This window comes from Vipera berus (genome assembly GCF_964194415.1).
Source record: "Vipera berus genome assembly, chromosome: 1".
NCBI classification, from domain to species: Eukaryota; Metazoa; Chordata; class Lepidosauria; order Squamata; family Viperidae; genus Vipera; species Vipera berus.
The window spans coordinates 28,244,357-28,316,445 of NC_138202.1; the positions used below are offsets into that span (position 1 = coordinate 28,244,357).

At 38.6% G+C, this 72,089-nt stretch overlaps 2 protein-coding genes across 2 annotated transcripts; one reads left to right on the forward strand and one right to left on the reverse strand.

Annotated features, from left to right (window-relative positions):
* Window positions 1-3,184: 3,184 nt before the first annotated feature.
* On the reverse strand, window positions 3,185-41,749 carry LOC308664632 (protein SIX6OS1; the record flags this gene model as incomplete). Its single annotated transcript, XM_081322046.1, has 16 exons — window positions 3,185-3,375; window positions 3,682-3,739; window positions 6,767-6,905; window positions 7,006-7,142; window positions 7,604-7,665; window positions 11,975-12,036; window positions 12,136-12,212; window positions 14,053-14,144; window positions 15,211-15,344; window positions 23,102-23,214; window positions 23,811-23,931; window positions 25,042-25,084; window positions 26,000-26,187; window positions 27,073-27,162; window positions 41,063-41,120; window positions 41,677-41,749. The coding sequence occupies 16 exons, from the start codon at window positions 41,747-41,749 to the stop codon at window positions 3,185-3,187; spliced, it is 1,638 nt and encodes a 545-aa protein (XP_081178172.1).
* Window positions 41,750-43,568: 1,819 nt separating this feature from the next.
* SIX6 (SIX homeobox 6) lies at window positions 43,569-53,447 on the forward strand (the record flags this gene model as incomplete). Its single annotated transcript, XM_081314475.1, has 2 exons — window positions 43,569-44,227; window positions 53,270-53,447. The coding sequence occupies exons 1-2, from the start codon at window positions 43,656-43,658 to the stop codon at window positions 53,445-53,447; spliced, it is 750 nt and encodes a 249-aa protein (XP_081170601.1). The 5' UTR covers window positions 43,569-43,655.
* Between the last annotated feature and the right edge of the window lie 18,642 nt (window positions 53,448-72,089).

Sequence of the window (72,089 nt, forward strand, 5' to 3'; positions counted from 1 at the left end):
TTAGGTCTTATTTTTGGGGAAACATAGTACTAAATGCCTCTGTCTGGCTGATGAGCTTAACTTGGGCTTATCTTTTGCCTGGAGAACCAAAAGAGAGGGCGATATCTCTACCCGCAGCTGCCAGAACTTATCTTTCACTGTATTGATTCAACTACTGCCATTTCCCACTGCTTGGTTGCCCTGTCCTTTATCCACTTAAGAACTGGTTGTAATGTTACTTAACAGCACTGCCCCAAAGCTTAATTAATTAATTGGACTTATATGCTTCTCCAATCATAACTGACTCAGAATAACAAAGTTGGAAGGGACCTTGGAGGTCTTCTAGTCCAACCCACTACTCAGGGAGGAAGCCCTATACCATTTCAGACAAATGGTTGTCCAATCTCTTCCTAAAACTTCTAGTATTGGAGCATTCACAACTTCTGGAGGCAGGTTGTTCCACCGATTAATTGTTCTAACTCTCAGGAAATTTCTCCTTAGTTCTAGGTTGCTTCTCTCTTTGACTAGTTTCCATCCGTTGCTTCTTGTCCTGCTTTCAGGTGCTTTGGAGAATAGCTTGGCTCCCTCTTCTTTGTGGCAGCCCCTGAGATATTGGAACACTGCTATCATGTCACCCCTCATCCTTCTCTTCGTTAAACTAGGCATACCCAATTCCAGCAGCCGTTCCTTATATGTTTTAGCTTCCAGTCCCCTAATCATCTTTGTTGCTGTTCTCTGCACTCTTTTTAAAGTCTCATCTTTTTTTTATATTGTGGCAACCAAAACTGGATGTGGTCTTACCAAAGCATTATAAAGTGGTATTAACACTTCACCTGATCTTGATTCTATAAGGCTTAAAACTTCTTCTTCAGAAATTGAGCACTTTTATAAAGGGCAAAGTATATTTCAGGAAGTAAAAATGATATAAACAATATAAAATTACCTTTCCAAAGGTGAATTGTTGGGAATACTTGAAAAAGAGCATCAACTTTACATTATATCAACAAAGATAAACGGAGTATTATGCCAAAAGCCATTTCCTGGCAAAATGTTAATGTAAGAATACAGAGTGATATGTCTGGAAGCAGAACTGCTCTCTGTAGACAACCTGGGTGTGAGTCAGAGAACATTAGACTGAATGCTATTCACCAGGAACAGAGATTTGATAACATGTGACTTGTGTCAACTCTGGAGATGTCAAGAGATATACCCTAAAAGAAATCAAGATGAAAAAAAAAGTTTCTAAATGAGCCATTCAGCCTTGAAGGCAAGCAGCTGGCAACATCTCAATTTCTGGGGGGGGGAAAGGAAATCCAGGTGTGCCCTTTGAAGTTCCTTCCTTCCTGACTGATATCAAAAGGGAAGAGCATATGAATGTACATCAGCACATAGATGGTCTCTGCAAAATTATAACTATGTCCTCATTTTTCATGAGTTCTAGCTGTTGTTTGCTGATGATCAGTGCAAGTATGTGGATGGGATGAGCTGACAGAATATTGATTTTGTCTCAAAAATAATACCTGTGATGAGTGTGGAGAAACAATTAAACCAACTGCACAGCCAGCTTTTGGATTTCTGTGTGGCATCTGAAGACAAAGAACTGGCTGTAATTTCAAACCACTGTAGCCTCATAGATTTGGTTTATATATACTTAGCTCTGTCACATATTGAATACCGTATCTAGAAATATGACAGTGGAAATCCCTGAGAAAGCTTTTTTCCCTTAGGGATATGAAAAATATTTTGACCTAGAAATGGCCATTTTCCTGTGGCTTGTGACAGGGATTTTTTTTTTCAAACTGGTGGGAGTGAAATGTTGAAAGGAAAGAAGAAATTATAACTACAGGATTAAACAAAGAAGACTGATAGCAGATGCTTAAATACCAAATCTGCCAGACAAGTCTTTTTTTTTAATCTTCACTATGGGGAATATAGAGTTTGCATGGCTGGATGAGTGGGTTACTTGTGTCTTTTGCTATACTTTGCAGACTGGCAATAGAAACAGATTGCTAATGTTGTCGAACTTGTAATCTTGTAAAGATTTCTGTTAGAATTTTGGCTTACTTAGGTTATTAAGATTTGGTTGCAAATGCACTTTGCACACTATTATGTCTAGTTAATGCTTATCTTTCAGCAGCATTTAAAAATCAAAAATTATGGTTTCTAAACCTTTGCTAGCTACCTGATTTTGTAAAGCAAGTGGACTGTCAAAAAAATGGCCCAGGAGATATTTTTTAAGTCAAATCATTAAGAAAACATAATAGGAATCAAAGTATGATTTGTCTCTTTGGTTTGAAATTACAGCCAGTTCTTTGTCTTCAGATGCCTGTGCTCCAAATTGGGAACGCGGACATTAGTTCCTAATCACAATGACACCAAAATCCTCAAATGTCATTATGATATATAAGCACCACTCATTTTCACACCACCCATTTTCACTAGCCTTGTAAAATTACACACCAGTGCATAAGGGGCAAAGTTTGCATTGCAAGATTCCAATACGTATTTTGTGATTTGTTTTGCCTCTCCCTCTAGCACCTTTGATTGGAAGATAAACTAATTAAAAGAGATGCAGTATTAAAGAGATGTGTTGATTTCTTTGTCCCATAATCTGTTGGCTAATTGGATCATATTTTGTTGTCTTGAAAATAGACCAGTTCATAGAAGTGATTTTAATGTCCCTTCTTTCCAGATGTGAAGAAATGTGAAGTTATAATATGGTGATATAAAATTAATTTCAATTTAAATTGTTTTATTCTATAACATTTTCTAAAAATTCATGTTTTAAAATGTTGAAAACAATATTTTGCTTATATGTAAAATATATAACAGTGTAACAATATAATCTTAAATATATCAATAGAACAAAGGGAAACAACTTTGCCATTATTAACTATAAAAACTTCACCAAAACTGCTTTTACATTTCTAGAAACAAACAGTTCATTCTTTTGTCAATATCAGCAAACCTGTTGAAAAGGCTAATGTGCAAATTTAGAAGCTTACCCTGTATGCCCCACAATAAAACACATTACACACTTAAACAAATAGAATAGATGCCTTTAACCTTTTAAAGAAGAGCTATTTATAAACTGAAAAAGAATTGAATGAAAACATGTCAACATGTCTAAAAATATTTATATTCACTTTCTTCCATTATTTTTTCTTGTTTTATGTAGAATATTACAACACAATTAAGGATACATTCAGAAAAGTGAAAATGGCTTTCTGTTTTCTGAGGCAGATTGAAAACCTTTTAGAGTGGATTGCTCAGAAGATCCAAAAGCAAAGGGAAAATTAAAATCTTCTTTCCCATCTTGAAAAACCTGAGCAGAAGGAAGTGTTGGAAATGCAAATGTAAATGAGTCTTCATTATCCATTTTTCCAAAGAAATCTCCTTGAAAAGAATAATATTCTGAATTAACATTTGATACAGTATATATCAATAACATATGAATATTGATTATAAGCCATTGTTAAAATAAAAAACAAAAGATAACACCATTGTTAATCATAATATTGGATTTGAAATTCTCCAGAACATATAAATTGGGAAAATGGCATTAGCTCCTGGATGGAGTTCTTTTTTAAATATTTTTGTTAAAAGAGTAAAGTCATAGTCTGGCTCTCAATATAAATGCCTTTCAGTAATTTATGAATAGACAACAGCTAGTCACAACATATCTCTACTATGAAAACTTACCAATATCTTTGTGTGGAGAAATTGGATTTATATTTCCAGTAGAGCAGCTTTCACCTGACTAAAAGACCATGTGAATTCATTAGAAAATGGCACAGTAGTTATATGTATGGGCAAATAGGATATAAAATGAGATAAGAGCATAGCCAGTGGCACACTCAATAATACCAAGGAAGAACTCATTAGCTTTATTCATGGGGGTGGGTGGGATGTCACAGCATCAATCAGAGAACCTCTGTAACAGGACTTGTTTTTAAATGTGTTTAATACCTCTCTAACAAATTAAAGATGATCAACACAGCTTGTGGAAGCAAATCCATAGTTAATTATGTGGGGTTATTTTTCTGACCTGAATTATTCAGCTTAATTAGTGGTCCCATACTCTTAATTTCTTTCTAAGCATGTCCTATGCACCAGGAATAATTATTTGCATTTCCATCCTATCCTTTGTTTTCTCATAGTTTTCCTAAACGATTGATTGATTGATTATTCTATCAAATTACTATTTACTCTTAGTGACCACATATATAGACTTTCTCCATGACAGGTCATCTTTCAGATCATCCAACAGTGCACTCTGGAGATGGCTATTCAGATGTTTTAAGGATTTCTTGACTTCTTTACCAGGACTCCAGATCACAAAAATGGCATTCAAATACCAGAGCCAGATGGATGCCTTTAAGGGTTCAATATCCCATGCCCTTTGAATTTCTTCATGTAGAAATTGGCTATGCCTAGGCTAAAATGGTTCCCCATGGCAACTCCCACATTTTGCTCATAAAATTCATTGTTCTATTGTATGTAACTGGACATGAAGCAATGATGGAAGAGGTTTGTGGTATCTTCAGGAAATACCCTCTTAATATATAGCAATGTCTTCTTGAATTATGCTGATGAATTCATTAGTTTCATGTGGTCTCCTTGATCTTTGGTGAAGAACGAGACCACATCAAAACCAATCAATCTATTGCCAGAACTGAGTGTACTGAGTTTCTCAACTAAGTGAGTTGAATCTTTGTAACTGCACGTTGAACAGAACACAATAACAGGATATAAATAAAGTCAAATGAAGAACACGAGCATAGCATAAACAGTAATGCTAACATGCATATATAATCTAGTATAAATAGGATAATGTACCATCTGTCTATGGAGATTCTCAGTCATCAAGGTCATAGTTGCCCCAAAGGTGCTTTTTCAAGAGGCAACTGGACTTTCCTGTTTTTCTTTGAAGACATTTCACTTCTCACCAAAGAAGCTTCTTCAGCACTGACTGGATAGTGGGGAATGGAAGTACTTAAATTTCTTGCAGACTGCTGGTCACTTGCATTCTTTCAGAGAGTCGTTTAGACCACTTGGAGATTTATCTGTGTCCTCAAGGTCACCTGAGTGGTGCAAATGGGTGTGGAGCCTTCTTGGAACTGCTGAAAAGACCGTGTTGTAGACTGCAGATAGATGATGTCGTATCCCTCCTTCTATTGAGAGAGGGCTGTTCAATTTGATGGCCTCTTTGACCCCTCTTTCAAACCAGCAATCCTCTCTGTCCAAAATGTGGATTTTGCTAACTTCAAAAGAGTGGCCTTTGTCTTTTAAATGCAGATGGACTGCTGAATCTTGTCCTGATGGGTTTGTTCTCCTATGTTGTGCCATGCATTTATGAAGTGGCTGTTTGGTTTCTCCAATGTATAGATCTGCATATGTCTCATCGCATTGTACTGCATTGTACTGCAACTCTGTGGACAGATACATCAAATTCACACAGGAAGATGTTAAAGAAAATAGTCTAGCCTTCCTGGACTGTGCAATACACATTAAGGAAGATAGAAGCCTTAACATTGGAGTTTACAGAAAACTGCCACACACAGATCAATATTTACATTTTGATTCTCACCCCACTGGAGCACAAAATGGGAGTTATTGGAACCCTACACCACCAAGCTGAAGGCTGGCCCACCAGCAAAGATGGGAAAGAAAAAACCTAAAACACATCAAAGAGGCCCTCAGAATGTGTAGCTATCCCAAAATGGGCCTTCATCAAAGCCCCAAAAAGACCCTGCAGGAGCTCCTCCATAACAGAAAAGAACAATAAATGAAACAATGTTGTCATTCCATAAATTGCAGGAATATTTGAAAAGCTCAGGAGGGTCTTTAGCCAACACAACATACGTGCTCCCTTTAAACCCAAGAATACACTAAGGCAAAAGTTTGTTCACCCCAAGGATAAAACACCCAGACACAAACTAAGGTACAGTAGTATATACAGTACAATGCAGTGAGACATGTGCAGATCTGTACATTGGGGGGAAAAACTACTTCATAAACGCATGGCACAACATAGGAGAACCATCTGCATTTAAAAGATAAAGGCCACTCTTTCGAATACAGCAATGTCCACATTTGGACAGAGAGGACCACTGTTTGAAAGAGGGTCAAAGAGGCCATTATGTGAAAACTGAACAGCCCTTAATAGAGGGGGAGGGATTTGACTTCCTCTATCTCCAATCTACAAGGTGTCCTTTCAGTAGTTCCAAGAAGACTCCACACCCACTTGCACCACTCAGCTGACCTTGAAAACACAGAAAACCCTCCAAGTGTCCTCAACAATTCTCTAAAAGAATGCAAATTATCAGCTATCTGTAAGGGATATAAATCCTTCCATTCTCCACCATCCAGTCAGAGCTGAAGAAGCTTCTTGGATGAGAAGCGAAGAAAAACAAGAAAGGATAATGTACCATCCAGTAAGTAATAATGTACCATCCAGTAAGGAGCATTGTGGAATGGTGACCAGAAATGTGGCAGAAGGGAACTTTAGTGGTAAGACCAAAGTCACATCATGGTCTGTATGCATCAACCAGGTCTTTTGCTCTCTGTTCCTTGGCTTTGGCAACTCTTTATTGGTTTTCTTCCACTTAACTCTAGGTCTTGATCATGATTATTCTTCCCTCTTTTATCCAAGAATAGTCAAGTTAGGATTTCAACCTGAATATTGTCAATTCTAGTCTAAATCTTTAACAAAAACACGAAGCTTCCCTGGTGAATAGGGTAATCAGCCTAAAAATAGCTAAGTACACTAAACATTTATTATTACCTGATCTAATAAGCTCTCCGTTCCAAATGCAGAAAAATCAAAAAAATGAAATGCAGGTGACTGTGTCTTTGAGGTAAATCCAGAAAGAAAAGAAAAAGCAGGTGACTTGGCCAGTAATCCTTCACTTTCTGGTGGAAACCTAGTACAATGAAAGAGAAGAAGTTATAAATATTAAGTGGAACTTAAAAATAATTCTTTAGAAGGATCCTGAAGAAAAGCAGAATTTGAACAATGCTTACAGTTCAAATGGAGTTCTCATCCCACCAGAGTCAGGTGTCTTTGGAAGTATGTTAGGCTCTGGAGTTGCTGCAGTATCTTCATCTCTTGTTGAAGAATAACATCCAGTAGGTTTAGTATAAATTTCTGTCTGCCTATCCTGTTTAAGAAAATGCTGCTATATCATATTTGAGGAAACCATGACTACCACAAATATATTCAGGGCTTTTAAATTTTTTCAACAATCACTTTTGGAGCAATAATACGGAAGTTGTAAGATATAAATTTATTTATTTCATAAATGTACTTATTTAATTTATATGCCACCCATCTCACTACCCAAAACACTATCCAAATTTATAAAACCAATACATAAATGATGGAATAAGAACTGAAGTGTTTCTTCAGAGAGAAATCTACCCACATAGATTTGAAGCTGTTAGTGTTCTGTGCAGGAATGTTATATGAAGAGCATTTTTCTCAACCAACTGCCTTCCAAAAAAGTACAATGTAAGGAATTTAAAGCAGCAAACATCAACTCAAATAACATTAGCATATATCTGGTTTTCAAAATTATTGAAAATCATTTAATAGAACAATATAACAAGATGTTAAACTAACTTGAGATATAACTGCAGAATCCATTGATTTGTTTTCCTTTTCTTTGTAGTCAGCCTTTTTTCCTACCATAGAAAATTATATTTTATAAAAATCAAGATGGTATATAGCATTGGTGATTATACTAGTACATTACTGAGAAATGCATGCTGCTATATTCCCAGTCACATAGCTGTATATCAGCTTTTAGCATCAATGTCAGAAAAATTGTAAAATACAGAGAGCAGAATACCAAACTACAACCCATCATTTGATTTATTTCCCTGAAATTGTGGACCCATGAGAAATTCAACACCTAGAAGGGGTTTCCCAAATAGACAATAAAAAAACAAATTTATGAACTGAGAGGGTGAGAGGCAAAATATTCCAGTGGCCAATTTAAGAACTTGGGGATCTGATGTAGGATATAACAAGGTGAAGAGCCAAGCATTGTAGGATCTGTTGAGAAGGAAAAAAAGAAGACCTCACTTTACCCCAAGAAGTCATTTCTTGCCTCACATACTTAATTCATTTCTTGCCTCACTCCAATATGTGCAGTGCTGCAACTCACCAATGCAATATAATGGTAAAGGTGCTAGACTGGAACCACTGTGATTCAGGCTCATTTTATCATGACATTCAGTGGGTAACTCTGCCAGTGCATATCTCTCAACCCAATCTCTCATGAAGGTTGTTGAGGGGATAAAATGAAGGGAGATCCCTAAGTATGTTACCTAAGTATGTTGTCTAATAGCTAAATGATCTAAATATCTGGCCATAGGCTTAGCCATTCTAGTAAATGCTCATATATAATTTAATTTTATTCATAATTTTACTCATCATTCATATTGTGCATTTTTAAAATAATTCGCTGTTCTGTTTTTATACTTTGAAGCACATTTTATATGGTGTTTTTTAAAATTTTCTACATTAATGCTGTGTTCTGTTACACATATGAAATAAATAAATAAAAAATATGCTACCACGAGCAACCAAAAGTATTATGGGACATAATTCTAGTATAGCAATAGCAATAGGATGCAGGGATTAGGGCTCTGCAAATCCTTTGAACCAGATCTTCCAGAACCGTGGTGGCAAACCTATGGCATACGTGCCACAGGAGGCACGCGGAGGCAGGGACAGGCAGGCGGGGACAGGCAGCTCCCTTCCACCTCTCCATGTGCGCCTGCGTTCTAGCTCTCTTTCTCTCTGCACTGGGAGTCAGGGAGCAGCTGCAAGAGTTCGGCAGATCCAGGCTGCATGGTGGAGGCAGCTGCCAGCGTGAGTCCAGGTATGCCTGCAGAGCGATTTCATGCCCTCCCACTCCCCACGGCCTATCCAGGCGGCAGAGGCCTTTTCCAAGCCTCTGGAGCTTGCATCCATGGCTGTGAGGAGATTTTGCAGCACACCAGCAGCCCGATCTGGGCTCCAGAGGCCTGGAAAAGGCCTATGCCACCCGGATCGGCTGTGGGGGGGGGCACGAAATCACTCTGCAGCCCTAGATACGGGCACTCGGTCTCTAAAAGGTTTGCCCTCACTATTCCAGAACATACAGGCTTTGCATCCAAAGTATGATGAGACAATAGAAGCAGCTTTCACAACAGTTGTGCAAGCTTGGAAAAAGACAAATTGCTTTAACAATAAAAAAGTCATGTATTCCAAAGAACCTATTTCAAAGAATTTGCACAGCCCTAGAATTGGTGCTTGATCAAGCAAGTATAATCCATATTAATGAGATACATCACATCTTACAACAGCACTGAAAAAAGTGACTTATGACTGTTTTTCAAACTGACAACCATTGCAGCATCCCCAGTGTCATGTGATCAAAACTGGCAACTGATTCATATTTATGACAGTTGCAGTGTCCCAGGGTCACATGATCACCTTTTGTGATTTTTTTTGTAATATATTTTATAATAATAATAAGTTGGAAGGGACCTTAGAAGTCATCTAGTCCAACCCCCTGCTCAGGCAGGAAACCCTATACCATTTCAGGCAAATGGCTGTCCAGTCTCTTCTTAAAAACTTCCAGTGTTGGAGCATTCACCGCTTCTGGAGGCAGGTTGTTCCACTGGTTAGTTGTTCTAACTGTCAGGAAGTTTCTCCTTAGTTCTAGGTTGCTTCTCTCCTTGACTAGTTTCCATCCATTGCTTCTTGTCCTGCTTTCAGGTGCTTTGGAGAATAGCCTGACTCCCTCTTCTTTGTGGCAGCCCCTGAGATATTGGAACACTGCTATCATGTCACCCCTCACCCTTCTCTTCGTTAAACTACACATACCCAATTCCAGCAACCGTTCCCTATATGTTTTAGCCTCCAGTCCCCCAATCATCTTTGTTGCTCTTCTCTGTACCCTTTCTAGAGTCTCGACATCTTTTTTACATCGTGGTGACCAAAACTGGATGCAGTATTCCAGGTGTGGCCTTACCAAAGCATTGTAAAGTGGTATTAGTACTTCACTTGATCTTGATTCTATCCCTCTGTTAATGCAGCCTAGCACTGTGTTGGCTTTTTTGGCAGCTGCAGCACACTGCTGGCTCATATTGAAGTGATTGTCTATTAGGACTCCGAGATCCCTCTCACAGTTACTACTATTGAGCAAGGTACCACCTATACTATACCTGTGCATTAATAATAATAATAATAATAATAATAATAATAATAATAATAATAATAATAATAATAATAATAATAATAATAATAATAATAATAATAAAGTTGGAAGGGACCTTGGAGGTCATCTAGTCCAACCCCCTACTATACCTGTGCATTTGATTTTTCCTGCCTAAATGTAGAACCTTACTTTTTTCACCACTGATTTTCATTTTGTTAGATAGCACCCAGTGTTCGAGTCTGTCCAGATCCTCCTGTATTTTAAGCCTATCTTCTGGAGTATTGGCTATTCCTGCCAGCTTGGTGTTGTCTGCAGATTTGATGAGTTCCCCATCTATCCCCTCATCCAAATCGTTAATGAAGATGTTGAAGACCACTGGGCCCAGAACAGAGTCCTGGGGCACCCCACTACACACTTCCTTCCATGTAGATGCAGTTCCATTGAGGACCACAATCGAGTACGGCCTGTCAGCCAGCTACGAATCCATTTGGTGGTGATGCTATCTAACCCACATTTTTCTATCTTATCAAGTAGTAGGTTGTGATCTACTTTATCAAATGCCTTACTGAAGTCCAAGTAAATTATATCTACAGCATTCCTCTGGTCCACTAATTTTGTCACTTGGTCAAAGAATGTAATAAGATTTGTCTGGCATGATCTGTTTTTGACAAACCCATGTTGGCTTTTAGTAATGACTTTGTTTGTATCTAGGTGTTTGCTGATTTGTTGTTTGATTATCTTTTCCAGAATCTTCCCAGGTATTGAGGTCAGGCTGATAGGTCTGTAGTTTCCTGAATCTATTTTTTCCCTTTTTTGAAGATGGGAACTACATCAGCTCTCTTCCAGTCCTCTGGTAGTTCCCCAGTGCTCCAGGATCTTTGAAAAATATAGTTCAGTGGGGCTGAGAGGCTCTTGGGGGTGGGAAGGGAGAGTCACATTGGAGGGGGGACTGGACTAAGGAGGCTTGAAGTTGCTTTGCAAGAACGGGGGCACTCGATTGATTTATGTACTTTTTTCCGGCGTATAAGACGACTGGGCGTATAAGACGACCCCCCAACTTTTGAGATGATTTTCATGGGTTACAAAGTCGTCTTATACGCCAGAAAATACGGTAATTTACAGCAAACTCTAATGATGAAAAATTAGGCTTTTCTTCATAAATAAGACTTTCTCCCTACATACCTGCCCTCCAAAACCACTCATACCTCAAATCAAAATAAAAAAGATCAAAATCAAATGAAATCAAAATGTTTATGCTCATTGACTAGGAGAAAATAATGCAAAAAGATAAACAATTTAAGATACAAAAAAATAGCCAGATTACAATTATTCACACAGAATAATATATTTAATAAGTAAAAAGTGATATACATGATATTAAGACTATAATGTAAAATAGTATATTTCAATATATAAAATATTGAAAATTATTCGATTAAGAGTAATAAAATATAAATTAATGTATTAAATTTTTGTCCTATACCATATTATTTACAACATGGTTTACAATAAAATATAATAAAAACTAAAAGATTAAATACCTGGGGATAAAACAATAATACAATGTATAAATATGATTTTAACTGGTCTACTTAATGAAATATTATTTAGTAATATTTATATAAAATCACTTGTTTCAAATCAGCTATAATGAGTCTCCCAATCTTCCTAAATAATATGGAGAGTAAATTATTTTCATCTTTTCTGATAAAACCTTTTTTTTATCAAAGAGGTAATAGTAAATGGCAATATATATAATACATACTTTAATAAGATTTTACCTTTTGTATTTTCAGTGTTAAAGCACTGTTTAGTAAGTGTGTTCTTCTGATTAGCTAATAATCTGAAACAATTCAGAAAATAATTTATATCAGCAGAATTATTTTCATATATTTTCATAAACTACATATTATTAATGAAGGTAGGATGATTGAAAAATTACCTATTTGATATTTCTTTGGGATTACTTGTTATAGATGAATCTGTTTCTACAATCTTGGTTTCCGAATTATCACATTTCTAAAACAAAAAAAATATGTATTTAAATTAAGAGGAGTATAAAATTCTGATTGAAGACCCATTCATTCTCCTAGAGCAGGGCTTTTCAACCAGTGGTATGTATACCACTAGTGGCAGGTGGTATGCGACCATCCTAGAGAAATGTAGCAGGGGAGGGGAATGAGCTGAAGCGACTCAAGCCTGAGGGAGAGGCAGCTGGAGCTGCAGGACTGTTGGGGCTCGGCAGAAGCCCCAGGAGTGTCGGCAGGGCTCCAGCTGATTGGCGCTTCTGGAAGCAGCACAGAGCTGGAGGTGAACTGAAGAAAAAGGGGGAGAGGAGAGGATATAAAAGGAGGTGGTTTGGGCAGGAAAGGGGGAAAAAAGACAATAGGGAAAGAGAAGGGGATGGAGAAGAAGCTGTGGAAGGAGAGCTCAGCAGGCAGAGAGGAAAAAGACTGGGAAGAAGTAGCAGCTGTTGCTGGAAGACAAGGTCCCCTGGTTCATTTTCTCCAGCCAGGAGAATGCAATCAGTGCTGATGAAGTGAAAAGCCTGGAGACGAGCATGTCAAAAAGGAGGTGGGTTTATTTTGGAAGCCAGTGGGTTCCTGGTCATCTGGCAGCTTGGATGGATTGCCATAAGGATTTTTATACAGTTTTTACAGCGTTTTGTATTTCAGAGGCTCAGTTTGTGTGCTTTGGTTATTGGAATATTTTAGTCTGTTTCACAAAGGCTAGCAATGAGTCCAAAGTGTTGGCTTCCGTAGGTTTAATTCCTTTAAACAAATGTAATTAGTTTTACACCCTTATCTTGAGTCTGTCTATGGCTTTTAGCAAGTTTTCTTTGTAGGTAAACAGGCTTAATTTAAACTTATCGCTTTTCACAATTGCCACATTGCTTAAACTGAGATATGCCTGAGGCAGCTTAAAGAAAAAAACCTGGAGTTTAGTATTTCTTTATTCTGGGAGGCTTTTGTGAGCCTTTCTTGCTTTCCACTTGATTCCTGTGTCTTTAAGGGTACAGGGAAGGGACTGGGGTGGGGGTGGGGGTTGCATTCTTACTACACTATGAAAGTAGAGCTCAGAAGGCAGGGAGGAAGAAGAAGAGAGGGAGAGAGGAAGAAGGGCTGACCAGCTAGTTCAGGGGTCTACAAACTTAGCAACTTTTAAGACCTGTGGACTTCACAACTTCCAGAATTCCTCAACCAGCCATGATGGCTGAGGAATTCTGGGAATTGAAGTCCACTAGTCTTAAAAGTACCAAGTTTGTAGACCCCTCTTAAAATTGCCAACTTTGTAGACCCCTGAGCTAGCTGGTAGTGGTGCATATTAATAAACATGGATAAATTCATCATACATTTGTCAGTGCAAAGGGAAAGTGATTTAGCAAAGGAACAGCCACTGAAGAAACTAAAACCAGTACTTTTTTACTTTTTTCTACAGTTTGTAACATTTTATTAGATTATAGCAGAGGTCTTCAAACTTGTCCCTTTTATGACTTGTGGACTTCAACTTCCAGAATTCCTCAGCCAGCGTGCCTGGGTGAGGAATTCTGGGAGTTGAAGTCCACAAGTCATAAAAAGGACAAGTTTGAAGACCCCTGGATTATAGAATAAAATACAAAAATACAAAAGCAAATAGTAGGATACTGTGGGGAGGAAAGGGGGGGAAGTGAAGGGAAGAAGGGAAAAAGAACAGACTCCCTCTGTTGCAGTAGAAGGAAGCATTAACCCTGAATCTCAACTTTTTACTTTTCCATAATATTATAAACTAGCCATTTCTATAACAACAAATGAATCTAATCAGTAAAACCCCAAATCCCCCCTTTTTTTAGTCATCAGGTTTTGACACATTGTTTGCATACCTGATTGCATACCTGATTTTCATTTTCTGTATGGTTGAAATACATACTAGTCACTTTGGAATGTCCTGCCAGGTCCTCTTTCTTTTCTGTACCTGTATTATATAAGATTATGAACTCTATATTACTCAGCTGATTCTCACATAGGAATAATATAAAACTGACATCAAAAGGGTAATCACATAGTAGTAGTCATCTTATAGTAAAACAAAATTACAATAGTTGAGTAGGGTTTTCACTATTTGCACCCTCCATAACACAAAATTGGCCTGGCAACACCTTTTCTGGTATTATCTCCAGGCTTAATTTTTTTTTTAGCTGAAGCAATGTTAACGCAGTGTTTTCGCCTTATTCCAACATGATTAAAAGATAACCTGTAAACCTGTTAGGAGAGAAATCAGGTGTTTGCAATGACTCAAGGCAGAGCCTGGAGCAGTAGAATATAAATCAGCAATAGGGATTACAAATTTCATCCTGATACAACTTTGTGCTGACCTTCTGCAAACATCCAGCTAGTACAGGCAGTAGAAACAGAGGGCACTAAGAGTAGTTCATTGAGGCTCAGAACAACAGGACAATATGTATATAATCTGCCCAGCATTCTACTAGAATTATTCAGATGAGAGAAATCAGGGCATGAATCAGCAGCTATGCAATCTTAGCCATGAAGAACAGATGGATTCTGTGAATATTCATCAAATAAAAATTACAAATGTTGATGGCTATACTGATAAAAGGTTTTAAGAAAAATTCTGTGTCAAGTTAGATTTCAGAAGTTCAGTAATCTTGTCCATGTTTAGTTTGAGATAGTGATGACATCTAGGTTAAAAAATGGTGCCAGGCTCTTGGAAAGATATGCCCACAAAGGATGTGGCATTTCTTTCTTGTAAGAGGAGAAATGGGGCAAAACAGAGCTCTATGTGCTCAGAGCAGGACAGTGTCTGTCTCCCTTGAAAGGGAAAGATGGCATATCATCATAGAAAACAGAAAATAGTCAGTTTTATTTGATTAACTAGTTCCAGTATGACTGATATAGAAACACCTCTGCATTTCCTGCAACAAAGATATCAAATTATGCAGTGAAGTACCTTAATATATTCTACAATATTCAGATGTATATACTTCAAAATCTCACAGCTAAATCTCTTAATATTTTGTTACCTCTATCTGTGATCTGAAATAGTGGTTTCACAGTTGGCACACTTTGAACTAATTTCTGAAAAATGCTAGGTAGATTAAATGGTTTAAATGTTTGCTCTTTCTCATTCGATAAATGTTGACTCTCTTTGAACAAGCTGAAAGAAAGTTTTAAATCAATGAAAGAAGCATGGAAATACGTGAGACACATATTTTATTTTACTTTGAAATAAAAGATAAGAATATACAAAAATGCATAATCTAATCTAATGTCCTCACTGGATAATGTCTATTGAGCAACTTGCTTAATAGAAATATGAAAAGCATAGGAAAAATACCAAATTGTTACAGAATTATTGACCTACCTATGACTAAAACTGTTAATACAAACTTTTCTTTTGGAAAACAAGTACATTATTGCTACAAATGTTTTTAAACTTTGTAGCATATTATTAGTTTTAATTTAGCACTAATTTGAAAGTCACCTTTGACGGCATACAAGTATGATAAATAAAAATTTTAAGAACTGACATGAAGCTAATCCATAAAAGGCACTACTACATTCAACTAAAATTACACAATATAAATTAAAATAATACTGGAAATTCCATTTATTACACAACTGGTTTTTTTGCAAATAACTTCTTTAAAACTACTAGCAATATATATCATTGTATTGTAACACTTTAAAAATTGATAAAAGTGAAAGGAGAGACAGTCTGGTGTAGTGGTTAAGGCATCAGGCTAGAAACAGAGAATGTGAATTCTAATCCCACCTTAGCCACAAAGCCAGCTGAGTCATTTCTCTCAGTCCTAGGAAAGAGGCAATTGCAAACCACCTCTGAAAAGTTTGCTAAGCAAACTACAGAAACTTTTCCAGTCAGTTTCCAAAAATCAGACACAATTGAATAGAAGAGGAAAAGGTTAAATAGTCCACTGCCATTTGAAAAGAAAGCATACATAGATGGTACTTTCCAAAGACATGTATGAAAGCCATGATTCAGGGGGAAGGCTAGTCAGATGCTAGAGCAAGTGCAGCTATTTTTTAAAAATGTTTCTGGACACCTAGCCTAGAATTTCCTAAATGGATGGATGAGACATTCCTCTCAAGCAGATAGGCTGACCAGAATCAGTTTCTAAATTTGATTCATAAATAAAAGATAAAAAATGTACCCCAACTTTTATTAAAAAGTTTTAACATACAATTTTTCCCTTAAAAAATCCCCCCTCCCCCCCCTTCTCCCTCCCCCCCTTCCTCTCCCCCCTCCCCCCCTCCCCCCCCCCGACTTCCCAGAGCTAAGTACAAGGTATATATAAAAAAAACAATCATAAACAACCATATACTAACAACCATAAACTCTAAAATCTATCACTCTCTAGCTTATATAGGATAAAACAAACCTTAGTAATATTAAATATATATAAATATATATTAAAAAAAAAACCAATATAGAAAAGAAAAAAAAATAAAGAAAGAAGACTTATTCAAATATAAAACTTCTTAACCCTATACTTATTCTGAGTAAACTCAAGCCATTTTCTCCCTTCCATAATATAGCGTTCCTGCGAGTAATCTTTCAAATAGGCCGAAATCTTCACCATTTCAACCAAGTCGGAAACCTTTAAAATCCACTCTTCTATGGTTGGCAGTTCCTCTTTCCAGTACTATCCTATCAAAAGTCTTGCTGCCGTAATTAAATTCAACATCAACTTAGTATATTCCCTCAGATTTTTATCCAAAAAGCCTTAACCTTTTTGCAAGTCTACCATATATGAAAATATGAAAATATATTACGTCTTTATCACCGCACCTCCAACATTTAGGCTAATAATTCAGATACATGCTTAGCTTTTTAAAATCTAAATACCAGGCTTGGACAGGGGCCTCGAGTTAAGACGCGCTAAGAGGCCCCTGATAAGATTCTTAGCCGGTTATTTTAAGAGGTTAGGGAGGGGGAGGAAGGGGAGGGTGGGGAAGGAATCTGTAACCGGCACTCAGTCTGGACCTGTTAGAGGTCCCGACGGGACGGGGTCGGGGGAGGTGGCTGCTGGCGCTGGGAATGTGGGGGTGGGGCATCGAATCCCCACGGCGACAGGGTATGGCAGCAGGTGTTTGCGCGGAGGGCCATATCAACATCTGGGATCGCGCCCCCGCTATCTCCGAGCGGTGGCGCGCTCCGACCCTCCGGTTAGCACCCTCCTACCCGGGGATGAGGGTGATCAGGCCCCTGAGCTCAGGTTGGTCTATTTTAACGCTAGATCCGTAGTTAACAAAGCTCCCCTCATCCGTGATCTGATCGAGGAGGAATGTGCGGATCTAGCGTGCATCACGGAAACTTGGTTGGGTTCGGAGGGAGGGGTGCCTCTCACCGAGTTATGCCCGCCAGGTTTCCGGGTGCTGCACCAGCCACGGGCTCAGGGCAGGGGTGGTGGGGTGGCAGTGGTTATTCGGGAGACTTTGTGTCCCCGGGAGGCCACCATTGTCCAGATGGCCGGGAGTGAATCCCTCCTCTTGAGATGTGGTCCTCGGGTTCAGTTGGGCTTGTTGCTCACATACCTGGCGCCCAGCTGTGTGGCAACAGCCCTGCCTGAGCTGCTCGACACCCTCTCAGGGTTGGCGGTGGAGTTCCCCAGGCTTATAGTCCTGGGTGACTTCAACCTGCCATCACTGGGGGGGTCGTCGGAGTTAGCTCGGGAGTTCATGGCTTCCATGACAGCCATGGGCCTGACCCAGGTTATTGAGGGCCCTACTCACGAGGGGGATCATACTCTCGACCTGGTGTTCCTGTCTGGACAGTGGTTGGATGATCTGGGAGGGGGTTCTCCGTCCATCACCCCTCTGTCATGGTCAGATCATTACCTCCTGAGGCTGGTTTTCCGTCATGCCATCCCCCGCCGCTGGGCGGCGGAACCGACCAGGTGGTTCCGCCCCAGGCGCCTAATGGACCCGGATCGGTTCCAGAGGGCGCTTGGGCCGATACCTATCACCCTTACCCACAGCCCAGTCGATGCTCTGGTGGAGGCCTGGGAAACGGCTGCCACCAGGGCACTCGACTGTGTTGTACCCATGCGACCTCTGACTCGGCGCAGATCCCGTTGGGCTCCATGGTTCTCTGTGGAGCTCCGGGAGATGAAGCGTCGGAGACGAGGTCTAGAGAGCGGTTGGAGATCCAGCCGATCCGAATCCGACCGATTGCAGTTAAGAACCTTCATAAGGTCTTATCTTGCGGCGATAAGGACGGCGAAGTCTAACTACTTTGCCGCCCTTATCGCGTCCGCAGATAATCGCCCGGCCGCCCTGTTTAGGGTGACTCGCTCCCTCCTTAACCAGGAGGTGAGGGAGGATCCCTTGCAGGGACGAGCCGAGGAGTTTAGTCATCATCTGACGGACAAAATCGCTCGGATCCGGACCGGCTTGGACTCTGACTGGGCAGAGTCTGATGTGGAGGAATCAGGCGGTCTTGAGCACGTTATCTGGACTGAGTTCGACCCTGTTTCCCCTGATGATGTGGACAGGATCATGGGGAGACTGAGCTCCACCACCTGTTTGTTGGATCCGTGCCCCTCCTGGCTAGCTTATGCGGCTCGGGAGGGAACACGAGGCTGGTTCCATGCAGTAATAACTGCTTCTTTGAAGGAGGGTGTCTTCCCTGCCGCCTTGAAGGAGGCGGTGGTGAGACCCCTCCTCAAGAAGCCTGCTTTGGACCCGGCTGTTTTAAACAACTATCGTCCAGTCTCCAACCTTCGCTTCCTGGCGAAGGTTGTTGAGAGTGTGGTGGCGCATCAGCTCCCTCTGTTCCTGGAGGAAACTGATTATCTGGACCCGTACCAATCGGGCTTCAGGCCCGGACACAGCACGGAGACGGCATTGGTCGCGCTGGTGAATGATCTCTGGAGGGCTAGGGACAGGGGTTGCTCCTCTGTCCTGGTCCTATTAGATCTCTCAGCGGCTTTCGATACCATCGACCATGGTATCCTGCTGCGGCGTCTCAGGGGGTTGGGAGTGGGAGGCACCGTCCTACGGTGGTTCTCCTCCTACCTCCAGGGCCGCTCGCAGTCGGTGTTGACAGGAGGGCAGAGATCCGCCCCGAGGTCTCTCATTTGTGGAGTCCCTCAGGGGTCGGTTCTCTCGCCCCTCCTGTTCAACATCTACATGAAGCCGCTGGGCGAGATCATTCGTGGTTTTGGGGTGGGGTATCACCAGTACGCTGATGATACCCAACTTTTTCTTTCCACCCCGAACCAACCCAGTGATGCCCTCTCCGTGATGTCCCGGTGCCTGGAGGCGGTTCAGGTCTGGATGGGGAGAAACAGGCTTCGTCTCAATCCCGCCAAGACTGAGTGGCTGTGCATATCGGCGTCTCGGGTTAACCAAGTTATTCCACCTCTAATGATGGGGGGTGAGGTGTTACCCCCCGTTGATAGGGCTCGCAACTTGGGCGTCCTCCTGGATTCACGGCTCAATTTTGAAGATCACATAGGAGCCGTGACCAGGGGGGCTTTTGCACAGGTTCGCCTGGTGCGCCAGTTGCGTCCCTATCTGGACCGAGACGCCCTACGCACAGTCACTCATGCGCTTGTGACCTCCCGTTTGGACTACTGTAACGCTCTCTACATGGGGCTGCCCTTGAAGACCACTCGGAGGCTTCAACTGGTGCAGAATGCGGCCGCGCGAGTTGTAATGGGGGTTTCCCGATACTCCCATGTAACACCTCTACTCCGCGAGCTGCATTGGCTTCCGGTTGCCCTCCGGGTGAAATTCAAGGTGCTGGTTATCACCTATAAAGCCCTACATGGCCTGGGTCCGGGTTATTTGAGGGAACACCTGCTGCCGGCATCAAACGCCCTTCACCCAGTGCGCTCCCACAGGGAGGGTCTGCTCAGGGTTCCGCCGGTGAGAGATTGCCGGCGGGTGACACCCAGGGATAGGGCCTTCTCAGTGGGAGCGCCTGCCCTCTGGAACCAGCTGCCGGTAGAGCTGAGGACTGCTCCCGACCTCCGATCATTCCGCCGGGGCCTGAAGACCTGGCTCTTCGAGCTCTCGGGCCCAGGCTGAGGAGAAAATTTTAACTGGGGTTTTAATGTACAGGGTGAATTTAATGCTTTTTAAATTGGTTTTAACTTTTGTATGTTTTGATTTTTAATTCCCTGTAAACCGCCCTGAGTCCTCAGGGAAAGGGCGGTATACAAATGCAAATATTAAATTAAATTAAATTAAATCTATAAAACATTTTGTAAAAATTCTCTCTTAGATTTCAAACTTATATAAATTTTACATTCCTCATCCAAATCTTTTCCCACCTCCCACTACTTGGCTGTAAGTACGTTGTGAAAGTTCCATAGACTTCTGCTGATCTTGTTCTTTTATCTTTTTTGATCGTTTTAAAGCAGCACGCGTCACCCTCTGTTCTCTGGGATCATCCAAAAGTGTTATAACTTGATCTCCTGCAGCACCATTCTCCTCTATCTGTCCATCTTCAGCCTCTTGATATTCTCCTTCTCCAGATCCCTTTGCAGCTTCCAGAAGTGTTAATGGGGTTGCTTTTAAAACATTATTGTAGAAATCACGCGCTTGCATCACAGTAACCAAACGGTACCTTTTACCTTCATACATCACCATCAACCCAGCTGGAATCTCCCATCTGAACCTTATATCTCGTTGCTTGAGCTCTTGCACCAGAAATGTAAAATCCTTCCGTCTCCTTAAAATCTTTGGAGGAATTTCTTTTTGAACCAGAACTTCTTGATCAGCAATCACGACTTTAGTATCATAGGCAGCTTGTATAACTTCATCTCTAATTTCTCTTTTTGCAAAATAAACCACCACATCTCTAGGCAGCTTTCTCTGTCTAGCAATCCATGAGTTCACACGATACACTTTATCCATACCTCCTTTTATTTCAGATGCTGGCTGATTCAATACCACTTCGAGAGCCTCAGAAACCAGCTGCTTTAAATCTTCCTTAATATTCTCCTTTAAACCTCTGATTCTAATGGCAAACTGCATCTGGAAATATTGAGCAAGACTCAATTCTCTATCCATTTTGTCTCTTAAATCTTCATTCTCCAATACTTTTGCTTCTAATATAGCATTCTTTTGAGTCAAATCTTTGACTTTTTCATCCAAATCTTCCACACATTCAGCCACTTTATACACTGAAGACAAAATGTCTACCTTCATCACGCTGTACTTCTGTTCCATCCTCTCTTCTATTCTCTCCTCCAATTTCTCCAATTTCTCCTCCATCTTTGCAAATTTATCACCCATTGATTGATTAATTGATTCCAAAAGTTTATCCAGAGCATCTCGTAAGTCCTTCGATGTCACTACATCAGGAGGATGTAATGCCTGCAATGATGATTGTTGCACCGGGGAAGTTCCAGCACTCCGAAGAATTTTAGGGGGAGGTTTAGCCGCCATCTTTTACTTTCAATTGTGACGCACTTTCACTTAGAGTTTAAAAAGTCCATCAAGCTCGAGAGTAGAATAAAATAATCCTCTTCACCTTTTCCTCTTGTACCGCTCTGCCTGCTCTTTTTATTCCATAGTCCTTCCTTCAGGCAGGGGTGGTCGCAGACGCCTGGCTCTGCTCCATAAAGTCAGGAGCAGAGGCGCTGGCCAGCTGGGAGCGACCCAGGCTACGGGGGAGTTCGATCCTTCGGCCGCCCAAGCTGCAAGCTCAGGCGGCCCCGGAGAACTCAACCCCTACCTGGGGCCTCACCCCCTCCTCTTCTCCCGAGGAGGGGGCTTCAAATTCGCCCGAACAGCTGATCGGCGCTGTTTCGGGCGAAAATCACTCAGCTGAGCCGCGGGCAGCCTGGGAAGGCTGTCTCCGTCGCCGCGCAGCCACCGGAAGTCAATGTACCCCAACTTTTGTTCTAGCTTCACTTTTTTTTTCTTTGTCTTTTGGTTTTATTCTTGGCTTGTTGTTCTTTTTAGCTTTAATTTGTTTAATTTTAGTCTCAGTATTTTCTTTTCAATGAAAAGGCAAAAAATATACATAAACGTAATGTTTTATAGCTAAATAATATCAGGATGCTATTATTTGAAAGGTTTAGTTTATTTTTAACAGTGTTTCTTCAAGTATTATCTACTTTTTTGCAATACTTTAAAATGGGAACAGAAGAGGGAACATAACAATATAAATTAGAGATACTATATTAAATACTAGTGTGGAGATGTCCTTTGACTATTAGAGCAAACATTATATGGAAAACCATGCTATTTCTTTGAGGGTTCATATGTTGCTTACTTTTTGTTGCTAGAGTGAATTCATGTTGTCTAGAAACTGTATTTGTTCTTTAAGTTGAGGTATTCCTTGTCTAGAGTGGTTATATAATTACTTATATTATATGAGGAGTCAGTCATCATTTGCTCCAAAACTGATTTGATCTAGGAGCCAACAGCAACCTCTTAGAACAGACACACCAGTGATGGGATTCAAATATGTGAACAACCGGTTCTCTGTGTGGATGCCGCTTCCGGAAGTCCATTCTGGTCCTGGGCAACAAAAAATTAGCTACTAGTTCTGCTGAAGTGGTGCCAACCGGCTGAATCCCACCACTGAGTCACACCTTTTCCCAGGATCACATAGCTACCCTTTTATACTTTTTAGGCAATGTAAGATGACTCCATTCCACTCTAAGGTAATCACTGCGAGGGAACTTTCACATTAGGAAACTATAATATAACCCTTTTTGCACTAGTCAACCTATGTGTAAATATTATATTGAAAATCTTTATTTAAACCTGTTAGAACAAAAATATATCTGCAAAATAGTAAGTAAAGCAGATACAATTTGTAATAGTATGAATTTGTAAGGGGGAAAGCTTCTGGACAGTAAAGATTTCAACATTCATTAACCTCTTTATAACTCATATTTTAATGTGATAAATTTGATTTTAAAATGCCACCTTTCATCAAAATCCTTCTTTCTTTCTTGATTTTTTGCTCTTTCCTCTATCACATTAGAATCCTCTTCCATCTGTTCAGTATGCTTTTGATCTTCTGTAACATTGCCTAAATGCTAAAAGATAAAACGCATTTATTTTGTGCAAATGTTTTGTTTATTTTTATCCCATCTTTATTACATTTATAAATAACTCAAGATAGCGAGCATACCTAATCTTCCTTCCTTTCTCAAAAAACCAAAGCAAAAACCTTACCCTGTTAGTTACAGAGCTAATCTGAAGTCACTTATTTTTGTCTAACTTTCCATGCGTACGTGCACAAGCCAAATAGTCTTTGACTTTTCTCCTGGCAGAATGTACTTAACTAGGTGTTAGGCTTCACCTATCCCTATAATATATTTCTTATAAATACATTTCCTTTCTGTTATAGTTATAGTTATTCATTAATCACTGCTTAGATTAAATTCCCACCTTCAGAAATACTTCATACACTCCAATCTCTAATACAGGGATGTCAAACTGCTGGCCCATGGGCCGGTTGCATCATGTGGAGGCCGCACCCACCCCAGCTCCGGCAATGCGAAAAAAGTCACAATACGTCATGACACATCACGTGAGGGGGCGAGTTTGACACCTGTGCTCTAATACATTACTTTTCCACTGTGATCTGATGCAGTGACATGTTCACACAGACTGCAACATAAGCACTTACCTCTTTGAAGTAGTTCATTTTCTTTTCTAGCTCTTTTGCAGTTTTGACAAGTTCAGCTGATTGCTGTTTGAGAACTGCTGCATGAGTAAGAGTTTCCTTTGTGTTCTGCTGCAGAGAAGCACTTTCATATGTTAAGGAATCAATAAAACACACACTTTAACATTCAAATAAAAACCTAAAAAGGAGCCACAATTCTGCTCATAGTTATGTTCATTTTCATTTAAATACCTGAAATCAATGAATTGATTCTCCATAATTTGAATAGTTTTATTCTCCATCCAAATTTACCAGTTTGTGACTAACATCTTGATGAATCATTTGTTAGCCCCCCAAAGTATACAATATAAGACACATTCAAATCTATATTTAAAAATGCTAGCTTGTAACTAACATGAAACACATTGTGTTAATTTCATATAGCATTTTAATTATGTGAAATTGACTTCCAACAATTGGTCCTAGTATTTCAAATTAAATTGAGGATTAGGCTACAGTGCAGTCTAGTGGCCATGGTATAATTTGTATATTAAATGCTCAAACGTTTAGAAAACATTACATAAAACATTTGAAAACATGAAGTTCTGCTAGCTTCTATAAATCTGGGACCAAGTTAGTGATGTTAATTCCATTTCAAATAAAACATGAAATAAAATTGCATTAATGTATTGAATGCATGTACACTGGTATTATACTCTGATAGAATGGTATCCAGGAATAAAACAAATTACTCTGCTCTTGTGTAATCCCTCCTCAAATCTCCAAATTGGTTCATTGGACTGAGGGAGCTACTGAAACAAAACTAGAGAGACATATAGGGGGAGAGATGAAGAATAGTGAGGGCATAAGTCTATTTTTAGACATAGGCTATAAGCTAAATTTGCTTTAAATTCTATCCCCAAATTTTAAGATGCACTATGACGTATAATGGAAGGATAACAATTTACATTTAGTAGTTCTAAAAATAATATATAACTAATTATTATGATAGTCTTTTATTTAACTAAGTAGAATCATTTTAAACCAAATTTAAACTAGTATTTCCTATATCCCTATATGGAGCTTGATTACAATTACGTATCCTGAATGTATGAGCATTGTCCACAATTACTTCTCCTCATTCTAATTTAGTTAGTTTCTTAAATGGCAAAATACATTAATGCTACATGTGCTTTTCAATTGGCATAACAGCTTGCAACTATCATGATAGAATCAATAGGAGTTGAATGGATACATATGTGTTGCCCATGAAGAAAGTGACTGAAAGGGACCAGGTTCTGGAAAAAAGATGGTAATGAATTAATCTCATAACTGTTCTGCTTCTTATTAAACAGAAAAGAAGGAAAACTGTCCAAGTTGTTTATTCTAGTGTTCTAGTAGAAATAGTTATTAATAATAGTAATAGTAGCAATATTAGTTAATACACCCGTTTATGATTTTGCTCACATAGCAGTTTTAGGGAGTGGGTGAGGGTTATTGCTATTGCTATCAGGAACCACAATTCCTTCCTAATGTACTAAAAATCATTTTGAAAGCTACCACCATCAATCTAGTTTCTATGAATTTGTGTCATAGCAACACAATATTCATGATATTCAGGTATACATCTTTTAATCATTGTTGTCCCATCTCTTCTTTTATTAAGATAATCTTTTTTTAGCACATTCAGTATATGAATTTTGCTAATTCCTTCCAATTTTAGTTAAACCTAAATTTTATGTCTCAGAACAATTCTACTTCATGCCAATCCTGTCCAGTTTTCTTCTTTTTTTCTTAGTTTTGGGAGATGTACATAGATACATTTATGCATACTTACAAACCTCATGGTATCTTGGAAAAAATGTAACATTAGAAACCCAAATCAGCAGTTCTAGAAAGTGTTTATGAACTGAATATGTAAAGATTAAGTTTATGAGAATGAAAAAATAATTAATCTATGTATAAAATACAGTATTAATCCAAATAAGTATAGTCTTTAAAAAAAAGCAAACAGACACATTAAGCATAATATGACAGGTTTCAGAATAATGCAATCTTTATCAATAGCTTTTAATTTCAGGGGGAAATGCCATTTCAAATATGCCCATAAGGGAAAATATTCTGAAACAATAATTTAACTTTTATGTTTATTTTAACTCATAGTCTAAGGACTCTGCATAAATGAAATTAAAATTAATTAAAGCATATTTTACTGTGAAGATCTATCAGTTCAGCTTCTTTCTGCTTAAGTAATTTGGAATTTTGTTGAACTTGATCTTGAATTTCTTCATATTCTTTTTTTTCACGATAATATTCTTGGGCAATTGTAGTTTCTAAATATTTTGCTTGGTGCTGCCTGAAAACTTCTTGATATTGATTCATATAATCCTGGTACATTTTTCTTTTAAAACAAGAAAATACAGTCATTTTTCACTGGTGATTAATTGTATTTTCAAAAGATTAGCACATTTTACAATATACACTCTGTTCAACTAAAGTTTTGCAACATTAACACCATATGCTATTATTTAATTAACTGTGAATATTTCTGACAATTTGTATTTATTACTAATACATATTATTACTATTAACCATCTGTGGCATCCTATTTAAATGCCCATGAAAATATACTTTATATTGTTCTCAATTGTACTTTTCACTTCTATTTACTAATGAACAGAACATCAAATTATTCATAATATAACCATCTCTAATCATTTAACAAAATATGATTAGTAAATCACTGGATATAAAATAGATAATTGGACATTGCTCTTCAGCTCTCAGATTCCTAAAAGGCAGATTATGCATCATGAATACAGTCTGCCAAAAGACTGTATTCCTATTGCCAAAAGATGTAAGGCTGTAATTTCAATATTCTTTTTCCATAATGTGGGTTTGTAAATCACCCTTTCCCCTTAAAATAATATTTTATATTATTTCAGAATAATTCTGTCATTGATTGATTTGGTCTTATGTATTCAATCTTTTAACACTGTAGTGTGTGTGTGTGTGTGTGTGTGTGTATATATATACACACACACACACACACACACACACACTACAGTGTTAAAAGATTGAATACATTATATATATATATATATATATATATATATATATATATATATATATATATATATATATATATATATATATATATATATATTAATTTAATAAAAATATATTTGATTTGAAAAACTCTATACTATTCTGGTTAGTAAACATAATACAGATATTTAAGTCATAATATGAAATGTCTTTCAAATGTTCAGATGTCTTTGCATACTTGTCTTTTTCTGTTGCTTCTTGGTAATTCTGAAGTTCTTTCTGTAAATATTCTTCATGTTTTTTCAAAATAACATATGTTGGTTTCCATCTAGATCAGTAAGTTTAAAATAATAATAATTATCTATTTGTTGAGCCAGCATAAGAACTGTCCGAAGTATCAAAGCTATAATATAATTATCTCTGAACTCTTTCCAGTGTCTCAAGATTTTTTTCACAATATAAAAAAGACGTTGAGACAATGGAAAGAGTGCAGAAAAGAGCAACAAGGATGATTAGTAACTGGAGGCTAAGAATGGTTGCAGGAATTGGGTATGTCTAGTCTAGTGAAAAGAAGGACTAAGGAAGACATGATAGCAGTGTTCTAAATTTTTAAGAGGTTGCCACAAAGAAGAGAGGGTCAACCTATTTTCCAAAGCATCAGAAGGCAAGAAAAGGAACAATGGATGGAAATTAATCAAAGAGAGAAGCAAACTAGAACTAAGGAGAAATTTCCTAAAGGTGAGAACAATTAACCAGTGGAATGCCTTGCCTTCAAAAATTGTGGGTGCCCCATCTCTGGATGCTTTTAAGAAGAGACTGGGCAACTACTTGTCTGAAATTATATAGGGTCTCTTGCTCAAACAGTGAGTTGGACTAAATGACCTCTAAGGTCTCTTCCAATTCTGTTATTTGTTCTAGTGCAATGCATTTTTGAATGACAAGTTAAATGTTATCAATTTACTATTTTCCCTTTTTACTTTTAACTGCTTTATCTTGATTATGCCTCCAATATTGCAAACATTCTTCAAAGGAAAATTGTTTCAAACCTTTGATGATTTGAGTTACATTACTCTGCATATTTTCAGCTTTGTACAATTTCGTTTAGATGCAATCTGGAAGCAATTTTAAGGAGTGCAAGCAGATATGACATCATTGCATAAATGTCATGACTGACATATTTGTAACATGTATTGTGACATAATAGCATAATTGCATTATTATGTGATGATGTCATTGATCTCTTGGCATCATTTAGACATCACTGTGTTATTATAGACAATTGTTTTTATTGATTTTCAGTGATTTTCAGAATTTTTCCAGTGAAGAGAAGAATAAAGTAAAAAGAAAACCATAAAAATGGTTTATATAAATAAATATTATATACAATATACTTACATGTTACAGTTCTCTTTATTGGTATTATTTTGTCTGCATAAGCTAAGAATTGCTTCCTCACTTTTATTTATTTCTTCATGTAGGTGGCAGATTTCACTCTTTTCCTTCAAAATGTTTGCAGTATATACTGAAAATAATTTTTTATGTTGGTATATAAAGACTTTAAGATTGAAACAAATACTTTGTGACATAGCATAGACATGAACTTCTGTTCCCAACCACAGTGACACCAAAATGACAAAGCTTATTTTGTGAAATGATAAAGTATCTCTAGCATTTCATATTTGTATTATGATATCACATGCAGATACGTAAGAGAGAAAATTGCAAGGGAGAAAATAACTAAAGTGATAATAGATCTACGATATTGGAAGGCAGAAATAAAGCTGCTATGGGAAAAGTAGTAAGAATATGAAATATTCTATAATATTAAATATTCATGAAATATTAAATATTCAAAATTAAACTCAGTCTGCAAAAGTAAAAATAAATCCATGAATTAAGCCATGGCATGATGTTTTGCTATAATATTACATCCTTTTTATATATTCATAAAATATACTCACGCTGTATCTGTTGTCTTTCATATTCCTTTGAGTAAGATGCTTGTTCAAGCTGAAAAACTGAAGAAGATATATACATGTTTTGTATTGATATAAATAAAATTTAAATGTAAAAAAGAAATATGCATTTTCAGTCATAGTTTGGTCAATTTTTATTGCCATTCTATATGAATTTAAGTAGGTGAATCATAGTATGCAATTTTCCCTATTTATTCTGGCTCTAATTGTGTATCTCCAAATTACTTTTACTATTACAGTTTATAATTATTTTTCTTGCTTACAGCATCCCCTTGTAATATCCATTTTAATAGGCCAGAAGGCAAAATAATAGAAATAGTAGCAGGAAAAAGCAAATTGAAAATGAGAAGTAATAGAAGAGTTCAGGGCTAACAGATCTGATCTGCAAATATCTGAATGATCTTTAGTTGTAATTTCTTAAACCATTGTCTGCATCAAGAAATACTTTGGTGAGACTATAACTAGTGACATTTCTGTGTAATGTTACATCCTCTCATAAAGAGATTATATAAAGGCCATCTGTACAATTAATTCAGATAATTCTAAAATTTTGAATACCTGGGATAAAAAGTTACAAATTTCTTTTAGTAACTATTTTTTAGGATGAAACTTTCCAACCTACCAAGTTGTAGCAGCAGTTTGTCCAGATTGCTTAAGAGAGTGTCGGCCATTTTGCAACCTAAATTTAAAAGCAGAGAATCACTCAAATAATATTTGTTTTATTGTTTGTTGATTTATTCTAATTCTTATATTCAAACTTATTCATTAATAATTGTTATAATCATTATTCCCAATGTAAGCTTTTATGAGGGGGTAATTTACAAATAACAGCAAAGATGCAAAATTTCAAGAAAGGCACTAAAGAGAACACAGAAGTTAGAAATCTGTAGAGATTTGAGATTAGAGATCTGACAGGCAGGCTCCAAACTTTCAAGAGGAAAGTGTTAACAGATTTTTGGGGTACCTAGGATACCCCAACTTTTTGTCAATATATTAAATCAGTTTCTGAAAATTATAGAAGATTTATTATATAAGCAACAGCTATAGGTTTCAGGTGGGAGGTAAGCTGATATGTAGGCACGCTATCAATGTTCTGACTCATGAAAATAGCCATCATATTCTGAGTGAAGCCTTTCCCCACTGTGATATGAATCAAAAGGTAAAATTAATAAATACTTTGTTTCCCCCAAAATAAGATCCAACTGGAAAATAAGCCCTAGCATGATTTTTCAAGACACTTGTAATATAAAATAAAGCCCCCAAAATAAGCCCCAGGATTGTCAACCAGATGGACTCATTTTAGTACCGTATTTCTCTGAAAATAAGACCTTACCAGGAAATAAGCCCTAATGCATCTTTTGGAGCATTACTCAATAGTTGAATTGAATTGTACTAAAGAGATGTGGATCTCATGGCTGATTGTTCAAAATGTTTTGGTCTTCAAATATTTTAACTTCCAAGCATCTTTTCAAAGTGCCTAACTTGAAACAAATTACATGCTTTAGCGTTTTGTACCAAACATGATATTTTTTGTATAGACAAGACTGTGTTCCAATGTCTCTTTCTTCTTTACTGATAGATTGTTATTTGTCTTATTTTTTATACATGAGTTTAAGGTGCTTCCTCATATTTTCCCCTTAACAACATGAGTTGAGATTTGGTCTGTTTGATTTCTCCTCCAACTTTGTTTTCAGTTGTATAAGTATATTAACAGAGAATTCAAAAAGGGAAAACATTTGTACACACCAATCTATACAAACATTATTTGAGGGGAAGATGGTGCTTCCCCCACCCTCTTACTTCAGTTCTAATATCCTACTAACTTCCCTCCCTATAATAAAAAATAAAAAAATATTTATAAGTAAATAATTATTTTTATTTATAAATAAAAATAAATATTCCACCAGAATAAAAAAGCTGGCATGTAAAGCAATTTTGCAGCTTTAAAATAGTTTCATCTATCACACTTCCACAAATGCAAGCTTGTTCAAGTTTCTATTTCCCATTTTCCTCAGCCAGACCCCTCAGCAGCTTTTCTCCAGCCTCTTCCTCTCCCCTTCCTCTCTCCCAACTGTAGCTGGGAAAGCAAATATTTAAGGAATAAGTATTGGAAACACCGAGGGCTGCAATCAGAAAGAAATCCATATATTTTGGGCAGCAGAAGCAAATTTTCCCCCTCACTTTAAAAATGAAGGCTTCTTAGCTTTTAAAGAGTGCAGTCAGGGGTCCTCAGGGTGTAATATAGCAACAGTTCAGTGATTGGCTGCTAGGCCTTTGACTTTGTCCAATAACATTCAGTAACTGCTCTGGCAGGAGAGGAACAGGGAGGAGCCTTTTGAAAAGGAGTTGGATCAGTGGTGGGATTTAGCCAGTTTGCACCAGTTCGGTAGAACTGGTAGCTAATTTTTAGTTGCCCAGACCCAGAATGGACTTCCGGAAGCAGCATCCACACAGAGAACCACTTGTTCACATATTTGAATCCCACCACTGAGTTGGGTTGAAGGCAAGAAAAGATTAGATTAGAGTCCTTATTATTCTCATTTTCTAAAGTTACCAGGTAAATCAAAATAGCAATAGCACTTATATACTGCTCACATAGTGCTCTACATCTCTTTCTGGGCAGTTTACAAATGTCAGCACATTGCCCCCAACAATCTGAGTCCTCATTTTACCAACCTCAGAAGAATGGAAGACTGAATCAACCTTGAGCCAGTCAGGATCGAACTCCTAGCAGTGGGTAAAGTCAGCCTGTAAATACTACAGTCTAACCATTGCATCATCACGGCTCCTAGATTATTAGTTTCTAGATCTGTTTTATTTGATGGTATGTTTCTCAATTCTCTACTGATAGTCTTTGTTTAGCTATCACAATTAGGACCAGCAACTTGATCTTTAAGCAAAACAATTGCTAAGTGAAACCAGATTGTGCTTATGATCTTACTTCGGGTTTCCTTTGCTTTATAAACTAGGGAAGATTGTAAATATGAAGATTGATCATACAGTTATTTATTAATCACTGTTGTAAATATGAACGGTCACTAAATGAGGCAGTTGCTAAATAAGGACTACCTATATCTTATTTGAGTTCTGTCTTATGGATACAAATCCTATGAATAAGGAAGTAATTGGGAATAGTTAATAAACTTCTTTGAGGGTTGTTCAGAACCTTCTTGTATTTCAAGGGAAGAGAAGGAGCCACCTCACAAATACATTTGCAAACAGAACAGTCTATTTTTAAAATTTATTCTTTGTTTTTAAAATAATGACAAAAAGATGCAAAAATATATTTTTAAAAAGTGAAAAAAAGAAAAAGAAAAAAGGTGTAATATATCATCTTAGCTATTAATAGTTACAATTTGATAGTTACTTGATGCAATTATTCAAATACATTTCTAATACATTGATATAACTATAATTTTAACTGTAGTTTATATAAGCGAGTCCCACATTTCATTGCATTTGTCCATACAAAGTCTATGTCCTGGGCAATCTACTCATAGGTGGCAGACAATCAGGTCTTCAATCCATTGGGTCAGTGGTGGGATTCAAATATGTGAACAACAGGTTCTCTGTGTGGATGCCGCTTCCAAAAGTCCATTCTGGGCCTGGGCAACAAAAAAATTAGCTATGGTTCTGCCGAACTGGTGCGAACTGGCTGAATTCCACCACTGCATTGGGTGAAAGAGGCCATACATTTATCTTTCCAATAATGCAATATTAGTCTTTTGGCTATGGTGAGGGCACATAGAATCCATTTACATTATCCGGTTGTCAGATTCCAGGTAGTAAGTATGTAGCTATACTCTGAAAAAAATTGGCTTATGTGATAAATATTTTTTTTAATTCTGAATTACAGGGTCTAGTGTTTGACCCAGACAGGAATAAACCACAGGGAAAAAAGTCTTCCAGAACTTTGAGAGAAAACTACAGTGGTTATCATTCATTTTAATGTATTGTTTTGTCACCTTTAAAGTCTTTTATGGTTCTGAATCTCTAGGGTCGTTATTTCCGAATATCATCTGCATTCCCAATTAGTTTGAGTTGGGTGGTCACACTCCAGTTCCTTCTCTTAGGAACTGCTTTTTGCAGTTATAGACCATTTGCTCTGAACTAGCTTGCCTCAAAAGGGACGTGGTGGCTCAGTGGGTTGGGACGCTGAGCTTGTCGATCAGAAGGTCGGCAGTTTGGCGGGTCAAATCCCGAGTGCTGCGTAACAGAGTGAGCGCCTGTTACTCGTCCCAGCTTCTGCCAACCTAGCAGTTCGAAAGCACGTAAAAATGCAAGTAGAAAATAGGGACCACTACGGTGGGAAGGTAACAGCGTTCCGTGCGCCTTTGGCGTCTAGTCATGCCAACCACATGATCACGGAGACGTCCTTGGACAAACGCTGGCTCTTTGGCTTTGAAACGGAGATGAGCACCAGCCCCTAGAGTTGGAAACGACTAGCATGCATGTGCGGGGGAACCTTTACCTTTACCTTTTTTTTTAGCTTGCCTCAGGACACCATAATGGCTCCTTTCCTCCGGTTTTTAGAAAGTCTGTTGAAATATGGCAGTTTCATTAGGTCCCAGAGGTTGGGATGTTAAAATTGCTCCCTCTGGTGAAGAATGTTTTTTTTTTAATTTTTGATCCTTTGATTATGAAATTCCTGTCTGTTCACTTGCTTCTTTTTCTTTCGCTAAGGAAATAATAATAATAATAATAATAATAATAATAATAATAATAATAATAATAATAATAATAATAATAAGAATAAGAAGAAGAAGAAGAAGAAGAAGAAGAAGAAGAAGAAGAAGAAGTAGTAGTTGGAAGGGACCTTGGAGGTCATCTAGTCCAACCCCCTGCTCAGGCAGGAAACCCTATACCATTTCAGACAAACGGCTGTCCGGTCTCTTCTTAAAAACTTCCAGTGTTGGAGCATTCACAGCTTCTGGTGGCAGGTTGTTCCACTGGTTAATTGTTCTAACTGTCAGGACGTTTCTCCTTAGTTCTAGGTTGCTTCTCTCCTTGACTAGTTTCCATCCGTTGCTTCTTGTCCTGCTTTCAGGTGCTTTGGAGAATAGCTTGGCTCCCTCTTCTTTGTGGCAGCCCCTGAGATATTGGAACACTGCTATCATCTCAACCCTCAGCCTTCTCTTCATTAAACTACATATGTTTTATTATTATTTATATCACTTTGTTCCATTGTTTATATCTGAATTTATGACGTTGAGCAATATCCTTCACTCAGAGTCAGCTTTAGTTGAAACAGCTTAAAAGCTTTTTTAAAATACACTGTATCTTACTAATTTTCTACAAAAGATAAAAAATAAAAAAGAATTTATTAAAAAGGGAAAACATAGGGGAAGGCAAAGTGCAAAAGAATAAAAAAAACTAAACAGAAATAAAGACAGAATAGTTTCCAACTTTCTTCGATAGTTACAAATATAAACAAATTAATATTTAATCTAAAATTTGATAATACTCAAGATTTCTATAATCATAAACAATTCTAATTGTCAAATCCCAAAATTAATATCATTTCTTTTGGTTACTAGCAAAATGTCCACAAGTGTTTTCCACTTAGAAACAAGGTAGCAGCTTAAAAGCCTTGTAAATAAATAAATAAAACAGTACTTGAGACAATGAAAGCACACTGAATTGCCTTGCTTCCCCAACACATTTTCCCTAATTCAGAACTTTCAAAGAAAAGCAATCAAGATACTCCATCTGCTGGAGAACTTGTGCAGCATATTTGCAAGGAAATACATTGGTAGCCAATACACAAGGAGACTCCTTTGTAAATACTATAAACATTGTATTTGTTTCTTTGTTTGTAAAATTTATTGGCCACATATCTTACCACAGGGTAATTCCAGGTGGCCTACAATCTAAAAAAAGTTAAAACTATACAAAAGCTAAAGCACATAAATCACATACTCTGAAGATCCAAATACTTGGCCCAATGAAAATATGGGGAGGGCGGAAGCAGGATGGGGGGGGGGAGGACAAGGATCTGTTTTTAATCTATCAATCACCTCCACCTTGATGCTCCCCTATTGGAGCCCATTCTATTTCTACTGTATTAGTAAAATACAATTAGGTATTTAGGCAGAAGACCAAAACTAAATATTGCAAATACTTTTCAATAGTAATATTAGAAAATTATTTTTTGCCAAACCATTGCATGTGGGAAAGGCAATAGATCCATTACCAAAATGGCCATTTACTGCAGGGTTTTTGGTTAGATGTTTTATTTTATTTTATTATTGTTACATTTTAACACTTTTACTGTAAAGGAAGTGAAAGCTGCTTAGAGTCCTGTTGGATTGGAGCAGCATATAAACCTCAGTAAATAAATATTTTTTTTATAAAGAACCAAATGAAATACAATAGACTGTTTGATTGCTGGACTGAGAAAATGGAAAGCAAATGAAAGATGAGATAGTCAGGGTGACTTTGGAAAGGATTACAAGTGTATTTGGAGTGTACCACAGTGCAATATTCTGTTATGCAGGGCCTATTTGTAATTTTATATAATTGGAATGTAAACCTAACGAAGCCATCTCAATATGTTTTATTGTCTTAAGATAGTGTATCACATAAATGAATGAACCAAATCTGGAAAAGCATGATATTTGTCATATATGAATCCTTCTACTGTTTTGCAGGATTGTTGTTATTGCATTTACAGTTTATTAGTTTTTATAGTGAAAGTTGTACACAATTATAAGACAGCCCAAGTTGTTACATGCTCTTTTATTGGTTCATATTTATTTTGCTATCTCAGGCAATCTCAGATTGCTTATGCAATCACATTAGAACAATTATAGACATTTCAGAAACTACAATCCATACTCAGACCTTGTATATAGAATTAGTTTGCTAATTAATATTATTTCAGTGCATGTCCAAGTAATAAACTATTATTTTCTGAAACTAAGATAGCATTTAGCCTTTAATTGATATTTGATTCATTGGTCTCCTTCTACAATAATATTTTGCTTTTTTAATAGTTATTATTTGATTTATTTTACAGGTGAGTTCATTTATTATTTATGAGAGGATTCTTCTTATTTGGTTTTTTTATTGTTATGTCCCCAGAGCCTTTGTAAATAATCAGCATAAAAATAAAGTTTATGTTAGTGTTTTCTGTTTGCGTGTGTGTATGTGTTGATGTTACCCTGACAATAGCATAGAGTCAAGCAGAATCAGTCAAGCAGAAAGACAGATAATTACCTTCCAAGGTCACATATGAATTACAAATAATATACAGCAAATTAATTGTGGAACTGCCTATGACAATAGCAATGTTGTAAATGTTATTAACAAAGAATATCAACTAACTGGCCAATCATAAATTGCTTTTAATTGCACTGATTAAATGATTATCAAAATATACAACCAATATACAGCCAAATAATAATATATATTCTTATATTTACCATATATACTCACATATAAGCCCATCCATAGATAAACTAAGCCTCCAATTTTTAACCAAGAGACTGCATTACCTGTGGACAAGTCAACTTTCAAAATTTTCATTTTTAAAATTTTTTACAATTGGTCTGTCTGTAGGTAGTGCATGGTTCATCCATGTTTCATGTTATTTTGATTAAAAATTTGATGGTCAGTTTATCTGTGAATGGGCTTATCTAAAGACTTACTTATTCCAGCAGTCCGGCCTGGCCTGATAGCTCTGATAGCTCTAATTGGGGTCCCAGTTTGTTTTGTTCTGATTATTGTTTTCAATACTGTTTCGTTTTGTTGCCTATCTTACTCTGTACACCGCCCCGAGTCCCTCGGGAGAAGGGCGGTTTATAAAAACAAACAAACAAATAAATAAATAAATAAAATATCAGTGCTTAAAGAAAGTACTACAATAATGCATATACTCAAGGATAAGCCAAACCCAGTCCTTTGATGTTTTTCAAGATTATATTTTTTTAAAACAGACCTAGAAAATCTCTTTTGGTTACTGGGAGAGACTGCTAAAAATTGTATCTGTATTTTGGTAGAGTTCAACATCCCAAATAAAGGACAAGGAAAGTTAAATTAATCAAGAACATTTTATGAAATACAAGAAAAATAACAAGTGGTGTTTTATTGAAGCAAAGAAATACCAAGAATATGCTGATTATTAAACCATTGCTTTAATACCATTCTTAAAATCTCAAGAGTGACTTTCCAATTACATAAAACTATCATCTTTGCAGTACTCCAAGCTCAATACACCAAAGCTAAAGCTCTTTACAATATGAAAAAATCCATATTTTAAAAATGTAATTCAACATGACATTGAGATGTTTAATGTCTTTTCAAAATCATATTAACATACAATATATATTGAGACTAAAACCCAAGTATAACAGAACAAAATCAAATGATATAAGTTAAATATTGTTTCCATTGCCAATATAAAAAGTTTAAATATTCTTTGGATCCAAATAATATTGTCTGATGAATTAGTTTTATTAATATTTCATATTTTTAATACCTGGGCCTATTCACCCTCCAAAACTGGATATCCTAATTATTCCTTCCACAGATCAGCTCAAATATATAGATAATACTAAATATATTTCACTTTTTAAAACACTGTGAAACTGACTTCCATTCAAGGACAGCATCTCTTTCAGAAACTAAAATTACAAGTAGCTGAGAGACTGCTAAGTATAGGCCAAACTGTTCAGTAAATGCATGTTTCAATTGTAATATTGTATATATTGCTAAGCATATGTATCTACTGTATTACTAAGACAATTTAAAGAAAAGATCTTTGTTTAGCCCAAGCGTTCCTACAGAACATCTTTTCTATTTCAGATTTGAGTTATAACGCAATATCAGCCTCACATGTGATTCAAGATCATATCATATCCACTTATCTATTAATAACCAAATATACCTTGAGTCTTTCAAAGCTTCTTCCTAGGGTGCTACATAGTTGATCTATTACCACTGCCTTGACAACCTTTCAAAAAAAGAAAGATTGAAGAATAGCCATGAGTTACCTAGGATTTCAGGATCCAAAATTGGCCTCAGAGAAAGGGGCACACTACCACCCACCCTTTCCAGTTTGTTGGCAGCTGCCTCTCACATAGGGAGTTGTTAAACTCATATCCATGCAATGCAGTCTCTTTAAACCCACCATTTCTTTGAAATACAATGTCACCTCATTTTATTTTTTTAGTTCTTCCCATCATGACCTGTCCCATACTGCTGGCAAATACAACTAGATAGAACCAGCCTTGTTTTTTGTTCTGGCAATGCCTACTTGTTTGTATTATTTCTTTGGAAGGCCTTCACGGAAAACGAATTGCTGACTGAAACATATCAGCAAGGAATTGTGTAGAAGGGTAATACAATAGGTACAAGCTTGTATTTACCAAACATCCCAATAAATGTCTGCTGAAGATCTTATGGATCATTTCTCTGCTTCATTTAACAAATGAATAAGAAAAAGATCTTCCAAATTGTGGAAACAGTTAAAGAAAAAAAATGGCTGCCAATGCAGAAACTGATTTAAAGATGATATATTAAAAGTGTGCATATACTCACACTCATGCTTGAGGGAGAGGTATGTCAATGCAGTCACCAGATATGAGGAGTGTCTTCACCCCATACTATTAGTCAGATTTGATATGTTATATTGAAATAGGCAAATTTAGTATACTATATTATGCAAATACTTAATGCAACCACTTGGGTCTATTTAACCTAGGTGTGGGTGGGGTCCTTGATGCTCTTTGAACTTGGTTTTTTTCTTGCAGATATTTCATTACCAAACTAGGTAAGATCATCAGTGCTAGTAAAGAATGGGGTTTGCCCTGGAAAGCAGCTAGAATGCACAATGAGTGCAAACTGAGTAAATATGCTCTGAAAATAAATATTAGGTAGTTAAATCAGAACATTTTGAACAGGAACTGAAAGTCTTTCAGTCAATTCTCTACCTCCTCGATTGTTGTTATAGTGATTGGAAAAAAATAGGGGCACTAAACAGCCAGTTCCGATAAATTAATCAGATATTTTCCCCACATACTGTAAGTAAATAAGATTCAAGATTCCTGGCTCAAGGTAAGAACCATTGATTTTAACAGGAGACATTTAAGCATGAGTTTATTCTTTAACATAAATTATTGTACTGAAATCCTTACAATGTAGTTGTACACATGTCTATTCATGTGTAGTATATTATAAAGAACTTGTTTCCAGATAAGTGTGTACACACCTGTACCCTTAGGCTGTAATAAATATAATCAAGGTTTTGTACCATCACTTGTCTTAGTCTATGCAATAACTTTGTCATTGTTTTCTGAATGATCAATGTTTACAGATAATTAAGTATACCTGCAAATATTTTGTTTCTTCTTGATCTATACCTGGATGTTCAGAAATAGAGTACATCTTTTAATAGAGAACATTCAGTACATTCGATGGAACAATCATAGTGCACCAAAGCTTATGCCAAAACTTTATGAATAAAGTGTACCAAGATTTTGTTTCTGCTACAACAGACTAACATGATTGAAGTGATACGGTGTAAAGTTACACACAAACTGTCCACAGGGGCTTTCTTCCAAGTCTTAAACTCATTTACTTCGAAGTCCAGTTTATAGGGTTTTTTCCCTAAAGCACGGTACGTGCACTCGCTTCTTGGATAAACCTATAAAAAGTAAGGTTTGTTTAATGGATCAATGGATCCTGTCCCAAAGGTGAGAGTAAATAAATAAATAAGTTGTACTGTGGTATCAATTCTTCTGAGGGATCTCTCAGTGCATTTCAGATTGAGATTAATTAAAATCTCCAGATTAATATACTTTTTCAAAGTGGGAATTCTTATGGAATTTCAATAGGCAGCATATTTTTCATGTCTCCCCCCTTTTTTTAATCCTTCCTGAAAATCATCAATATCTAACACATTCCACATAAAACACAACATGAATTAGTTATCTGCATCTGTTAATTAAATTAACCCCAAAGATTGAAATTCTACGAATATTTGTGGGAGGTGTCAAAAGGCCATTAAAATGTTTCATTTCTTCCTATTTCTTGTAGATTCAGCTTTTGATTGTTCCTTGGGATGCCATGAGTTTACTATATATATAAAAAAAGGGGTCTATACAACTTTTTAAGGCTGCAGCCCTATGGATACAGAACCTGGGAATAAGCCTTCTTGCCTGCAGTTTGAGGTTTATACCACAGAGTCAAGAAACATGCCCAGGACTGACATCTCTGTTTGTTTTAAATCCAAATACATCTGTTTGAAACGAATCGGATCGGCGAACTGCCTAGCGCGGGTCTGGCGCTTCTGCCTCCACGACGACTTTTCCCAAGTATGGGTTACGCACCCTTTCCTTCTTGACTTTTGCGCTAGCTCTCCTGACGGCGTCTATGAAAACGAGCGATACTGAAAGGCTTGCCATTCCGCTAGTTGCAAGCTTCGCATAAATGATGACAATGGCTCGGAGGGCTTTCACCCCTCCCTCCCCCCCCCTCAAGCGAACGCGGTAGATATGTGAAAATAATATCAGGCTTATCCGTCAGAATGAACGTCGGCACATAGCCAGGCGTGCAGTAATCTGACCCGACACCTCCAAACTATCTGCGCTATGTATCTGCCGCCTGATTTGCCAGATCTTCCCGAGAAAAAGTCGCCTGGTGCTTGATACTGGAGAAAAAGCGGTGGAAGAACCTCCCTCCAGCCTCAGATTTCTCTCCCCAGACAGAGATCGCTGCTCGCATCTCACTCAAGCTGGAGGTGTTTTGTTTTTTTTTTTTGTTTTTCTCACTGTAAAAAGAACACGCCAAATGATCTCCACGGCGATTGCTTTATAATTCGCATTTCTAAGGCCTCCCAACTTTTCCACGACGAGGGAAGAAATCTCTCCCCCCCCCCAAGTCTCTCATTAAGAGAACATCCCTTTTGAGAATTGCCCCCCCCCCCGCGCGCAAAGGATTAATAATAAGCAAGGCAACGTTGCTAAAAGGCTCTGCCTTAAGTTACTATTCAGTTCCTTCCCAAATATTAAGAGATGGGTGTCAGTTTTTGAACGCTGTTCTTTAATGTTCTGGGCAGGGAAAATAAGAGGTGTCTTAGATTTGCTTTTGAGGCGAGCCTTCCCGCAACCTAAGGACGCTCGGATGTGCTGAAATACGAATCCCACGGTCCCGATCAACTTGTCCCTTAATCGGAGGATGTAACCACCACCAATCTAGAAAGTACCAGCCTGGGGGCGGGGGGGGGAGGGTGTTCTAGAGTAAATCGGACACCTTGGGCAGTTTTCCTGCATCGCCTTCTCCTCCTCATCAAGTTGCAGCTCACGTCTCTCTAGAGAACGAAAACAACGAATACGAAATAATTATTTTTCTTTTTAAAAGCAACTTCCCCAAGCATTATAGTAAATGTGTGTGGGGTTGTGGTTTTTTTTGTTCATTTCGATCGAGGGATGGGCCCTTTACCTAATATTAAATTGAAGAGGGCGGAATTAATCCTTATCACTAAGATCTGCTCAATACTGTAAAAGATTTCTTTGGAAGTTGCTTGTCCTGACCTACAAATGACTTCTCACTTCTTTCCCGGATTTTCTGAATGTTTATTCGAGGCTGCTGAAGCGCAAAGATGTGATCTGAAATGGTGGGGTTGGCTGCCGGTTGAGCAGAAATTAAGGAAGCCAATGGTGTGTGTGTGTGTGGGGGGGAAAGATCCCACCAAGAAAGGTCGCTAACGGGGTCCTGGATGCCCAATGAAGAGAAAAAGCCGATGGTTTCCAAATATTCTTTCACAGTTTTAAAAATAGATTTATAATGGTTGAATCAGTATCGGAAACCTTCAACTGTTCGGGAAAGCGAATTTCAGTCTCCTGGACGGCTTCTATCTTCCTCACCCTTGGAAGTAAATTTCAAGTGTCGGTGAGGACTCACAGTCATCCAGACAAAGGTGTCTGAAGATTGAAACATCGTTAACTGGACACAATTTTGTTAGCTTGAGATGTTTCGCTGCTGATCCAAGCAGCTTCGTCCATCAGAAATTGATGAAACCCGCACAACAAATTAGCTGTTTTCTGTGTTCCCACTACAAATCGAAGTATAAGATAACTAAATGACTGGGTTTACACATCATGCTCTCACCACAAAAACATAAAACAACCTAAACAAACCAAGTTTAATATGCTGACATATAGCCAGTAGATCTTTTACTTGACTCGTAACTCATGGTCTATATAATATGAAGACAGTACAGTCATTGAATCTTAGAACTAACTTTGGTTCAGCAAGAATTACATTGGCTTACATTTATGCCTTCCATAACTGATTTTTTTTTAAAAAAAAATCTCTTGACTGAGGACCCTGCTGTAGGCTAAACGCAGGTGTGAAGTGTACGTGCGCGTGTTCGTTCATTACCTCCCCAGTATCTGGGGGCAAAACGACCCTCTAATATTCCAGCGATCCGCCACAGGTTTCCAGCCTGTTCCGCGCCAGTTGCTTCAGAACCAAGCGTTAGAATCAATAGTTGCTTCAGAACCAAGCGTTAGAATCAATACCATTTACTCCGCAGTTCACTGCCAATGGGGTTCCAGACCGAGAGGAAAGCTGAAAATGAAGAGAAAGAGCTTCATTTCCCGGACTTTCAGGATGCGTGTTTGCCAGCCCGCTACGTTAGGAAACGGACCTGGGCACAGTTACACAGCCCTCGCTTTGGCGTGCAGGAGTTTCAGGTCCTGCCACTGCCAGGTGCAAGTATAAAGTGGTAGATAATGAAAAAGTACATTCCCCCCCCCCCCCGGTTATCCTGGAGAATGCTACTAAGCTAGAGGTCTCCTGTACTGCTACCCCACCCTGTAGCGAGCAAGTTAACTGGCTGGGCAGCCTCGCCCTCTCTTGTTCTCTCACCTCTTTTCCTGCGGGATCTGTAGGAGAAACCGCGGCGTCCCCCCCGTTCCGGCCCGCACCGCCCCTTGCCGGACTACTACTTCCCCTCCGTATGACAAACGCCCCGCTCGTTTTACTCAGCCCGCAGAACCCTCTCTCCGCGTCCTTCGGTTCGACCTGGCACCCCGCGATCTTTTCTCCCCCCAAATCCGCCCCTCCCCCCCTCCCCAGCTGAACGCTCTCGACCGCTGGGAGAGACAGGAGGAGCGACCGAGCGAGAAAGATCATCCTTTTCTCTCCTAGCTCGGCTGGTGCTCCCGTGTTGGCTGGCTTTCCAGGCGTTGATTGGCAGAAGGTTGACAGTGATGGGCAGGCGCCCTTTCCATGGAAACGGAGGGGCAGCCAATCTGGCGAGGCCAATAGCAGCAAATAAGAAGCAGAAAAGGCGACGACGGCGAAGAATGTGCGGGGGGGGGGGGCGGAATCCTTGGTTGGGGGCATCTGGGGGCTTTCCTCATCCTCCCTCCCTCCCTCCTCCTCCTCCTCCCTCCCTCCTCTTTCCCTTCTCCTCCTCCTCCTCCTCCTCACACACATTATCCTCCTCCCTCCCTCCCAAACTTCAGGCCACCGACGGAGCGCGGGGCATTCTGCTTCCCAGCGCCCGAGCGCAGCACGCGTCCGGCGGCGGCGGCGGCGTTCTCCAAGCGACCGTCTGAAGGGTCGACGTGAAGGGAAGGACGGATTTTTTAAAAAAAAGTAAAATAAAATAAAAAAAAGCGAGGCGAGGCGAGAGCGGCATTGGCTTCCTGGGCTGGAGAGCCAGATCGCCGCCTTCCTGCGTCTCTGCGCTCGTCCGGGAGAAGAAGAGCGAAGAACCGGCTCAGCTGCAGGTTAAGGGGACAAGAGGCGGGCGCCGAAGGGCCGAAGCTCTCGATTAGCCGGAGCCGCGGAGGAGAAGAGGCGACTGGGCCCAGGAGCCCGCCCGGCCGCCTCCATGTTTCAGCTGCCGATCCTCAACTTCAGCCCGCAGCAAGTGGCCGGGGTGTGCGAGACGCTGGAGGAGAGCGGCGACGTGGAGCGCCTGGGGCGCTTCCTGTGGTCGCTGCCGGTGGCGCCGGCGGCGTGCGAGGCGCTCAACCGGAACGAGTCGGTCCTCCGCGCCCGCGCCATCGTGGCCTTCCACGGCGGCAACTACCGCGAGCTCTACCACATTCTGGAAAGCCACAAGTTCCCCAAGGAGTCGCACGCCAAGCTGCAGGCGCTCTGGCTCGAGGCGCACTACCAGGAGGCCGAGAAGCTCCGCGGCCGGCCCCTGGGCCCCGTCGACAAGTACCGCGTGCGCAAGAAGTTCCCCCTGCCCCGCACCATCTGGGACGGCGAGCAGAAGACCCACTGCTTCAAGGAGCGCACCCGGCACCTGCTCCGCGAATGGTACCTGCAGGACCCTTACCCCAACCCCAGCAAAAAGCGCGAGCTGGCCCAGGCCACCGGACTCACCCCCACGCAGGTGGGCAACTGGTTCAAAAACCGGCGCCAAAGGGACCGGGCCGCCGCCGCCAAGAACAGGTCAGTGGCTCAGACCCGGGACGCAGGAGGAAGGCGAACGGGGAAGGGCGGGTAGCTGAGCTCTGACCGGGATTCACACGACAGCCACGGGCTAAACCTGGGTCAGCCGTACGGTTGTTGAATGTCAAGGAGCGCGCCGTGCCCCTAAGAGAAATAAATCTTATTGCGTCCTAACTTGGTGGGCTGCTTGGCACTGCTCGTTAAATCCGCTGGATCTAAGCGTTTCCCAGCCTTATTTTAGGCTAGGTTCTCCTGTGATGGAGATCCCAGTGAGACCAGCCAAAAAGGCAAATAGGATCCATTTTCTATTTACACTTTCGGTGCGGGTGTTCGGTTTCTGTGAGTTCTGCTCCAGAATACACGTGCTTGGAACCTGGTTGTAATCCTGAGCATATTTATCTGGAAGAAAGACCATGCTCCTAACTCTTAATCAGAGGTCAGAGGAATATTCTGCACACTTGTGATATTATTATGATTATGGTCGCACAGTCGGTCAGATGGATTTTGCATTTTTGTCCACCTATTCAATATTTCTCCAGGGGCTGGGATAGGCAGATTTGTTGTTTAAATTATTATTGTAGTTATCGTTATTTGCCAAAAATGCTCAAAAGAGTCTCCTTATTTGAAATCCTGTCTCAAAAATCTTAGCTGGTTCTACAGGAACAGGAAGCGAGGAGATGAATTAGGCTCCTTCTACCATGATCATAGTAGACTGATGTCAATTTTGTTGATGTTAAAGTTTTGCTTTTATGATATAGTTGTCAACATGGAATCATAAAGTTTGACTTTGCAGGAATAGTGGTCTGTTGTAGCCTCTGGGATTTTTATTTAACAAGTCATTTTTTTAAAGGATTGCAAAGGCAGATGTGCTTGACAGTCACAGCTTTTCACTGTTGACATGTATGCAGGAGTAACCATTCTAACTGCATGCAGTTCATTTCTTTTCAAAGTAAATTTTCATTAATTTTAAATGTATTTTTATTTCCTATTGTACTAATTTAAGGAAGGATTTTTAAAAAGAATTTTCATAAGTAAATACTCCCCAATAGGGAGACATGAGTTACAATTAATATATTGCTATCTGCTTACTTTTAACAATTAAATATCAACTATCCATGGGATGAATATACAAAACTGAGAATTAATGAAATTCTGTGTAAGTATATAATGGCAGTTATTTTTATATATAATATTTTAAGGCGATGATTTGACATAGCTGAATTCCATTCTGAAGCATCTTTTAGTAGCAGGTGAAGAGATGCAGTTAAAAAACTGCAAAATGATTTTTTAAATTAACTGAAAATTCAAAGAAATTATGCCAATTGTGTAACATAAAGTTTTAAAGTCCAATGAAATGAAACATTATAATTTTTGTAATTGTAATTTTCTTTGACATTTTTCTTTTCTACTTTTATCCAACATATACTTTGAACAAAGGCAAGAACTGAAATGTAAAGCATATATGGTGTTCCAACATAACTTGATTTTATTAAAATATGGCTTACTTAGGTTTAAGATACAATCTTGCATTTTATTAGACAAATAAAGCCTTATGGCATATGTATATTCAACTGCAGCAAAACTGACTACCAACAGAGTTAAAAATAATGATATCTTATGTTTTAAAGCGTTTTATTTAAACAGCTTCAGTATAAAGCATACATCTTTCTCATGAAGCCAAATCATTATCCTTTGTTCCATTTCTGTGAAGATAGGTGGCAGCTAGGATATGCCCTTTTGGAAGAATATTAATTGTAATGGTTTGTAGAATGTAGGTGATAATGTATGTGGCTTTATGATAAAACACTTTAAGGTATGCATGCCTGTATAGGAATAAATAAGAAATAAACCAAGAAGGAAAGAATGTGCTTTAAATAAAAGCCTTGCTCTAGTAGAAGAGAATTTCTGATCCATTTAGACATGTTAATTAGCACAAATGACCTCTATTTTTCAGGAGGCAAACAATGGCTCCCCATTCAGGACTCTGTTGTGTCAAAGTGCAGGAATGTAAAACAATTTGGTCCTATTGACTTCCACAATATTCAGCTTAAATCCATGAGACATGATACGCAGCTAGAGGCTATACTAAAATACTATCTTTTCCTATATACTTCCTGGAGAAATTCTCTATTAATCCAAAGTTTACTTGGGCAATATGAATTTTTCCAGGTTTAAGTGGAATGTATTGTTCCTAACTTATAAGTTATCTCAAGGACAAAATGTATGGGAAAATTAATTTGGGGTAATACCGTCATTTAACTTCTTGAATTTTCATTAAGATTATTAATAAGAAAGCTTATTAATTATAAGCTATTTTTCATAACAGAACTGAGTAACCAAATATCACTGAGTTTAGGATTTCCCAAAGTGCAGCCTTAAGTACATGGTTTCCTTAAATCTTCTAAGACCACAAAAAGTCAGTGAAGCAAAACTATAATAAAGGCTTAGATGTTTGGTGTGGTTAGGATACAGCTAGGGCAGAGATGAAGACAAAGAATACTGTATATATTGCTTAGTTAGGTAATCATTTCCATAATTTGTCTGTGCCTGTTTTTTAAAGTAATTAAAATAAAATATTTTCTGTTCTGTAAATTTGGAAGTACAATTAAAATGGGTTATTTTTTGCTGTCTTGAAAGCTAAGTTTATAAAATATCCTTTCTTTTTCTATGGGTGTTTAGATTTTATAAATATAATGAATATAAAGAAATGTTATATAAAATAAGAGGGAATATAAAAATAAGAAGGGTTTAGAAGAGTTATTTGTACAACTGATGAGCAAGATCATTTTAAGTTTCATAGGAAGAGGTAATTGAAAGATAGTATCCTCACAATAGAAAAAACTCTTCTTAAACTCATGCACACAACTCAGTTCAATTTTCATTTAAATTATTGGAACTGGGAAGATAAACAATAGTTTGAAATAAAGAATCAAAAACTTAGTTACTTCAGATAAGATGTTAAGACTTCAGATGCATACACATATTTTTATTTATCCTTAGTGTAATCCAGAATAGATTTGAAAAATGTAATTTCAGGAAGAATTTACCCAATTAAATCTTATTTGTGGTATTCTGTTATTATTTGACAGTATAATTGTGGATATTGTTTTCACTCACATTGCCCACTTCTGCTAGATTAATATTGTTATCTTCTTTGTTCTAAGAGCAGTAGTCAGGCATAACAGCAATTATAGCTTGATAAAAGCGTGAGATAATAGTAATACTAGAAATGTATTCTATACACATATTTTATTTCAGCTCTGAATGTTTTTTCCCTTGAAACAATTTTTACACCATTTTCTTAAATACCTTGATAGGTATATTTTTAAAAAGGTGTTTTGCATTTTTTTGAGTAGCATATTTATTCCTCAGACATATCTATGACGTGAAGTTTTGTTAATACTGAATTTACATGTGAATTGTTATTTGCAAAAAAAGAGAAAACATCAATATTTTTATATGTTATTGTGGGACATGTGTAGCCATTATAATTGGCTACATAAAATATCATATTGTAACAGGTCTCAAAATGTATTTTTCATATTCCTTCATGTATCCTATAATAAACCTTCTAGATATTCCAGATATTACTGACTTTCAATCTTCTAGTATTATATAGGAATTATTTCAAATAAAAAGCAAATGGTTATATAAGATCTTAATTCAAGTGGAAAAACCTAATAAAACCATATAATTATATTCATATATAATGAAAACAGGAGAGGTTATAAAACAAAGCATTTCTAATAAACCCATTTCTATAATGCCTTCTAAGAAAGAAGCAGCCAAGATATTGTGACACTGCTAAAAATACCAGTACAATGCAACAACCAAAACATCATTTGAAGATATAATATAAATATTGGGGGAGAACCATCCAATTCTTAGAATAGCATAGCAGGGACTGTAAAATGGTTAGAGGAAATATTTGAAAATCAGGGGTGCAGAGAAAATTTAATTCTTTATCTGTGATGTGTTTTAACACATAGATAGGTATATCCGTCCCCTGATATCTCCATTGATCCACAGGTCTAAAAGTGATATATAAGCATTTCTCCCATCAAGTTCTCATATCCACATCTCACTTACAAAGTGGACAGCAGGGTAAGGCATAGAGAGCGGATAGAGTGTTGGAGTTTATTGTTGATGGACAATTTAATCTAGGGGAATGTGGGGTATCTGCATATGGCACCTGGACCACAAACTGAGGGCAAGCATGGTATAATAGTTAAAATATTGGAAAAGGATTGGGGATGCCCACCTCGGTTCTAGATCACCCTCAGCCAAAGAGGGTCACTAGATTGGATGACTCTGGGTTAATTGTTCTTTCTCTATCCAACTATCTCAGAGAACTGTTGTGTGTGTGTGGGGGGGGAATAAGAGAAGGAAGATGGAAGTATGCTGCCTTGATCTCCTGAATGAAAGACGGAAGACAGAATACAAATAAAACATATAGTGTAGACTCTATAGTTTAAACACATAGTTGTGTCAACCATAGTCCCTCTTTTATGCCCTTTCAGTTACTGTAGCTCTTATTTAGAACATTGTACCATTACTGATATTAAAATAAATAAATTCAGCCATTATGCCAGTCATCTACATAGTGGAGAGGTACCATCTTCTCTCTCGCCTTCAGTGATTGATTTTACCCAGTCTTGTGGGTAAATATCAAATAGGGGAGAGAGGGGGTAGTTAATAGACTTTTATGCTCAGCAATTTATTTGTAATAGAGGAGAGTTAGCCAGAGAAGCCTGCAAGAATATTCTCTGTTTTATTTATGCCTGTCCTCTGATTCTCAGACATATCCAAACTTTAAAGGAAGAAATTCTCTTTTGCTATCTTGGCGACAGATATATTTATTTTTTATATAATGATTAATTTTTGATCTATTCAGAACATATCCTAGAAGGAGAGAAATAAGAGTTTAATATCATCTATGGTGAATGTGGTCTGTCTTGCTTTGAAGTTAAGAGGTACAGTAGATGTTAGCAAGGATAGAGATTATATATGAGGAGACAGAGAAAATGAACATTGATCACACAGAGAGTTGCATTGTGTAAGAGAAACTGGTGTGGGGAAAATAGGGCAGAATGTAAAGATATTTTGTGATGCAAAGGTGAGATTTTTTTGCAAATGAGGTCTGTAAGGGACATTAAGCACTGTAAGAAACAGTATGTATATTGGATTCCAAAAATGACTGGCAAGTATTAGAAGTGTAGGAAATCTCTCCTCCCAAAACAAACCTCCAAGCAGCTTAGCTGGAAACACTATTTACTATGGGCCACTCCCCATCATTGAGTTAAAGTGCTATCCATCTACCCTTGAGTTGGCATTTAACAACATCAGAATAACAACTACTGACCCCCCCCCCCATGTCAATCCCTATTGTATTGTATTGTATCTGTTCCTAGGCTTTGCCAAATGATGCTGCACTGTTTTGAGAGTATCAGTCATAATAGGATTGGTGACTGAAAAGTTCTGCTCTGGTCCACTTTCAGCATGTCATCAGCCAGTGGGAAAACCATCCATCATTTAGGGCACTGTAGCAAAAAACAATTCAGTGGTGTCCAACTCTTGGCGACTTTATAGGCAATTGCTCTGCAGGCTATCCTGTCAAGCACAGCTTCTTTCAGTTGTTGGATGTTCATCTCTGTATCACAGCAAAGATATGGTGGTTTATTTCAGGATTCTGGATTGTTTCCCCCCCACCCCCGCCAACCAGTCATCCCATTTGATCATCCCCCCAATAAAATGAAAGATATGGGGGTATATTATAATAATAATACGTTGGAAGGGACCTTGGAGGTCATCTAGTCCAACCCCCTGCTCAGGCAGGAAACCCTATACCATTTCAGACAAATGGCTGTCCAGTCTCTTCTTAAAAACCTCCAGTGTTGGAGCATTCACCACTTCTGGAGGCAGGTTGTTCCACTGGTTAGTTGTTCTAACTGTCAGGAAGTTTCTCCTTAGTTCTAGGTTGCTTATCTCCTTGGCTAGTTTCCATCCATTGCTTCTTGTCCTGCTTTCAGGTGCTTTGGAGAATAGCTTGGCTCCCTCCTCTTTGTGGCAGCCCCTGAGATATTGGAACACTGCTATCATGTCACCCCTCACCCTTCTCTTCGTTAAACTACACATACCCAATTCCAGCAACCGTTCCCTATATGTCTTAGCCTCCAGTCCCCCAATCATCTTTGTTGCCCTTCTCTGTACCCTTTCTAGAGTCTCAACATCTTTTTTACATCGTGGTGACCAAAACTGGATGCAGTATTCCAGGTGTGGCCTTACCAAGGCATTGTAAAGTGGTATTAGTACTTCACGTGATCTTGATTCTATCCCTCTGTTAATGCAGCCTAGCACTGTGTTGGCTTTTTTGGCAGCTGCAGCACACTGCTGGCTCATATTTAAGTGATTGTCCACTAGGACTCCGAGATCTCTCTCACAGTTACTACTATTGAGCAAGGTACCACCTATACTATATCTGTGCATTTGATTTTTCCTGCCTAAATGTAGAACCTTACTTTTTTCACAATTGAATTTCATTTTGTTAGATAGTGCCCAGTGTTCGAGTCTGTCCAGATCCTCCTGTATCTTAAGCCTATCTTCTGGAGTATTGGCTATTCCTGCCAGCTTGGTGTCGTCTGCAAATTTGATGAGTTCCCCATCTATCCCCTCATCCAAATCGTTAATGAAGATGTTGAAGAGCACTGGGCCCAGAACAGAGCCCTGGGGCACCCCACTACACACTTTCTTCCATGTAGATGCAGTTCCATTAAGGACAACAGCTGAGTACGGCCTGTCAGCCAGCTACGAATCCATCTGGTGGTGATGCTATCTAACCCACATTTTTCTATCTTATCAAGTAGTAGGTTGTGATCTACTTTATCAAATGCCTTACTGAAGTCCAAGTAAATTATATCTACAGCATTCCTCTGGTCCACTAGTTTTGTCACTTGGTCAAAGAATGCAATAAGATTTGTCTGGCATGATCTGTTTTTGACAAACCCATGTTGGCTTTTAGTGATAACTTTGTTCGCATCAAGGTGTTCGCTGATTTGTTGTTTGATTATCTTTTCCAGAATCTTCCCAGGTATTGAGGTCAGGCTGATAGGTCTGTAGTTTCCTGGATCTATTTTTTCCCCTTTTTTGAAGATGGGAACTACATCAGCTCTCTTCCAGTCCTCTGGTAGTTCCCCAGTGCTCCAGGATCTTTGAAAAATATAGTTCAGTGGTTCTGAGATCACCACTGCCAGTTCCTTGAGAACCTTGGGGTGTAATCTGTCTGGTCCTGATGATTTCAACTCATCTAGGCTGGACAGGTGCTCACTTACCATTTTCTTGCCTATCTTAACTTGCGTTTCTATTCTGTTTTTTATGGCACTGGTTTTGGTAGGTTGGACTGTTTTTTTCCCTTTGTGTAAAGACAGATGCAAAAAACAAGTTAAATAGTTCTGCTTTCTCCCTGTTGCTTGTCACCTTCTTGCCACTTTCCCCCACTAATGGACCAATCATTTCCTTAACTTTTTCTTGTTTCTTATATGTTGAAAGAAGCTTTTTTTGTTATTTTTGACTTTGGTCGCAAGCCTTAGTTCATTTTGAGCCTTAGCTTCCCTCACTTCATCTTTGCAGGCACTGAGCCACTATACCTGTAATATTTGTAGTAAATCAATGATTAAAGCTTCATATTGAAGAGGAAGAAACAAAAGGAAAAGCTGTCAAAATGTAATTGTGTGGAGTCTTAATATTTTACACTATGTTTATTCTAATATACTATTGTGTTCAATACATTAGCATCTAGGATAGATATAACATGCCAGCTTTTATTATACTTGTGCTCAGATTGAGTAACCGGAGGGCCATAGATATCTCCCATTGACTAGCCATGCTCCTTGCCCCATCTGACTTATGATTATAATTTTTTTAGAAAAAAAAGGGGAAGCACATATATTTCCTATTCAAAAGATTTCCAAGATGATAATTATCTCCAGGGCTAGTTGCTGATAGGACCAAAACATATCATGTTCCGTCTCTATCTCACTACGCCAAAAACAACTGTATAAGTAGCAGTTCCAAGCCAGCCTTATTCCACCAATAGTTAATCATGCTTAGACCTAATTAACAGTGGGATAGGGAGCACAGGAAATCTGAGGACTAGGATCAATTAATATTTTTTTAAAGAAATCTCCAAAGAAGCAGTGGCAAACTATTTTCTTAATGTTGCCAAGAAAGCTACACAAACGTGTACTGGTAATCATGAACATTGACTGTAAAAATGCATCCTATCTGACAACAAAACTATACATTTTGTGTATAATTTCTATATGTGAGACAGAACATTCAGGGAAGATATTGGAACTTTGTGTTGAAAATAAGTTTCTGCAACCTCCTGTCTGTAACCGGGCCATGTTTGGGTTATATTGTAGCAGCCATTAAGAGGGGAGATGGTGTGCAGGCTTGTCTTAAGAAAGGGGGGGGTATGATTTTGTAGTAACCTTGAAGGCAGAATGATGCTAAGTGGGCTAAATGGTGGAGATGATAAGGCAGCAGTAGGTGGAGGAAGGGGAGAATGTGGTCTTTGGGTGAGGGGGACAATGCAGAGGATTTTTTTTTTTAAAGCGAGGGTACTGCTCTTTGGACTTTTCAACATGGCGGGATTGTCATCAAAATTATATCTGAGTACTGAAATGAAGAGACTGATCAATATGTTTCATGCAACACAAAGTGATTAGTGCAGACACAATCAGTATCTTAGTCTTTCCCATGCAATCCATCCTGTTGACTCAACGGAGAAAAAGCAGTGGAGGGGAACAATAACACAGACGTGGTTATGAGTGGCGTATTCCATTCGGGGGGGGTCTTAACTCGGCCCTGGATCCGAACACCGGCGGAGAATTCCGCGGGCCAGGAGAGGGGCAGAAGCCAGCATTGGGGAGCGGGATTCGTAACGCAGAAGCAGGGAAAGGAGGCCGGGCGGAGGGCGGGTTGCCTTTCGTGGCCACCGCCGCTCGAGTCACGACCGTTTCTCTTCTCCTTTCCCCCTCGCAGGCTCCAGCAACAAGGCCTCTCCTCCCAGGGTGCGGGGCGGTCGCTGCCGTCGGAGGAAGAGAGCGCGGGCGAACCGCCGCTCGGCGCCGTCGCCAGTCCCGCCGCCAGCCTATCCAGTAAAGCCGCCGCTTCCTCGGCCATCTCCATCACCTCCAGCGACAGCGAAGGCGACCTGTGAGCAGCAGAAAAAGGCCCCGCCGAACCTGCGTGGATTACAGCGCGGAGCCTGCGGACCGAGGGGGGGACCTGGCGAGGACGCAGAGATACACCGAGGGCGGCCCCCGAAACATTACAAGGCCAGCCCTCCTCGCTCGCCGGCTTCAGCCCTTGGCCTTGTCCGCAGTCCGCGCCTAAGAAACCCGGGCAACAGGCCCTGCCGAGGGAGAGACTCCGAAGCCTTGAATTCTTCAAGCAGGAGCTATTGGAAGGTGTGGAGTCAAACAAGGGGCGCGCGGGTCGTAGAAAGAGTGACACACCTGCGTCGCCTACTGGAATCAAATATAATACAAACATAATACACTATAAACTATAATCTTATTATTTTCCCTCTCGGAATATCCGACTACAAAGACAGTGATTTTTGTTTATTTTGTTTTTTTTATATACATACATACATATATATATAAATATAAATATAAATATTTTATATAATGTTTATTGAGTTATTTAAATTGCTCCGTTGGTAGATTGTCTTATTTGGTGACCATAATAATCATTATTAATATTGTTATTATATGGGGCGGTGCCTATGTGAATAACTGACACTGTATTTCATTTCCTCCATTTGTGGAGCATGTGCAGGATCTGATATTGTATGGAGAAGAAGGGCAGCCAGAAAACAGAAAGAACAAATTAAACCAGTATAGTAATATATTCGGTGAGCAAAATAAATTCTGCTATTCCCTTCATTGTGTTAAAAATTCTTAATCTTGGAAAGAACAGGTATTGAGAAGGGTGGGTGAGTAACAATGTGAGAAAGGTAGCTAGAAACAATACCTGGCAAGAGGGAATTTGCAAAATAGCTGCGTTTGCTTACTTTATTCATTATTAATTGTCTCATTGGGGCTATTCAATCAATTCTTTAATGGATTCATTCAATGCAAAATTATATACTAGCCATAGGGACTGAGTTTGCATAAACACACCCACACTACAATGTGGAAGAACAGTTCATTCACTTATTTTGTTGAGCACACAGCTAGTAGACAGTAGATCCTTTTCCTATTTAAGCAACACTTGTTCACTTCAGTTTGGTGGCTTGGTGGTTGGAAGTTCATTTATAAAGAAAATTATTGCTCTGTGGTCATTGCTGAGTCCTCCCTGCCACTACCCAGGATTTTATGATTTAGGAATAAAATGATCTTACCAGCCAGATTGAACCAGAGATAAAGGAAGAGAAGAACATAGAAGGAGAGGACAGAAATGCATTTACATTTAAAAAAACCCAAAGCTAAGTAAATCTTTTAGCATCCTGGAAAGAGGATACAATCCATTTTAGCATATTACTTGCAATAAGCCCCCTTAAGTCAATAGGATATTCAACCTCTAAGTAATCATGCCTAGGTTTGGAAAATATACATACATACATACATACATACATACATACATACATACACACAGACACATACACACATATACACACACACACACACACACACATACATATACATACATGCATGCATACAGAAAGTAAAGGGGTAGATGCGATGATAAGTCTTTTTCACTTTCAAATTCCTAAATCCCAATTATATGAAGTAGTCATTAAGACCAGGGTTACAAAATTAATCCTTCTAAATACTATAAAATATAATCCCTTTTCAGTATGGAAAATGATACAGAATTGCAATTGTACTTCATTTTCTGTAAAAAATCTTTTCATGGCTATTGAGAAAAAAAAATTAACCTGGCCAATATCAGGATCCAGGTATTTTCTGTTATTCATTTCAGGGTTTAATAGGTATTAACCTGAAAAATGCATGGACCACTTTAAAAATATGCTGTATAAATATGGTATACAATGTGATTTACTGTATACTGTTATCTACTTAGCAAAATTAATACTATATTGTTTCATGCTTCAATAGTTTTTCTATGTACTAACTGCATAGGATCAGTCCAGGGAATGGTACAATCCTATGACCATGGGATCCTAGGTGTATGTACTCAAGAAAAGAAAATGCAACACCCTGAAGTAGGTAAGTGTAGGATTGCATCATTACTTGTAAGTGTCTTTGAAGTATTGTAACTTCCTTCCATGTAAGCCTACATAAAATAGGGTTGTACCGTCAGATACAAAGCATCAGTCTTTAAAATCAAGCTTTTATTTTCATTCAGAGATAAAGCGTGTTGCTGCTCCCCATTACCTACCCTATAAATTATTCTTGCTAATGTTAAAAAGTGATACTGGTTTTATTGTATTTCTATTCTGTTTCTTTTCCCTTCCACTTTGGAATTAAAATTTCATGAGGCAGAACCTGAGTGTCCCCATCCAGGCTACGTTCTGATGCTGTGTTTCTTTATTGGAACAAGAAGCTGATTCTATAACACACACCAGAGCCTTTTTTAATGAATGAGCATCTTTGTGAGCTGGTAGATACAGTATCTACCTAGCTTCACAACTCCATTGAGACAAAGTCCTCAATTTTTTTTAACCTGCTTTGGGTCAGACTAAGAGGTGCAGAGGCAGGCAGGAACCTGGCTTGTTGGGTGGATCCCCCCCCACTGCCTAACGTGCCCAGATTTGGTGGAAGAAAGCAAAAGGCCTTTAGCAGGAGCACCAGCTAAGCTGCTTTAGTGTGTGTGTGTGTGTGGGGGGGGTTCTCCTTCCCCAGCCAAGGGATTTCATACCATTACAGAGTTTGAGCACTGATCTTTAAATCACTTGAGCTGTGCTGTTTCAGTCTTGTTTTTCTGTGGTTTTTCTTCTTTTTTTTAAAATAAGCTGATTCTTGCCGTTTGATTTCTTTTCGCTGGGAAAAGACAGGGAAGAAATGACAGGCAGGGTACAGAGCCAAGGTCTTTTAGAGAGGTTACTGGAAAGCTACTGCTTAGAAGGCCATGTTGTATATTCTAGTATTTCCCCACTTACTTGGAAATAAATTCCATTATTATTCAGATGCTTCAATTCTGTTTCTGGGGGCTGAATTTGCAGTATCACTCCTATTTTACTACTGCAAGTAAAAGGCTACAGGCCAGCTAAAACGGGTGTAGGCTGGTTGCCCATGTATCAGTCAGAACATCTCTTTTCTTTTTAATTTAAAGAAAATAGAAGGTAGCAAGCTGGAATACCCCCTCCAAGAACTGCTTACTTGGGGAGTAAGTTGTATTGGGTGCAACAGTGTTCACCTTTGACTGAGTAGCGGATAGCATTATCTTGCATACCTTGCTGTCGAGATAAGCATCATCATCATCCTGTATATAGAATGAATCTTCAGAATCCCTTGTCTTAAAATCACACCTTATGCAAGGCAATATTGAAATATCTGCTGGGAGTGGACGGGAAACATGCTGAGGAATCTACTTAATGACACCTAGCAAAGCAAATCATTTTTAATACATTAAAGAATGCAATATAATACAATCAAATAATTAAAAATCACCCATTTATTATAATACATACTTTAAATTATTTATTTATTTGAAGTTAAGCCAGGTTTATTCCCTTAAAAGGTCTCTTACTGAACTTTTCATCCAACTTTCTCTCACGGTCAATGGAAAAGAGATCTAATGTTGCAGAATATAAACCAAAGTGGGGTTCTCCTTTAGCATGAATTTAGAGACGTGTCTGTCTATGGTGCTGAATCATTCTACTATCCAAAGAGCAGAATCTAGTTGTAATTCAATAATTCAAATTAATTTATTGTAATGCTAAAGTAATTATTTTCTTTCAGTATATAATTCAGTTAGTATGTAACCCAGTTTTTTCCCCAATTCTGAGCCAAAGCTGATAAATAAGAATGATCCAGTGTAATAATAATATAACTCTGAATAGGATAACAATCCCTTTGCTTGCCTTTTAATACAGTACATGCAGGATAATACACTGTCCAGCCTAGCAGATCCTTTTGGTAAACTAATTGCTAGATGTAAAATCAGCAAACTCTCTGGGGAAATCTCATTGTGAGTGGGGAGATCCCTAGCAGGTCTTGGATTCTAGCCAAGTGGCATTGGCATTAAACAGAGTGTAGATCAGGGGTTCCCAACCCAGGGGTGCGAGACGATATTCCAGGGGGTGCAAAAACTTGGGTTTTCAAAATTATAATGCGTATGTATAATTCTGCTGTTACTTTGAACTTTTATAAGGGGTGTGAGAATATATCAGAGGCGTTCTAGGGGTGTGGGGTATAGAAAAGGTTGGGAGCCACTGGGGTAGATTAATGTATTGATCTCTGCCTTTGCTGCTTGAACTCCTACTGAATCTGGATTTGAAGATCAAGAGAAGAGTTTCTCTCAAATGTTGGATGCAAGATACTGCCAAAGGGCATTGAAATAGCTTACCTCTTTCCACTGTTCATAGAAGAGAAGGCAGTTTTGTCAAAATTCTTTGTTGTATAATCAAAACCAAGGAGTTAGGATCAGAGACACTGAAGTGCATATTAAACCTGCCGCAAAATGTTGCAACATGGAAACACTTTTGTTTGGCGCCCTGTGACCTTCTCTCGAACACCCTATAACATTGCCATCCCTCCCCTTTTTCAGGCTTCACTTCTCCAACATCATGCAGCATTCCCATCAGCAGCAGCATGTTCACCCATCCCTAAGCTGCATCTTCCTGATTTAGGATTCCTCATCCTAATCATTTGTTTACATTCCTGCCTATGCTCCCAAACTTTGAAAGGCTCCCCTTTGTTTACAGTGGACACTTTTTGACTGCACCAGAGATCCCTTTGGTAGCTCCTAGTTGACCTTGACTGATTTCGAAACAGCTAAGCAGGTGAAAGTCTCCTTAGTGCTTGGATAAGAGAACATCAGGAAACTTCATTTTATTTTATATTCATTGTACATAATTTATACTTTCATATTGTATGCTGAACAGGGAAGCTGAAAAGATATTCCAGAAGATGGCAGTAGGAACTCACTTCCCTGTTGTTCTCAAGAACACATATTCATTAAGGTATCAGATATTGGGGAATCTTCATTACTACATACAGTAGATGCAGAGACAATTCTTTGCATAGCCCTTTACTGATACTTTCCCTGTCTTTATGCACTTCAACAATAGTGAGACTGCAACTCTCAGAATTTCTACCCCATGCTAGCTACGTGTTCAGTGAGCTGCAGTCTCAGGATCTCTGGAAGAGACCAAGTTGGAAAAGCTACTCTGCTGCATGTGTAAGAGAGGATTTTAAAGAGCCATTTGCTTCATCTGGAGGTAAGAAGTTGTAATATACAATAACAAGGAGGTTAAAGACTGTTGCTGCTTTGACTGAAGGACTGGAGTATTAGGGGTGGACTTGCCACTTTTTACAAACATTCCCCCTCCTGTTGTTTAAGAGGAAAAATAAATAAATTGCAGAAATTAACTGCCTTTATCCTTGCCGCTGAAAAACTTCACATCTGTAAAAATACCTCTAAGAGGTAGGCTTTGCTTCTCTCATTCTTTGAATGGGGCATATGTTTGTCTGGGTTAAAATGATGGAACACATTGACTTGATATAAAATGAATTGCTGCGATCAATACACGAAACTAAAATTAGCCTTAAAGGATGAAATAGTCCATTCCGTCAAATTGCAGGGGAAAATACACAAGAGACCTTCCTTGAGCAGAAGGAAGACAGGAACTGGTTATTTACATTAAACAAAGCAAGGTTTGCCAGAAGTCTGCCTTGACCTGTCTCTCTTTAGCCAAACAAAGAGGAAAATATTGTATCAAAAGTAACCTGAATAGGGAGGGAGGAGAAGTGAAACAGCTTTTCCCCTCTATTCAACCAGTTGAATACTTCCGTTTCTTTTGAGAAGGAGAGCAGGCTCTAGCCATGCCTGAATGGGAAAGTCTTGTAAGCTGTCAAACGGCTCAGGGTAATAAGCACTAATGAGAGGGTTTGCAGTTCTCCCTGGGACAAAAGGGGCCTGGGAGGGTTCTATCAGGACTGAATAGCCGGTAGGTTTGGGGAAGAGATTGGGGGGGGGGGGTGAGTTAGCTGTCAATGGATAGATTTTTCAGGGAGCAAAGGGGGGAAAAAGGGAGACAGGAGTCTTGGCTTGGTGCAGCTGTGCACAGAAGCTGTTCCCCTTAACAGACAGCCTCTTAGCCCCTTTTACCTCCTGCAGGGCAGGGCTAAAGCAGACAAAAGCAAGCTTGGGACCACCAGATAAACAAAAGGGGAAATAAATTTGGGTTAAATACACACACACATGACACACATATGCAGACAGCAGTGATCCTCAAGGCAGTTAAGCAGAGACACACAAATGGAAAGTCAAATGAGCCCTATAGATTTAAACCAAGATAGATTAATTTAGGAACAGAGGAGAGGATATAATGCTCCTATTAGAAAGCAGAGGGATGTCCGTAATACAAACACTCATTTCTTTTTTTCTTACTCTTTTGCTGCTGTCACAAATTGATTCCGAAGGTGGTCCCAGAGAAGTGGTTGATCCTGGACCAGAGTCAGTATTTGAATCCCTGCTTGTTTTGTTGAATTATTTGAGGCCAATCACAATGGCTCAAGCCATTCTACCTTTCATGCTCATTATTACAGCCATCACAGGAAGCAGCTCATATAGAAGGAAGGGCAGCTAGAACACTTGGGATAGGTCAAGGGGTTTTCCTGTTGGATTCTAAAAGCTACAATTTGTGTTTATTTATTTGTCCTTCAAGGGCTGCAGGTGACATGGCTGGTCATATGGTCTTAGGAATAGAATGGCCAGGTCTGAAATTTTAGACAATTTTTTATTTTGGAGTGGAATTTAGGAAAGTATGCAAAATAGCTATGTTTAAGCCAAAAATTGCACTTCAGAATACAGAAATGGCCATTTTGATTCCAATGTTTAAGGTATGATCCAGGAAAGGCTGGGAAACTGCAAATGTAATCTGGGAGCAATGGATAGGATTAAATAAAATGCTTGAATTTTAGTGGATGAAATGCAGTGTTATTGCCATAGAAATGAAAAGAAAGTCCAATTGTTTTTTCCCCCAAAGTTGAGAAATATCAAACCAATTTCAGTGCCAATATACTGGGTGAGCTACAGTATTGTAGAAAACATCATTAAAAGCTCTCCCTATTCTCTGATAGTTTTATAACAGCTTATAGTGGAGTGGAGATGTGATGGAATACTCTATTTTATATTCTAATGCACATCCTGCTTATTCTGGCTTGAAATGAGCTCTAAATATCTTTTAATTTCAAAACTGGTTCTCTTATGTTACATTGTATAACTTGTATATGTTCCTTTCTGTACTGTTGGATGGAGACTAACCATGGAAAAAGACTGGAGTGCCTATTTACTGGTTTGCATATTAAAATATTTTTATTTGTCTTTTAGGACAACTTAAACATTCCCAAGAATATGCGCATTTCAAAAGTTAACATGGATTTTTGCTCTTGTTTGAAAATTGTCTAAGGGTAGGGCTGGGGATAGAGAATACGTCACTGCTGAAAATAGTAACAACTATCACAAATGAATTGGTGTGAAAACACAATGTTTCTTAACACAAAAACATGAACATTAAAAAAAATGTTCAGCTTCTTTTATTTTCCAGTGGTTCCATTAAACCCATTACATATATTTTTAAGGATGCCTGCTGGAATTTGTGATGAAGAATCAAATAGAGTGCTTGCAATGTGTCTGATTGCAAAACAAAACAGAAAGAGGAAAAACTCTTTCATGCAAGAAGTGATTGAAAGCATGTTAGAATTTTTGCTGATAAATAATATTAATTCTAAACAGAAAAAGTTCTAGAACTTGTTTCAAAAAGTTAATTTTGATAGAAGCACAGGAGGGATTGACTGGAAATGGGTATAAGCTAAAGTGTAAATCATCCATAGTATTTCTTCTAACAAAAAAAGCAAAGAAAATTGTTATCTAGTGAATCCAGGAAACTAGATAACCTTGACATCAATATCTGGAAAAATCTTGCAAAAGATAATCAAGCAACTGATTTGTGAGTATCTAGAAATGAACAAAGCCAGCATGGGTTTTATTAAAAACAGATTGTATCAGAGAAACCTTATTGTCTTTTTTGATAAAGTGACTAAATTAGTGGAACTGGGAAACACTGTGTAGTATATTTAAACATCAATAAGGCATTTGACAAAGTAGACCACAACCTGCTTCTCAGTAAAATAGAACAATGTAGGATAGACAGTACCACCACCAGAAGGCTTTGCAGTTGGCTAACCAGTGGTGGGATTCAGCCAGTTCACACTACTTTGGCAGAACCGGTAGCTAATTTTTTGTTGCCCAGGCCAGAATGGACTTCTGGAAGTGGCATCCACACAGAGAACTGGTTGTTCACATATTTGAATCCCACCACTGTGACTAACCAACTACCCGGGAACTACATTTATGTGAAGTGAAGCATGCAATGGGGCACCTCAAGGTTGTGTTTTGGGCCCAATGCCCTTCAACATCTTCATAAATGAATTCGAGTAGGAAATAGAAGAGGTCATCAAATTTGCAGAAGACATCAGGTTGTGCGGAATTGATGATAGACTCAAGATTCAGAAGGATCTTGACAGACCTGAGCATTGGGCCCTAGCTAACAAGATGAAGTTCAGTGGTGAGAAAAATAATGTCCTGCACCTAGGCAGGAAAAGTTAAATGCACAAGTGTAGAATAGGAAGTACCTGGTTCAGCAGTAGTAATTGTGAGAGGGTTCTAGGTGTTCTAGTGGACCACCACTTAAGTAAGCAGTGTGCTGCAGCTGCCAAAAAAGCCAATGCATTCCTAGGCTGCATCAACAGACAGCATCAAGAACACAAGAGGTGATACTATCACTTTATACTGCACTAGTGAGACCATAATTGGAATTTGTTGTTGTTAGTTGCGAAGTCGTGTCCGACCCATCGCGACCCTATGGACAACGTTCCTCCATAGAATTGGAATACTGCATCCAATTCTGGTCATCGTGGTACAAAAAAAGATGCTGAGACCCTAGAAAGAATGCAGAGAAGAGCAGCTAAAATGATAAGGGGTCTGCAGGATAAATTTATGAGGAATGGTTAAGAGAACTAGATATGTCTAGTTTAAGTAAGAGAAGAATTAGGGTTACATGATAGCTGTCTTCCGGTTCATGAGGGGTTGCCACAGAGGTGCAAGCATCAACCTGTACTCCAAAGCTCTGAGGATAGGACAAGAAGCAATGCGTGAAAGCTTGTTAAAAACAGATCCAACCTTCAACTAAGGAGAAACCTAATGAGAGTGAGAACAATTAACCAAGGGAACAGCTTGTCTCCTGGATTTGTGGGTGCAACATCGCTGTAGATTTTCAAGAAAAAATTGGTCAGTCATTTGTCTGGGATGTTATGGGCAGGGGTTTGGACCAAAGACCTCCAAGCTCCCTTCTAGCCCTATGAGTCTACGATTCTACGATTCTATGATTCTACCATTTTTCTCCATTACATCAACTTACGTGTTTTGCAAAAGTATAGTAACAGCACAGTAACCATGATAATAATTCAAAATGCAACCTCTATCAGACATAACTAAGCAAATTTTCAAGAAGGTTGCCCTTCAGAAGTGTACTCTATATTGCGTGAACAGGCTAATATGAAATAAACATTTGAAATTGCTCATTCTTAAGGTTTCTCCTTTCCCAACCCAATCTTATTCTTCTTGTTAAAGGTCATTATAATAATTACCACATTGTTAGCAATTTGCTGACCGTTGGTAGTTGTTATCAATTACAAACTGGTAATTTATTCAGAGAACTAATCCATCACATGTATCCAATCTGGACCTGATTATCTCTGCCTCTAGTGAGATCTCTGTATTAAATTGTTCCATGACCCCTTGTTTTGTTTTGTTGTCTCTATAGCATTCCTAGGAGTCTTCTCTAACACCAAAGTTCAAAAGCATCAAAACCCTTTCTACCCTGCTTCTTCAAAAATCCAACTCTCATTTCTAACTTTAAACATTTGCTTCCATAGAGTGCTATTGTTGCCTGCATAATTATGATCATTATTGATATAGACACATGGCTACCCTACAGAGTAATCAAACTTACTCCAATGATAATCATCTGCTGTTTAAAGCACCCCTTCATTAGTCCTAAAATGGCTCCCTGCACCATCCAGCAACCCAATTTGCATCACCCCAAAGAGATGCTGAGCGACATGTTTTTCTGTTGTGAGTGGCTACAGCGTCTCTTTGCACCAAGAGATCACCTCGTGGAGAGATGACTAGGGTACATCTAGAATTGGTTATCATGTGCTTTAGGTGACAGAACTATGAGAGAAGCAGCACAGGAAGGAGCAACCAGTTGAGTAGTTAATAATAATAATAATAATAATAATAATAATAATAATAATAATAATAATAATAATAATAATATAACAACAATAACAAGAAGAAGAAGAAGAAGAAGAAGAAGAAGAAGAAGAAGAAGAAGAAGAAGAAGAAGAAGAAGAAGAAGAAGAAGAAGAAGAAGAAGTAGTAGTAGTAGTTGGAAGGGACCTTGGAGGTCATCTAGTCCAACCCCCTGCTCAGGCAGGAAACCTTATACCATTTCAGGCAAATAAGTTGTCGGCTTCTTTCTTTTCTAAAGTGGCACGTATTCCTCATCCTCATGTAACGGTAGTGATCTAACCAGCCTTCATCACAAGTGTCTTGTGTCTTGTTTTGTAAAGTGTCTTATTCTACAAAGTACTGTTTCCATATTGAAGCATTCATTACTGGTAATCCTTGACTTAAAACCACAGTTGAGCCCCAAATTTCTGTTGCTAAATGAGACAGTTTTTGCCTCATTTTACAACCTTTCTTGCCACCATTATTAAATGAACCACTGTAGTGGTTAAGTTAGTAACATGGTTGTTAAGCGGATCTAGCTTCCCCATTGACTTTGCTTGTCAGAAGGTCATAAAAGGTGATCACATGACCCCAGGATACTGCAGCCGTCATAAATATGAGTCAGTTGCCAAGCATCCAAATTTTGATCACCTGACCATGGGGATGGTGCGACAGTCATAAGTGTAAAAAATGGTCATAAATCACTTTTTTTTCAGTGCCATTGTAAATTTGAATGGGCACTAAACAAATAGTTATAAATTGAGGACTACCTGTATTGGGTGAACTGACCAATTCTAGATTGGTTTAAAAATCTTTTTTCAAAAAAATCCCATCAGAAACTTGCCTGCCAGTTAGATATCCAGAAATGAAATGAAATGAAAACCTTGATTATGGTCAATGTGCAGCAGCATTAAATATAGGACAGCCTGTAGCTATATCAAAATCACATATAAACAGACTCATTTTAAAAGGGTATTACAAAAAACCCTTCTTATATCAGGTCCGCTGCTACAGAGAATTTGGCTGCTGTGTGTTGTAATGTTTATGTGACTCATCTGACAGCTGGAAAGAGAAATCATCTGGATGACCTGAATGTTTTGATGGAATAGGTGAGATAAGCTTACTCTGCTTATCTTTATCATGCTCACAATAAATTAGACCATGGCTAGCTGTTCTGACTGCACCTGACCCACATAGAGTTGTTCATTCATTATTCACTAGAACCTTATTAAACTGGCCCAGAAGCAAGACAGATGGCAGTATGTTAATGAAGGCCAGTGAGAAGACTCTCTGGAGAAGGCTCCAATGCTGTGAATGGTGGAAGGAAAGAGATTTAGAGGGTGACCAGCAAAGACTCAGTTACACTGTCAATGGGTGCCCATTTGGAAGACCTGAAAGACCAGGTTAGGGACAGATAGTCATAGGGAGAAATCTATCAATGTGATTGTTAAGAGTCAATGATGAATTTATGGTACATAATCAATTGAGAAGCACTAGTTATTTATTTAGCAAATTTATATACTGTAGATAACCCATGAACTATGAATTTGAACCTGGTTATCTAGACAGTTCGAAAGCAACTTGGTTCGCCCACACCATCTGCCTCCTATATCTAAAAACTACTGGTAACTTAATTTAGATCATTTTGCAATTCTATAGCCACAGCTTTGTGCTGTAGCTTTCTGTAGCTTGTTCCAACTGAATTGGCAACAAAATTTCTAACTGAAGACTATTTGTCAGCAATTTGTCAAAGACAGGATTAATCACGATTGTTGCCAAAGTGCTTTGAGTGCATTCAAGTTTTCAGGCATGTGTAATTAATACTTATTAACTAATTATATTGTTGACTTTTTACTTGTTAATTTTTTTCTCTCTGTTTGCTACTTTTGTTTCCACTTTGGAAATATTTTGTTCTTTAGGATTTTTTAAAATCATATAATGTGTATTTGTACACACTAAATTTACATCCAATAAGTACACTACTTATTATGTATGAAGCTGAAAATGGATCAGGTTTAAGTTATGGCTAAAATCCAGATCTGACCAACCACACTCAACATGTAGTCCTCAATGCATCTGCATCTACATGGAGGGAAGTATGCAGTGGGGTACCCCAAGGCTCTGTTTTAGACCCAGTACTCTTCACCATCTTCATCAATGATTTGGATAAGGGGATAGATGGGGAACTCATCAAATCTGCAGATGACACCAAGCTGGCAGGAATAGCCAACACTCCAGAAGATAGGCTTAAGATACAGAAGGATTTTAACAGACTTGAATATTAGGCACTGTCTAACAAAAATGAAATTCAATGGTGAACAAAGGAAGGTTCTACATTTAGGAAAGAAAAACCAAATGCACAGGTACAGTAGTAATTGTGAGAGGGATCTTGGAGTCCTCGTGGACAATCACTTAAATATGAGCCAGTAGTGTGCTGCAGCTGCCAACATAGCTCTAGGCTGCATTAAGAGAGGGATTGGATCAAGATCACATGAAGTGTTAATACCACTTTACAACACCCTGGTAAGGCCACACTTGGAATACTGCATCCAGTTTTTGTCACCATGATGTAAAAAAAGATGTTGAGACTCTAGAAAGTGCAGAGAAGAGCAACAAAGATGATCAGGCAACTGGAGTCTAAAACATAAAGAATGGAATTGGGTATATCTAGTTTAATGAAAATAAGGACTAGGGGTGACATGATAGCAATGTTCCAATATCTCAGGGGTTGCCACCAAGAAGAGGGAGTCAAGCTATTTTCCAAAGCACCTGGGAGCAGGACAAGAAGGAATAGATGGAAACTAATCAAGGAGAGAAGCAACCTAGAACTAAGGAGAAATTTCCTGAGAACAATTAATTAGTGGAACAACCTGTCTCAGAAGTTGTGAATGCTCCAACACTGGAGGTTTTAAATAAGAGATTGGATAACCATTTGTCTGAAATGGTATAGGATTTCCTACCTGAGCAGGGGGTTGGACTAGAAGACCTCCAAGGTCCCTTTCAACTCTGTTATTCTATTCTGTTCTGTTCTGTTCTATTCTATTCTATTCTATTCTATTCTATTCTATTCTATTCTATTCTATTCTATTCTATTCTATTCTATTCTATTCTATTCTATTCTATTCTATTCTATTCTATTCTATTCTATTCTATTCTTTGTTCTTTGACAGATTCCTTCATGCTAGGAATCTGACTGCCAGATACTTCAAAACAGATGAAAGGAAGAACTTTATATGCTACAGTTATGGAATTCATTGCGACATGATAGCCTCCAGCTTGCATGGACCATCTTGCATGTGGATGGTGGTAATAGCTACCAAATTTGCATAGATTTAAGAGAGATTTATGAAAAGGGAGAAATCTATATGTTATGGGGGGAGGGGGCAGGCAGGTGATGACTTTGGGAAAATGCTATTGCTCTCCTATTCTGCTGGGGGGGTGGATAAATTATTCAGATAGGCAAGCATTTCCTGACTTGGATGCCTTCCAGATGGAAGGACGTGAGCATCCCAGAATTCTTCAATCATCATGCCTGTGGCAGAAAATAATGGGGATGCCTGAAATATACTTTTAGTCTGATCCAATAAGCTATTCTGTTCTGATCTTTCCAGGTCTTGTTTAGAAAAGTTTTCTTTTATAGTGTTTGCCTTCCATTTATATGATGGAGAAGCTTTCTGGGTACAATGGCTGTATATCAATTGCCAACAGCTGCACCTGTACAGCATGCACACATACATACATAGACAAATACCTGAAATATGTTCCTTAGGCAAGTGGTGGAAAGTTGAGTTTTTCACTACTTTGAGTGATTGTAGTTATCAAGCCTGTACGGAAAGTCTTCTGTCTTAGCTGAGAGAGATATAATGCAGACATGTTTGTAAATCCCTTCCTCTTACTGGGTCAAACCATTAAAAGGGACTTTCTATTACAGGTATATTACTGAAGAAAAATGTTTTCCCTTGATAGCTCACCCAGGATTGCAAACAGCCAGATTCCATTCAACCAAGATAGGTGTTATCTCCACATAATCTGAGCCAGAGACATCTCCAAAAATAATGACACAGCTCCAGAAGATCTTTGTCATTCAGATCTTTCCTTGCTGTTCATTGTTACTTCTCATATAGCTTTTCTAGCTGAAGTTAACATTGGTTCAAGCCTGACTAAAGGTTTCCAGAAATCACATATTGATTGATGGACCAAACTGTACTGTAGTCACTAGCAAGAGCAGCCCAGAAGCCCAGCTCTGATATGGATAATATAAAGCAACCAAATGGAAAAGAATAAGGGAGTGTAGGTGGATAGGGTATCCCCTTCCACTAGCAGCTATAGAAAAACAGGAAATAAATGTCCTGCCGTTTATCAGGCTCCTACTTTATACCAGGTTTCACTCCAGATACAAATAGCTCCCGAGTCCAGTGGTGCTGTCAAGGCATTTCTGACTCTACTTAATAACCATTTAGATTTATTTTCCCCATCCCATGGGCCTGCAGAAGTAGAGAATACCCAACTGAGATACATGGCAACTGCATAAAATATGTTTAGACAGCATTTGTGGATCCCCTTCTATTATCTTTGTTGAATGGGGCTCTGGATTTCCCTGAGAGAATTACAGTTTTTCTGCTGGCTTCTGAAAATGGTACATGAAAGTGCACTGGCCAATACGTTTTAATGGTTAAACTGCTGGACCTGAGCAATAGGAATCCATGTTCAAACCCACCCAGACTTTAAAAATCACTGAACCACTTGTCTTGAAATTTAGGATACAGTCAGCTTTTTTTCCTTTGCACAAGTGTGAAATAAACAAGAGCAAGCTACAACATTTTTCAATGTGGTTACTCAGTCCACTGACACATGATTAATGTCTGCAGGAAACCAGATAGCACATCTTCTGTTCAAGAGACTCACAGACGTTGTTGTGCAATGCATGGTTGACTGGTTCTGAGTGGAGAAAAAGATCTGAAAAAAGATAAAACCATATGACGTTGGCAAGCAGAATTTAAGTCATTTCTCAGATTTTCAAATATATGCAAAATTCTTTCTCTCTCCCTCTCCCTCTCCCTCTGTCTCCCTGTGTCTCTCTCTGGCAAAAAGCAGTAACACTTGGAAATTCTAATAGGAATCCACATGTAATCATCAGTGAAAGTTGTGATCCAGCCTCGGCTTGAAACACATCCGGTGAAGAGTCTTGCCAATTGTTTGTCTAATTTGCTCATAATTGCAGTTTGATTATACAGGTAGTCCTCAAATTATGACCATTCATGTAGCAACTATTTGAAGTTACAACTGCACTAAAAAAATGGACTTGCATCTAGTGCTTGAACTTACATACCCATGGTGAAGTGATCAAAAATCAAGTGCCCGATAACTAACATGCATTTACGATGGTGGGAGCATCCTGAAATCATATGATCATTATTTGCAACCTTCTCAGCTGGCTTCAGACAAGCAAACTCAATGGAAGAAGCCAGATTTGCAGCATAATTCACTGCAGTGAACTGCATCAAGGACTGTGTGATTCACTGCCGTGATTTGTTTAATAACCATGGCAAAAAAGGTATTATTATTATTGGGCATGAATCACTTAACAATTGTCTAGCTTAGCAATGAAATTCTGGTCAAGGACTATCTGTAGTCTTGCAGCTCCACTTGTATTGCTTTGTTACAGAAAGTACTCATAGATGAATGAAGAACTTAAGTAAAAAGGAGGGAAGGATACTGTTTCCAATAATGAGATTCCGCTTTAAAAACTGTTTAAAATTCTAGTAATTATTTCTAAGATTGTTTGAATTTCTAACAAAAAGCCAAGTATTTTGTTTCAGGTGGCCAAGCTCTGTTGAAACTCAGGATACTTAGAAAATGAATCTGTCTAATCATAGGTAAACCCTACCAAGGTCATTGGGGCTTATTTTCAGAAAACAATGCACAAGACTGGATTCAGAAACTTACAAAATCCCTGTAAGCAGTAAACAGTGGGATACCCCAAGGTTCCATTTTGGGCCCAATACTTTTTCAATATCTTCATAGGCGATCTGGACAAGTGAATAGAAGGGGAACTCATCAAATCTGCAGATGACACTAAGCTGGCAGGAATAGCTAACACCCCAGAAGATGGGTTCGAGATCCAAAAAGATTTTGACTGACTTGAACAATGGACCCCATCTAACAAAATGAAATTCAACATAGATAAAAGTAAGATTTTATACTTAGGCAAGAAAACCAACTGTATCGGTACAGGCTAGGCGAAACTTGGCTTAAGTGTGCCAGTAAGTGTGAGAGGGATCTTGAAGTCCTAGTAGACAATCAGTTAAATATGAGCCAAGTGTGTACAGTAGCAGCCAAAAAAGCCAATGCAGTCCTAGGCTACATTAATAGACAGATAGAATCAAGATCACGTGAAGTTCTAGTAGCACTTTACAAAGCCTTAGTAAGATCACACTTGAAATACTGCATCCTGTTCTGGTCACCACAATATAAAAAAGAGGTTGAGAATCTGGAAAGAGTGCAGAGAAGAGCAATAAGAATGATTAGAGGGCGGGAGGCTAGAACAAAGGAAGAACGGTTAAAGGAGTTGGGTATGTCTTTTCTAATGAAAAGAAGGACTAGGGGAAACATGATAGCAGTGTTCCAATATTTGAGGGGCTCCTACAAAGACAAGGAGGTCAAACTTTTTCAAAGCACCAAAAGGCAAGGCAAGAAACAATGGATGGAAACTAATCAAGGAGAGAAGCAACCTAGAATTAAGGAGAAATTTCCTGACGGTAAAAGCAATAAGGCAGTGGAACAGCTTGCCTTCAGAAGTTGTGGGTGCTCCATCACTTTTGAGGCTTTCAAAAAAAAAAAGACTAGATAATCATTTATCTGAAATGGTTTCCTGCTCAAACAGGAGCTTGGACAAGAAGACCTCCAAGTTCTCTTCCAATTCTATTTTTCTATGTTCTTTGGTGTTCTAGCTTAATTGTGAGTGTTTCTTCATCATTTCTTTGGATGATTACCTTTTATAGAAGAGCTATAAGAGCAATAGTGTGTGTTTGTGTCCGTGTCTGTGTCTGTGTGTCTGTATCTGTATAGAGAGGGTTAAGAAGCAAAATTAAATTTGTACCCTGTAGATGTTGAAGGCATCTGTACCATCTCTTAAATTGAAAACCTCACAAAAAGCACCTTCTCCGTCTTTTGGAGTGTGAGCCATGACAATCCAAGCAAAGTTTAGCTTCCTAAGATGGAAGTTGTCTCCTTGGGAGACCTCTGTCTATTTTCCTCTTTTAAAAATTTCATTAGGCTTGGGTGTATTATTGAATATCTATCAAAACCAACATTTTTTCATCCTTTTATTATAAAATTCATTTAATTTTTTAATTTGATTTATCCCCCATCTAGGAAAAACTCAAGCTGGATTGGCTAAAAAAATCTAAAAAAAATACAAAAACCACACCAAAAGTTAAACATAGAGTTTAAATTGAACCCTACAACAGATGCTAAATTCATTTAACAATTAAATTACTGGTGAAGGAGATGCATCTTTACAGATGTTCTAAATGGTGAGAGGGAGTGTGTCAGCAATGCAGAAGACCCTTTCCCAAGGGGGCCTCTAAGAGTGAGAAAAGGGACCCTCCTGCAAATCTTGACAGCTGGACAGATTTATAATAGCAAGCAATCCCTTAATCAGTCAGGCCTTATGTTGTTTAACGCTACAAAATCCTTCAATTGTGCCTAATAAGCAGCAGGCAAAGAGTGCAAATTTTTCAGTGCGGGCATCTTATGATCCCTGTATATTTCACCTGCATTTTGCACCAGATCCAACTGCTAAATAATTTTCAAAGATAACTTCGCATAGAATGCATCACAGCAATCAAGACAGGATTAGATAGGAAGATGTGGATAACCAGAATAATCAAATCCAATTTGTACCCCACTTGGCAGCTAAACTCATCTTCTTTCCCTGGTCACTAGCACCACCATGTGGATGCTTTTGGAGTGGTTGCTCTTTTCAAGTTAGATGGGAAACTATTTCGTTGAAACCGAAATTGGAATTAAGAAGCCATAGGAACATAAGAAGAAGCTTATCAGTTTAGATCTATGCCCTGTACTGTACAGTCCAGAGTTCCACACCACACCATGGGCAGTCAGAGGCATTTAGAAGTGTTTTTCAACCTTGGCAACAGGAAGATGTGTACACTTCAACTCCCCGAATTCCCCAGTCGGTACAAAGTCCCTATATCTTCAAGTTGCCAAGGTTGAGAAACATTGATCTATGAACTTTCAGGCAGGGCTTGACAGAATCTGGTATTTCATGCACAATAAGCTGACTTTAGATTTTGGAGGGTAGTATACAGCTATTCCTTGGGATCACAAGCCTCCAGGAATTTGTTTATAT